Source organism: Erpetoichthys calabaricus, chromosome 1 (genome assembly GCF_900747795.2).
Source record: "Erpetoichthys calabaricus chromosome 1, fErpCal1.3, whole genome shotgun sequence".
NCBI lineage: Eukaryota > Metazoa > Chordata > Cladistia > Polypteriformes > Polypteridae > Erpetoichthys > Erpetoichthys calabaricus.
The window spans coordinates 199,830,154-199,902,242 of NC_041394.2; the positions used below are offsets into that span (position 1 = coordinate 199,830,154).

Here is a 72,089-nt window from a genome sequence, read left to right on the forward strand (position 1 = left end):
CTGCGCATACAAACTACAAGGTCCATGAGGCCCTGCTGGAATTCGGGGAACCTCCATGCTGTTGGGAGAGCTCCACCTGGCGGCCTGGAGGGGTGGGCCGGAATATTTAGCCGGCCATCCATCACAGTATTTAATGTGTTGGCAATTGCTACAATATATTTTAACATTGTCTGGTCTTGTACATTAATAATTTTCTTATGAAATGATGTGAGCTACTCCTCTATGAATATTGTTATATATGCATTATATTACATAAAGCTACATATCCCTGATTGACTCACTCAATGACAAGAAATTCTTGGCTTTTAGCAGACAACCTAAAGTAAAATGATTTTCATTAATGATTAATTTCATGACCCTGAAGTCCAGAAAAATTCAACTTTACTAAAAAGGTAAAGTAGGTATGAAAAAATCAGAGAAAACCACAACGATGTTTTACATTTAATAGTTGGAAAGGACCACTTTTGTACTGGTCTACAGTGGCTGTGGAATAGCATGGAGGGCATCATGTCCAAGTGCAAATCATTGGCATTGTGGTTCAACCACCCACCTATAACCTTTTTTAGGTGTGTTTGCATATAATGTGTTAAGCACCTAATGCAATTGCCATGTCTGTCTGCCAGTCCATATGTCTGTCCACATGAAACATCTCATCCTCCCCTTGAACAGATTTGGTTGAAATGTGGAACACTTATTCTTCAAGGTTATTTGCAAAGGCACTTCAAGTTTCATAGGGATATTTTGAACAGATTGTGCTGTACACAGTTGTAAAATTTCTAAATCTACTATTGAAAAGCATTGGCAAATTTGAAAACTTGTCTATTTTAAATTGAGAAACAACGTATGAGACTTCAGCTACGAATTTGTTTACCGTTTCAATTTTACCTTGACAGAGGTTACACAGACTTGTATATTTTCCTCTATTTCACCTTTTAGTACGAAGGCCACTACTAATGGGCAAAATATTCCCAACACAGATAAATGAAGCACCAACAGACTGTGTGTGCAGGCAGGAAGTCACTGTCACTGGCTGCATGAGTGTGAATAGGACGGCAACCCTCTATTGGTAAGTCCAGCTTGGCATGAGTAAAGCTCTTTATCAGATAATTATTTCTGCTTTATTAAGTCTTTCCAGCAGCTTGAGAACAAGAAAGAGAACCAGTGCAATTGCATCACAGGCCTTCTGATGCTTTAAGTTATAACAGGTAAGTTAAATGATCTTCCTAATTGTAAAAGTATAACATGCAAGCAAGAAAAACAAAAGGTTCTTTAGAAAAAAAAGTGATTTACCCTGTGATGTTATGCACAAGAGTAAATAAACATTTACTCAGTATTAACCTTACACTAAGCCAACTTCGCAGTACCATTATCGGCATATTACAATGACTCACTATTTCATTGTCAGTATTAATTATTTAGGTGACCACGTCACAGTGACAGTCCTGATTTCTGGCTATGCATCCTGATAAATAACTGAAGAACATCAAATATACTGGTTTTAATAGGCTGTCCATCTAATACATTGCTCCCCTGAAACAAACATCCACACAAAATATTTAGAATGGTACATACAAAACAAGTAAGTAAGTAAGTAAGCAAATAAGTAAGTTCATATACCACCCACATACAGTATTTCCACCCCCACCACTGGCTCTTCAAAGCAATATACATATAATAGCACACTAAAAACTCTTGACGGGGGAAAGGTTGATTAATAACACGATAAATTTGAACAGCATTACAACAAGGTCCAAGAACCAGACAAAAACAGAGTATTGCCACTTATTTGTTTCCACGTCAAACACTGGGTAGAATCATAAGTGTTCATTTGTGAAAGTGTTTTTTCTTCCCATGCCCTGATCTCTATCTAATGATGAAGATATAAAGCAGGTATTAAACAAATCAGGATGAGCTTTATGTGTAAGCATACATGCCATGCCAATGACCAGGTCTAGATCTTTGAAAATCTGGTCACCCCCTAATTTAAAATCACAATGCCACCTGATTTCCATAAATGTCACTCACTGTAATAAGGTTTACCTTTCACTTCTGTTATTCCCTAACATTTGTCATAACTGAATAGTTTTGCAAGTCCAAATTCATTAAAATTATAATGACCAGACTTGCTCAAAGATTGAAAGAACTAATAACAATTATTTTTAGGTTATGTTAATTGGTAATTGCAAACTGTGGTATGTGAGAGTGGTTCCTGTGATGTATTAGCCTGTCCAGGTCTGTTTTCAGCCTTATGCCCCGAGCCCCTGAAAAGGATTGAAAAATTATGAGAAACTACCTACTGAACTCAGTCCAATGAGGGCTACAGTGCCTGCATAGTACTTGAATGCCCCTGAATGTTACACCATGCATACATTTTCTAACTTGTTTTATCTTTATCTTAATTATGCTTCACATGCAAATTTATACCTAGAAAAAAATAACACTAAATAATACCAAAAATAAAAAATTACTATAAAAAAATATCTCATAACTTAAAATAAACACTGTCCCAACATTATTCTAAAAAAATAATACATTTACACCAATTTACATGTCTGACTTGCTCCTGCACAATTATTTAGTTGGGAGTTTAAAATTATCCCTCCAGTTTCCCACAATATCACTAGTATTCCACAGATTTCTCTGTCCTTATACATACTATCATGATCACCGTGTTATCCATTTCACAAAAAAAAAAAAACTCACACTATCAGTATATACAAACCGTATATAGTTAAAATTGTTTACATATTACAGTCATTATTGCAGGTTTCAATTATTGAGAGTTGTTATACTGTATTTGTTCATTAATGAAAATGTCAAATTTCCATGAAATAAACTTATATCAAAGGGCATACACATAATTAGGATATACAGGTAGTCTCCAGGTTACGGACATCCGACCTATGACATACGAACGGGGCTGCAGCTGCGACGCATGCGCCTCAGTAATTGCCACTCCGTTATCTTCGGCCTGCGGACACTGCAATACATATTGGCTGGACGGAGGCTGGTTAGGGGTGATCGGACACTGCAATACATATTGGCTGGACGGAGGCTGGTTAGGGGTGATTTCGCTGCTTGCGCAGTGTAGTGTAGTGTAGTGTCCCTCAGGTGGCTCCCGGTGGCAAGCGGTTTCACTGCCCGCCCACCACACACGGCTGCCCCATTCGTTCTAGGTGCGCGGCTGGTAATGCTGCAAGCGGTGATCTGGTTGGGGCTGAACGGGGCGGCGGGGGGTAGCATTGTAGTGTGCCTCGGATGGCTGCGTGTTGAATGGGGGTGGTGGTGTTGCGTACGCTGCAGGCAGCAAACTGTAGTGGAGGTGACTGTGAGGTGGGTTGGTGATGAACCGCCCCTCGCTGCCCCCATTCATTCTCAATAGCAAGCTTGCTTGTACTGTTACGCACATAGCAGGAAGTTGTCTCTTGTCAGTACAGGGTGGTCTAGATCCAATTATGCAGATCCAGATCGTCTAGATGACTTTGATTTATGCAGGGACGATTCCAGTTCGGCGCAAAGATGATTCTTCATGTCGTCATTGATTTTCTATGTAATAAACTGAATAAGTTATAGCGTAATGAAAATTGCATAATTAGATCTGGACCCCCCTATACATCTGACACGTTTATGACTGGTGCCTTCCTGCTGTGATAGCTGTACAGAAGAGCTCATCTTAACCTTTTGTCTTCACCCTTCAACAATGTCTCTGAAACACAAATCTGATGCAAGTACTGGTGATATAGTAAAGAAGAGAAAAACCATCACCATTGAAAATAAAGTAGAAATAATAAAAAGGTCAGAAAGAGGTGAAACTCCATCATTCATTGGCAGAGCACTTGGTTAGTCGGTCAACAATAGCATTTGTTAAAATAATGTACCTGTTCCGACTTACATACAAATTCAACTTAAGTACAAACCTACAGTCCCTATCTTGTACGTAACCCAGGGACTGCCTGTACTATGCCAGTGAAATCTTAGTGCAGTATTTGAGAGATTTACATCTCATATTCACTCAAAACACTTTGTCAGTGAACAACTCATACAAGTAGTTTCTCTACAACATCAAAAGAATAAAATCCACTTTTGACCATATCCTCTATATACAACTCCTAGCCTTACAGCTCAACTTTTCTCACTTTGTCTCTTTAGCATCCTCCTGTCAAGAGGCCCAGACTTTACCATTAAACCACTTTATCTCATCCACAATGCAGCAGCCGAATTGGTTTACAGACATTCATCTCAATCTCATGTTACATCTCTTTATCTTCTGCTGAATCTAGTTGTGGCCAGCATTTGGTCTAAAATCTTGGTCTCAGTTGATTTAGCTGCTAGGAGAGATCGTGCTTTGTACTGGGTTATAATATTTGTACCAACAATTACGTACCAGTCAGACATTCCCTAATAGTTTTCTAACAGTATTTCTGTAGTTTGCAAATCAACTGCTCACAGTTTCTTAGCACTGTCCATCAAATGTTGAACAGCTTCTCAATGTAATTCAAACTTTGGATTCAAAATGGCCATATTTTTTGCCTTTAGCATTTTCTTTGTCATATTTTGTGCTTTATGTTTATTATTCAATTGGATGCATCAGTGGTGTGCATACATCTTTTATATGACGTATGTTAGAATTGCTTATGCTTTCTTCTATTGGTTAGATAACTAGCACTTATCTGTGTAATGCCTTGCTATGATTAATGTTTTACTTATGTTATAATATTGTTTATTATATTGGTCATATCAGCAACACCTTTATACTCCATGTATTGCTTTAATATTTTGCTTGAAATTTATCTTATTAACTACCAGTTTCAGAATACAGTAACAACAAATTACCCATAGATATGTTCTTGAACAGTTCAGTCATATTCAAAATCAGCAACTTATGATTTTTTAAATTGCTTTGAATACTTGTATCCAGTAAATAAATTAATGTAACCTCATAAGTCTGAAAATGTCATCTAACCTTATTTAATAATTGGTAACTCTGTTTGTGCATGTTATAATTTATGTACAGAAAATTGTAACAGGGGTCAAAGTACATGCCTGTTTCAGCATAGTGCTGGCACTCACCTCACATGTAACAACAAAGTTTATAGCCCACATCTTAGAAAATCATTTAACACTCAACTGGTAAGGATCCTGGAGTGTTACATGATCCAGAATCATGGGTTCAAATTCCTGTGGTTATTGTCTTTGTGGACTTTTCACATTGTCACCATCATATTTTAATGTCTCCAAAGTTGTGTTATGGTAACAATTAACTCTAAAGAAATGCTACTGGGGATCCTGTATACCAACGGCAATACACCTGCATAATATCTATGGGACTGCAACTGTCAACTTAGAAATTTTTTCTTTTCAGTCATTCTGATGCGTGTGTTCAGGCCATAGTGTGTGCGTATATATTTTCATTTATTTATCTAGTAAGCCTCTGTAAAAAAACAAATTTTTTCAAGGGACAAATAAAGACCCATCTGTCTAAAATGCTTGTGTGTGCATGAGTGCTCTGTCCTGTCTTTGACACAGTGTTGCCACAATAAGTAAAGGGGACATTAAAAGGCAGTGAGCTGCAACATTAGTAATAGTAAATAACTAATCTTCTATAATCTTGGGATGCTATCATTTTCTCAGACAATCAAAGAATCACTATGAGCAGGAGCTACTTTGGAAGGCACTACTAGGTTTGGAAACCCTTCTGCATCTTCAGAAGATAACTCAGGGTTACAAGCATTTAACCCCTTAAATGGTATGCCTCGCCTGAGTGGGGCAGTGAAGACTTCACACCTGCAGAAAGATTCTAACTTCAGGCTCTTGTCAGCCATATGCATCTTGAGCTGGTCTCAGCCTCTACAACAATCTCCCTAGTGGTTTACTTCAGCTGTTTGGATTCCAGCCCGATCCTCTGTAAAAATAAATAAATAAATAAATAAAATAACACACTGATGTTGCTGGAAATCCACAACAACCAACTTTGATAGGGGAATAAGGCTGTGCACCATCCTTTGACAAGTCTTATCAATCAAGTCCTGATAGTTGACTAGTGAGATATAAGCCAATTTACATTCCCAGGGAATCATAAGTTCACCTGCCAGAATGTTTTTGTGTTCCAAGTCAAGTCAAGTCAAGTCAAGTTGGGGAGCATGCACTGGTACAGTGTGTTGCCGCACCCACTACACGACGAAACAACTCGGGATCCCGGTTGGCAACACCCCAGGCAGACATGCGGTCCAGTCCCACCCTCCGGAAATGACCCTCTATCTGTCACAGTCAGGTGTTACATGAGTGACCCCTTGGCCTGGTCCAGCCACTCGGGTCCCCAACAATGACGATCTTACAAGCTGGATCACCCTCAGGGAAACGCGCCACATGGCCGTAACTGACGCTCACTCACAATGCAGGTAATGTGCCTCATTCGGGACTCCATGAGCAACCGCTCATTCGACACAAAGTCAAACCAACGGTACCCAAGGACTTTCCGGAGAGACACAGTACCAAAGGAGCCCAGTCTTTGTCTCAGATCACTGGATAGTGTCCTGCCTCCACTCTGCACAGTACTCACAGTACTAGTGTACAGGCCGGCCATGATATCCAGCAACCTGGAGGGGATCCCGCGAACCCTCAGGATGTCCCACAGGGCAGCTCGATCAACTGAGTCGAACGCTTTGCGAAAATCGACAATCGCATTTGCGCTTCATGAGAACCCTCAGTGCCAGGATGCGGTCGATGGTAAGACTTCTTAGGCGTAAAACCAGACTGTTCCGGTCGCTGGTAGGTGAGCAAGTGATCACGGATCCTATTGAGGATGACCCTAGCAAGGACCTTACCCGGCACAGACAGCAGTGTTCCTGGATAGCATGATTTTGGAAAAACCAGTCACATAAGGGGGCACTGAGTTTTATAGGTTTTTTACTTGTATTAAAGGGGCACAGTACACTAGGTTTGAATTCTAGGTCTAATGCTCTTACATGAGGGCAATTAACAACATTAAATAGGGCATGTCTAGGTAAATATTTGTGGGAATACGTCCTCCATCGGGTTTCTGCTCCATCCAAATTAATGGATCAATAACTACAGCATTTTTACAGTCACCTAAAAGGCCACAGGGCCCAAGTTTTCTAGTAATACAAATGGGGTTACTTGGCTTTATTTATGCACATCTCAACAACCTTCTGGCTGGTTAGCAGGGTCGGCTCTACCACAAAGTGTGAAAGCATCACTGATGTGCCTGTCCATGCTTATCCCTTTATTAAACGTCCCTCTATGTTCCACTTCATCCATTCATCTCAGCAAATCTGCCATCCAAATTCGAAGCGTGATGAACTTATCAGTCCGACTCTGACAAACCTATGCAAATATCACAGATCACCACTATAATAAGCGTATTACACCCTCAGTTTCGTGTGCTGTTGTTAGATCGAGGGTCACAAAATTGTTGCAAACTTGTAAATCTACGTAGATGACGTAGATGCTAACCTTGCAAACGCGGTAGGCAAATACATTTCGAATACAATCGTATGACAGGCGAACGTTTAATAATGCATCAACATGACAGCATAGTAAGCTATCTATTATTGAATATACATCTGTTATTCAAAATCATATGACAGGCACAAGAAGTAACTGAAGACTTCTTAATTCAGCAAGAATTTTAGACAAAAATACAGTACACTTCAAAAACAGTAAACGCCTGGTCGACTCACTGTAAAAACGAGAAAGTAAAATACGTGTATTTCTTTACTGCAAAACAATACTTCCATCACCTCCTCCACCTCGAAAGCGTTCACGTGATCATGGTGAGTCGCACAACGATGACGTAGACCTACCTGTAAGCCGGCTCAGTTGCCGAAGTGTTACTGCGGTTTCCTGGTACAGAAACCATTCAGGATTAACTACTATCCAGTAACTACTACGATGTCCCATCAGACTGGCATTCAAGGTAATTCGGCCTGTAACGTTTACATTTAAAAGAGTAATATACATACATGTGTTGAAAATAAATTTCTTTCTTTTTTTAATAAACGATGATAACAGACGGTAACTGGAAAATAATGTATAGTTAACATAACGTACAAATCGCGTCCACGAAATGAAACGAAATAGCCACGTCGAGGGGTAAAGGACTATGCAGAACTGAACTCGAAGATCGGACGTTTAGACTGCGAACCTTATGTCTTTGTTCTTCTTAAAGACAATCGTGCTAAGAACATATGCTTCCACTCGAGATGTTACTAATTTGGAATAAAACCTCTCTTTAAGAGATTTCTCATGGATGTGTTTCCCTGAATTAAACAAAGAACCTCATGGATGTGTTTCCCTGAATTAAACAAAGAAAAACACAGATTCGTCTCATATCTGCATATTTTTACATCGGCAAAGTGTCATATTTAACACGTACACATTTGATCCTCGTCTCCTTTGACAGCCAAATGCAGTAATTTTGTTCCGTGAAAATTTGTTTTTGCGGAGCAGTAATACGTGGTGATTAACACTTATCTACGTTTATTTTAAAATATGGATGGTTTTTAACTTTCTGATTATGTTTCCGAAATGGGTACATACTCTTGGTTTGGTTTTATTTACATATATGACAACGCGTTTTGTCTGAACATCTTTAAAACTCTAATTTTAGCTGATGATGGAGTTTTACACATCTTCTCAAAGGCCAGAAGTGGAAAATACAGAATTTTGAAGATTATTATAGAAAACGGTAAGTTAAATAAAAAAGAATTGAATTTCTACAGTACATACATATTCTTTACTGGGGTAAAGTGTAAAAACTACAGTGTCTTTGTTAGCCATTTTTCAATAGCACATCTAAATCACATAGTGTATCATAGCTACATCAAAGACTTTAAAAGTAAAGCAACCAAGGAAGAGTCATATGACTTATCTAAATGTCATAGTATGTAGCATAGCTACCTCATAGTTTGTGCTCCATTTCGAGTCTGTAAACTTTATAGACATAGTGGGCAATGTACAAGATCCAGCTCCTACGTATGATTTTAGTTAGTTTTGGATAAGTTGCCTACTCAGTTTCAGGCTGTTTAGAAGTATTTTTTTTATTTAAATACATGTCTTTGAATTGCCAATGAAAAGAGGATTCTTCCACTTTTATATACAAGCACCAACAGAAGACAAATTATCCAAGAATCAAATCTCAGTTGAAAGGACCGTAGGAACGCAACAGTGCATTAAGTACTCTTGTATTCATGGCAATGGAGTGTGAAAGCTTGTTGCATGTTGATTAGATGAGCAAGTAAGATTTTCACTGTACACGTGCCAATGTTACTACTACTAGTACTACCACTACTGTGCCAAGTGATTGCCATCTTTTAAATTCAACTCCTACTCCTGGTCACTGTCTGTGTTGAGTCTGCACATTTTTCTGACATTTGTATGGGATTTCCATTGAGTATTCAGTTTTTTTTCTCCTACATCCCTAAAGATGTGCTTGTTTGGTTATTTGGAAACTCTAAGTTGGCCCAAGTGCAGGCATGTGCTTGTGTAGCCTGAAATAGAATAGTGCCCTGTCTGTTTAGTTGCATTCAGCACTTCTGTGATAGGCCCCTGGCAACCATGGATTAAACAGGTTTGAGCACAAATCTACGGTATATCTGTATTTTGTATATAAACAAGCATTTCTTAGTTAATATTCCTTTAATATTTCCTTATGTCTAAGGTGACTTTCATATACAAATTATTAGATACCAAAAATATAAGCAAAATGGAGCAAATAAACTGGTTTAGCTCAACTTGAACATATGATGAAAAAAAAGAATGAATAAAAAACCGAAATAAGAATATGAAATTGAAAAAACAAGAGTTTCTTCAGGGTTATATTAAAAAGGTTAAAGTACTTTTTTCCCAGTTGTTTAAAGGTTATGCATAGGGCAGTGCTGTCATTTACTCACCAGATTGCTTAGTTTTTGAGAAATAAATGTTAAAAAACACAAAGGGTTCATGTTGTATAGATTTATTGTTATTCAGTCTTTTTAACCTTTTGACCAGAACATTTGTAGCATCTATGTATTTGTAAGGTTTTTGTAGAATAATGTTTGAAATGTTTATATTTCATTGCCAACTTAAAACACTTGTAATTGCAATCAATATTCAGTATTAAAATAGCACAGTGAAATGTATTGGTTGGTTTCTCTAGTTTTGCATTATGTCTGCCACATTACTGCATGATTAATTTCATTTATTTTATTTTTTTAATTATACCATTGTTTAAGTTAATTACCTCATTTAATTCTTGAATATTTGTTATTTTTAGAGAAACTAACAGTTGGTTGCTGCAAAGAATCTACAAAGTCATGGGAGCAGGAATATGATTCTTTTGTTCTTCCATTGTTAGAGGACAGTCAGCCATCCTATCTCCTGTACAGATTAGACACTCAAAATGCTCAGGGCTATGAATGGATATTTATTGCCTGGTCACCAGACAACTCCCCAGTGAGTAAACCTTTTCTTAGTTTCTAGCTGATATAATTTGCTGTAACTTTCTTTTTGAGTTTGTATAGTTAGAAAACATCAGACCCTTGCCGATGTCTACATTGTATACAAATTACTTGAATTAATGAATGCATAAATCATAGACACATTTCTAAATAAATGAGGAATCCCATATTTAGAGCAAGTGCATTACATCATAGGCTTTATACTGTTTCAAATAAAACACATAGGAATGTCTATTTCTCTATCTTTTATAGTAGAATATATTTGATTCCTCTGCTAACTAATGTAAATTACAATTTAACCAGCTAATTTATCAAGACAACCCTGTATCTAAATCATCAAATAAGCATTGTGGCTTTGCCATGTTTAATTCATTGTAAAAGTAAATTCTGCTTCCTATATGACAGTATGCTTGTGGATGTTAATTCTACTTGGATTAAATTACACACTTTAAGATGACAGTGAGATTTAGTAGGCCTCAAGATTTAGGCCCATAACAAATAAGGAAAAATACACATGGACAAATTAACAAAAAATATCAGTTAAAATACTTTCTGCTGTATCAAAGGTGGTGAATGTACAGTGACATTGGTTTAAATTCAGATGTGTTTTTGTTTTTATTTAAGGTTCTATTATTGGGGCTGTATAATCCTAAGGGATAATGACCCCCAATAAAAAACAAGACAACACTTTTGAGTTGTGCTTCAGTGTGACTTCCCAAACCCACTATCTATCACGATAAACTTAAGAACTAAAAACTGAATATTAGGTTTTGTCACCAATGGCTACAACAGAGTTTCTTACCACATACATTAGAAGTTCATTGGTGGCCAACAGTGTTCTCAGCATTTACTGTATGTAGCATTTTTTTTCAGCAACTAGCATCATCATGACTTGTGCCTTTGCATATTTTAGATATTTTAATTTAAATTTCATCAGACTGTTATGCTTTGGGCAACATATTTTAAGAGATTAGAGAAACTTTCAAGGTAGATGAAGTGGCTTTATTCACAATGCTATATAATAAGTTATTAAATGTTATTAATAATCTACTTATACCATAAAATACCTCTTATGATAAAATCACTCATTTTCCTGTTTCAAAATAGGTAATGCCTGATGGACATTTTTCCACTTTTGTATGTTGTATTATCATCAACATTCTAAGCAAGTCTCCACTGTCTCATCCATTTCAACTTGTGACATATACTATTTATGACACAAAACTTTGACTGGCCACTCAAGGTCATTCGCCTTTTTATTTTTGAGCAACTCTCTTGTTAATTTACTGTAGTCATTTTTAAAGTTGTACAAACTTTCCCAGTCACTGTTGAAGATTAGCAGCCTTTTAACTTTAAGTGTCAGGATAGTGTTAGGCAGAGTAGATAGATACATACTTTATTAATCCCAAGAGTATGCCCAGGATTCGGTTTGTGTCACACATTATTAATGCTATGAACTTTGACTAGAAGCAATTTTATTTTCATTCAACCACAGATTATTTTACCATATACACTATAAGCTCACTCACATTTGTCTTGTTTAACAAACTCTGTTGAGATTATGAAAAAGTTTTATTATAAATAAGGACATCTTTCTTGGAATACCATTGTATAAGGACAAAAAAAGTATAGGAAAGCATTTTGGTGAAAATATACTTTAGTCAAGTGCTTCTCTTGATCATAAACTTGGAAACTTTCTAAAAAAAATTAAACATTTGCAAAAAATGTATAGATACTGAAAGAAAAACCTTTGAGTCTACTGCACAACTAACACTTGAGGTCTTAAATGACTTTGTTTTTCATCTGACATTATCACAGCTTTTTTGGTAATTGAAACTACTTAAACTATCAAAAGTGGAAAATTAATTTATGGTAATTGGTTTTCTTCTACATTTCATAGGTGCGGCAGAAAATGCTTTATGCAGCAACAAGAGCAACAGTCAAGAAAGAATTTGGAGGTGGACATGTTAAAGATGAGATATTTGGAACTACCAAAGTATGGGTCTTCAGTTACTTTGATATATAGAAATGTACTGTAAAGGCATTAATCTTGAATAGGTAGATATTAACATAGGTAAATATTTAAGCATGTTTAATTATCTATTTAACTCAGGCATGCAAAATTGTGTTTTTTTTTTTTTGTTCGTTTTTTTTGTTAAGCAAGTCATGATACAGGTAATTGCCTTTTTTATACTAAATATTTATGACTTTCATTATATCACACAGTCATCATTCCTACAGCATTAAAGATTAGTGCTGTACATTTTCCACCTTAACTATTCTTTCTTGTTACCTTTTTAGGACGATGTATCTCTGCATGGATACAAAAAATATCTTGTATCTCAATCAGCTCCTGTTCCTCTTACTGCAGCTGAAGAAGAATTAAGACAAATTAAACTTAATGAGGTAAGTTTTTCTGGAATATTGGTTGAAGAACAATATAGTACGTTTATTTTTAACAAACCTAATTACTTGACATTACTAAAATTGGGCTAATTAAAACACATGGTACAAAGAAAAAAGTTTTTTTTTTTTATACTATTATGGAGTACACAAAAGACATAATATGTAATGAAAACCAGGTGTAGTTCTTAGAAATCAACTTGTTTATAATAACAAGATGTACCACAAAGAATGGAGAATTTTTGTAGGCAAAGAGTGTATTAATATTACAATCTGTTCTAATAAAGCTCACAAAGTAACCTTGCGTTATACATTACTGGTTAAAAGTTTTAGAACACCTCACTTTTTCCAGTTTGTCTTCAGGTTTAATCAGCTGAAATGCAATGAAAGACCTTTAATGGTGAAAAGGTAAGTGGTAAATTGTCACAGGTTTAAATGTAAAGTTTAGGTTAGCAAAAACTAAAAAAAGGAGACTTTGTCCTTTCTGCAGTAGTTCAGAGCCTATATTTCAAAGCCCTATTTTGTCCTTTAAGGAATGGCTTTCTTACTGCCACTCATCTTGTCAAACCTGCAGCACAAAGTCTCTTCTTCACAGTAGAAACTGAGACTTGCTTTTTTGACCACTATTAAGCTGTTCTTGTGCAGTGAGGCGCCTATCACGCAAGCTGGTGACCCTCAGAAACTTGTCTTGTGATGGGGTTGTGACTTTGGGTCTTCCTGATCTCTTACTATCAGAGTTTTGTCTACTTTCCAAATGCCTTTGGATTGTGTAGAACATAGTACTCACTGACACTGATTGTTTTTTTTTTTTGTTTTTGCAGTTTCTCTAAATAAAAGGCCTACAATTCCAATGCTAACAATGCTCTCTCTCATTTCATTTGTTAATTGCCGCTTTCTTACCATTATCACTAGAATATTGTCCAAGTAGAACTTCAGCGGGAGTAGTAACAGTATGTGTTCCAACTCTGGTTTAAGACAGACTGATGGTTTTTAAGTAATCAACAGAAGTTAGGACACTTGTGCAAATTGTTTGCTTCAATTTACAAGGCTTAATTTACTTTAATTGCTGCAGAACATCTGTAGCTTGTAACCTATTCATTGTTCCCTGAAGGAGGACCATTTGTAACATTCTGATATTTCCTTTTTTTTCAAATTTTGCTAATTTAAAACTTAAATTTAAACCTCTTATAGTTTACTGCATACATTTTCAACATTTAGGTCATTCATTGCATTTCAACAGATTAAATTGGAAGGAAGAACTGAGATGTTCTAAAACTTGTGTACATTATTTTGATACCCTGTATACTGTAGTAGTACTCAGTGTTCTTTAGTAATATGTCGTGTTTACTTTCTTTGGATTAAAGGAAAAGAGAATTTCTAACTATGGCTGTAGTATAAAGCTGTGCCCACAGGTTTTCTATATGTAAACTGTATTTTGTCAGAGAATTAGATTTGCTTGGCTCAGCATAAGCAATTTGTGGCTTTAGATGCTGCTTGTTTTCATCGTACGTAATAAGAGGGCATGACTTAAAGAGATATATCATCAGGTACTCGGCATTCAATATTTTAGTTCTGCAGGGCAACAATTAATGGATATGCTAATTACAACTAGTGTTGTAATTTGATAAAAATAGCTAATTGTAACTACTCTCAAAGTCTTTTCACTTTAGCAATGATATGAGTTAGCATAATCATTTTTCATAAAAGTATCTATTACATAATTTGGATATTTTAATTTATTTATTGCAAGCTTTTTTTGTCTGTATAGCTTTTTACTTGATTGTATTTTTATCGGAATAAAATACACTTAAGAAATTTTAACAAGAACACCTTAAGGAAGCATATTTTAAAAATTAGGTACAGTCCTAGAATTCTAGAACTCCACTTAAGTTTATAAACTGTCATAGAGGTCCACACAGTTACACTTCTTTATGAGTGTAGATTTTATGGGTCATGTGAGATTGGCATCTTTTCCCTCCAGAGCAAAAGCAATGCAAATGTTAATGAACTAAGAATTTATGGGGATTTGCTCATTCACACACATCAAGACCTGAAAATTGCTTGGGTCAATTAAGTTAATACATGAAAATTGCCCCTCCAGTGGAAGAGGTACTTAAAGATGTGGAAATGTCAGAGCAAATTATGTTCGTTCTGCTTTTTTTTTCTTGAATTACAAAAATAGATTAAAATAATATACATTATTATGCATAGAAAACTGAAAGGTAGGAGAACCAAATATGAAACAGCAAGGATCCAAAAATACTGTACACATTTTTACTAATCTAGAAAGTCAAATAGTTACATTTCCACCAACTATTTCTTCTTTGCCATCTGTCAGTCACCTCAGTACTGCCAGATAATTTCTTATTATGTTTCTATTTTTTACACAAGACTGACAGAAAATGAGAAAATATAAGCATATTCTTCTTTGTGCATTAATAATGAAAACTGGTTCTGCCCATTCCATCATTTCTGGAGAAGCCAGTGCCATTATTATTATAATTGTACAGTACTAATAGAAAATAAGGTGTGTACCAATGTGATATCATAATTGTCAGCTGCTGTCACCCATGTTGCAGGATACATTATGGATCAAATGTATATTGGTGTCAGCAGGCAGTTTCTACCACAACATTTACATAGACAGTAGATCACTTTATAATTGCCTGATGGGGATCTGTAGAAGAATGGTACAAGAAACAGTTGTGATTATGTTGTCTTATTGGTAGTTTGAATTCTGGTAGTGTGTTCACCTTTAGTCTACTTTATCCATTTAGTTCTATTGCCAGTCACTCTACTGACCTAGACAAAAGCATTATGGGTTATGACACTAAGAAAACACAACCAATAGATATGGAGCCTTGGCATATTTAATGAATGGTATAGGTATGTCTTGGGGCATTAATAGAAAAATGCCAGTAATTCAGGATTAAAAATGAAAGCGGATGGTAAAGGAACTGGCTCTCATCTATTTTGATATGTGTCAGAGAGAATTGCAGGTCCTTTATTGATATTTCAAAATCAAAGAAAGAGTGGTGAAAACTTGTGATAGCAGCTGACTGCCAGTTTCTGTCTTTAATGTTTTTGTCCATAAAAAGAAGGCATTTTTGGGGTGATTACCTATTATTAACTATGGTGGATGCTGTTTCCCGTGGTAATATGCTAAAGTGGGAAAGGGATCTTCTTAAAAGTATGTGTCAGGACACACAAACACAGTGACTTCTATTGTCTGTCAAGTTTTGGTCACAGTGTGGTGTTTTGTTCCTCATAGGTTGAACTTAAAACACTGACAGCAATGTCAGTAAAGCTAGATGTACTATATAGAGTCATTTTGAATATTTATGTTGAGTGCATTAAAATGTTTGATTTGAAGTTTTGAAATATCTCCCAATTGCTAGATGAATACAGACCCAGATGCAGTTTGCAAGTCAGTTAGACCCTGATGATAAACTTCTCCTATCTACAAGATGGGGGTTACTTATAAGTTTTTGAATGAGGGATTTTGTTATGGAGAATTTTCCTTTGAAAAATGCTAATGTAAAATCAGATGATCTCATGCATAAAACAAACCATTATCAAAGTTTTAGTGGTGAGGTTCATCTCTCTGTCCATGACATTCTTGGGCCTGCCTCTTGGCCTATTCATCTCCACTTTCATTATACCATATCTCTTCACTCAGTCACAACTGTAGCTTCTACTTCACATGCCCAACCCACCTTTCCTGCAATCATTTCAGTCTCTTATCAACCAAAGCATTTGGTGCAGATTTACACATGATATTGTATAACTGTATTGTTCTAATTCTGATTGTTTTTTAACAAGATTGGGATCTTTTTAAATTGGGGGTGGGGTGGTGTGCACATTGGTCTGAAATAAAGTAAAACTTTTTTAATAAAGAAAATTAAAGTAGCTTTTGCTTCAATCATTTCTAAGCCACAAACTGTCAAAAGGAGGTCTGCAGTTCACAAAGCGGTAAGATACAAGTGTTCAGTCTTAACAGCTTTGCTACTCTATTCTTATATAGTTTAATGCTATGTTAAAACATATTTTATCTAAGCAATCATTTCTTATATTGTAATAGTTTTAATCAAACCAGTAATTCTAAAAGAGTAAAATGCATCATATACATACTGTATGTTCAGCATGAAATAAACTGAAAATTATGATATCTAACGTGTAATTAAACTCTTCTTTCTAAAGTATACATAATTTTGAAGTGTACATAATTTTGGAGCAGTATTTTGCTTGGGTGTGCATGTTTGTGGTTTTGCAGTTTTCAGAAAGACACCTTATGCTTTACTTCTAATTTGCTTATTTATGTAAACATTAAAATTGCTGTCATAGTATTTCTGACTTTTGTTGAAAGACAGATGCTCATTTAACTGATTTTTACATATATATTTTTTAGGTGAAAACTGAAGTTGGTGTTGACAGTAAACATCAAACTCTGCAAGGAGTTGCATTTCCTGTTCACAAAGACGCACTTGAAGCACTTAAACAATTTAGAGACAAGAAACTGAACTATGTTCAGCTTGTAAGTAAAATGGTTGACTAAAAATAATCTTATTTCTGCAGATGTTTCTATTGGTTATTGCGTTTTTTGGAAATTTTAATTGTAGAAGTGGATAAATATGCCATTCTTGATAATGTCAGATCCATTAGATTTTAAATGTGAATCTTCCCATGTTTAACCAGCAAGCAATTTAGAGTACTGAAAATACAACAGAAGCTGTTGAAAATATTTGTTTATGGTTGGCTATTTTTGTTTCATTTCCATGATTTATGTGGGGTGTTTTCAGTTGAAATGGTCTAATATTTGTGATAATTTATAAAGAAAGTGCTATTCAAATTAATTGACTGTTCTTTACAGATCCATTTCTTCAGTACCAATAAAAACAAGTACTGTATGTTAATGCCATTAAAGCCTTTAGAGAAACTATTCAGGGTGAGATTGGGGAGGGAAAGCTAGATGTGGCAATAGTTCTTGACCACTACTGGGCACATGGTCCCCGAATGGAATGTGTGGGACACTTCTTTTCTAAAAACAGTACAGCAACATAGAAGTTTCCTATAAAGATCACACATGTGCTGTAGTCTCCTGAACAACCAGAGTGCACCGTGGCTTGATGGCCTTGAAATTTCCTGTTCCTGAATCAGGACTGAAAGTGTGAGGAGAGGAAGAACATATGCTGGGGGAGGTAGGGAGACCAGAGATGTATAGTGTATAAACTTGCTCACACTGTTTGTCCTTACTCTTTTTTGTTCTTTAAGATGCTCCTCAAATCTTTCGTCTGCTTGTCATAGTTAGCAACAGGATATTACTGATAATTTATTGAAATAATATTTTGATATTCAATTTTATATTACATTTGTAACAGGAAATAGACTTCCAAAATGAAAACATAGTTTTGTCAAGCACATCTCCAACTGACATTAAGGATTTGCCTGGAAGAATTCCCAAAGAAGCAGCTCGTTATCATTTTTTTCTATACAAGCATTCTCATGAGGGAGATTACCTGGAATCTACAGGTACCGTAATGATGCTGTAACTCAAAACCTATTTATTGTGTGCTTACCCTTTCATGAGCACAATTTTTGATTTAAAATGCTTTAAAATTTTACCAAGCTGAAGATTTTTTCTTTTTTTGTTTGATTTTTATTGTGGCTTTGAAGAGTTTTTCATAATGTGTAGTTAACAGTTTCCTTAGTATTTGTTGTGAATATCTTAAATTGTATTTTAAGTGAAGTTTGCATACTGTATACTAAATTCTATGACTATGTATGTTTCAGCCAAATCAGATTTACAAGAGTATAAAATTAACGTTTTCAGTATATTAACACAATGATAACAACATATTTTTACAGTATTCATCTATTCAATGCCTGGATATAACTGTAGTATACGAGAAAGAATGCTTTACTCAAGTTGCAAGAATCCACTAATTGACATGGTAGAAAACAAACTGAAAATTGAAGTCGCTAAAAAGGTAGGAACTATTACAAAAATAAATCTGCTTACTTAATAGTCTGTGAAAATCAAATTAAATGGTATAGTATAATAAGCATTTGTTAAGGTGCCACATGAGAGGTTGGGCATCAAACTAAAAGAAATGTAAGTTCAGGGTGTGGTGTGTAGATGGGTGCAAAATTGGCCTAGACATAGTAAGCAGAGGGTTATGGTGTAAGGCAGGGGTCCCCAACCACAGGTCCGCGACCCACTACCGGGCCGCAGCCGTCTGACAGCCGGGCCGCGAGAGAACTGCCCGCAACGGAGACTCACTCAGACTTTTCAGAACGCTTGGCGGGCGGGGCTTTGCAGCGGCACAGAGAGAGGAGAGAGAGTATTACAACGAAGTATTTTTATGGTCCCGACAGTTACCCCATATGACACGAGACTATAGAAATCTCGTTACTACGAAGTACATTCAGCAGATGCTTCATTACAACGAAGTGACCTTGAAATGCTTGAATGAATCTGTGGTCGCAGTTCAGTTGTACACATTTACACAACGATCCCCAAACAGAAACATTGTAAAAAAAAATTCTTTCTTCAAACTTTCCTCGTACTGTTTTTTTTTTTGATGTTTTTGTTTTCTGTGGTTTTCAGTGAAACCTTTTGCTATTGCTTGTCAACATTTGAAAAACATCCATTGGAATTTAACTCATTGTCACCCTCCTATAGAAACGGCAGACACGAAAAAAACGATAACAGTGTTAATGTTTGTGATGTGCAGTCTGTTGGAATGGCAAATGCAAAGCATATGTCTTTGTTATATGCAAAAAAAGAAGAAAAATCTCGGGTTGCAAACGTATGCGAACTGCTTAATAACTTAATAATAATAGAAATGTTATCTAAATTGTGTATAAAACTGCAACCCGATTCCCCCCCCCCCCCCCAAACCGGTCCGTGGAAAAATTTGCATCTAACAAAGTGGTCCTTGCTGTCAAAAAGGTTGGGGACCACTGGTGTAAGGAACCTAATGAGAACTGGCTGATGTTAAGAGTGGTGTTCCATAGGGTCAGTGCTAGGGCCGCTGCTATATTTTATTTTATATATATACTGTATATATACACAGGTGCATCTCAATAAATTAGAATATCATCGAAAATTAATTTATTTCAGTAATTCAATTCAAAAAGTGAAACTCATTCTGTATGATATATTTTAATATATCAAGCGTTTATTTCTTTTCATTTTGCTGATTGTGGCCTACAGGCAATGAAAACCCAAAATTCGGTATCTCAGAAAATTAGAATATTTTTAAAAAGTTCAATATTGTAGACTCATGGTGTCACACTCCACTCAGCTAATTAAACCAAAACAACTGCAAAGCTGTCCTGAGCCTTTAAATGGTCTCTCAGTCAGAGCTCAGTAGGCCACACAATCATAGGGAAGACTGCTGACTTGTCAGTTGAGACAACGTCAGAAGCATCTTACCTGGGCCAAGGAGAATATGGACTGGACTGTTGCTCAGTGGTCCAAAATCCTCTTTTCAGAAGAAAGTAAATTTTGCATTTCATTTGGAAATCAAGGTCCCAGAGTTTGGAGGAAGAGTGGAGAGGCACAGAATCCAAGTTGCTTGAGGTCCAGTGTGAAGTTTCCACAGTCAGTGATGATTTGGGGAGCCATGTCATCTGTTGGTGTTGGTCCACTGTGTTTTATCAAGTCCAAAGTCAGCGCAGCCGTCTAGCAGGAAAGCTTAGAGCACTTCATGCTTCTGACAAGCTTTATGGAGATGCTGATTTTATTTTTCAGCAGGACTTGGCACCTGCCCACATTGCCAAAAGTACCAATACCTGGTTTAATGACCATGGAATCACTGTGCTTGATTGGCCAGCAAACTCGCCTGACCTAAACCCCATAGAGAATCTATAGTGTATTGTCAAGAGGAAGATGAGAGACAACAGACCCAACAAAGCAGGTGAGCTTAAGGCCACTATCAAAGACTCCTGGGTTTCCATAACACCTCAGCAGAGCCACAGGCTGATTGCCTCCATGCCACGCCGCATTGATGCAGTAATTCATGCAAAAGGAGCCCCGACCAAGTATTGAGTGCATATATAGACATACTTCTCAGTAGGCCAACATTTCTGTATTAAAAATCATTTTATATAATATTCTAATTTTCTGAGATACTGAGTTTTCATTACCTGTAGGCCATAATCAGCAAAATGAAAAGAAATAAACGCTTGAAATATATCACTCTGTGTGTAATGAATCAATATATGAGTTTCACTTTTTGAATTGAATTACTGAAATAAATTCACTTTTCGGTGTGTGTGTGTGTGTATATATAATATATATATATATATATACAACCCCAATTCCAATTTTAATGCAGTGCCGCCTGAGGGATCGAAGGTCACGGGCATCCAGTGTTGGTATTCGGCCTTGCCGCTTACGTGCAGAGATTTCTCTGAATCTTTTGATGATATTATGGACAGTAGATGATGAAATCCCCAGATTCCTTGCAATTGTATGTTGAGAAACGTTGTTCTTAAACTGCTGGACTATTTGCCCACGCAGTTGTTCACAAAGTGGTGAACCTCGCCCCATCCTTGCTTGTGAACGACTGAGCCTTTTGGGGATGCTCCTTTTATACCCAATCATGACAAACACCTGTTTCCAATTAACCTGTTCACCTGTGGAATGTTCAAAACAGGTGTTTTTTGAACATTCCTCAACTTTCCCAGTCTTTTGCTACCCCTGTCCCAGCTTTTTTGGAACATGTTGCAGGCATCAAATTCAAAATGAATGAAGATTTGCAAAACAACAATAAAGTTTATCAGTTTGAACATTCGATATCTTGTCTTCGTAGTGTATTCAATTGAATATAGGTTGAAAAGGATTTGCAAATCATTGTGTTCTGTTTTTATTTACGTTTTACACAACGTCCCAACTTCATTGGAATTGGGGTTGTGTACAGTAATCCCTCGCTATATCGCGCTTCGCCTTTCGTGGCTTCACTCCATCGCGGATTTTATATGTAAGCATATTTAAATATATATCGCGGATTTTTCGCTGCTTCGCGGGTTTCTGTGGACAATGGGTCTTTTAATTTCTGGTACATGCTTCCTCAGTTGGTTTGCCCAGTTGATTTCATACAAGGGACGCTATTGGCAGATGGCTGAGAAGCTACCCAGCTTACTTTTCTCTTTCTCTTGCGCTGACTTTCTCTGATCCTGACGTAGGGGGATTGAGCAGGGGGGCTGTTCGCACACCTGGACGATACAGACGCTCGTCTAAAAATGCTGAAAGATTATCTTCACATTGCTATCTTCTGTGCAGCTGCTTCCTGAAACGACATGCTGCACAGTGCTTCGCATACTTAAAAGCTCGAAGGTCACGTATTGATTTTTCACTGTTTTGTTTTTCTCTGGCTCTCTCTCTCTCTCCCTGCTCCTGACGGAGGGGGTGTGAGCTGCCGCCTTCAACAGCTTTGTGCCGCGGTGCTTCGCATACTTAAAAGCAAACAGCCCTATTGATTTGTTTGCTTTTCACTGTCTTTCTGACAGACTCTGCTCCTGACGCGCACTCCTTTGAAGAGGAAAATATGTTTGCATTCTTTTAATTGTGAGACGGAACTGTCATGTCTGTCTTGTCATGGAGCACATTTTAAACTTTTGAAAAAGAGACAAATGTTTGTTTGCAGTGTTTGAATAACGTTCCTGTCTCTCTACAACCTCCTGTGTTTCTGCGCAAATCTGTGACCCAAGCATAGCAATATAAAAATAACCATATAAACATATGGTTTCTACTTCGCGGATTTTCTTATTTCTCGGGTGGCTCTGGAACGCAACCCTCGCGATGGAGGAGGGATTACTGTATATATATATATATATATATATATACACAGTATATACTGTATAAAATGATTTGGATAGGAATATAACTAACAAAATGGTTAAGTTTGCAGGTGATACTAAGATAGGTTTGAATCATTACAGAGGGACTTGGACAGCATATAGCTTAGACAAATTTCTGGCAGATGAAATTTAATGTCAGTAAAGTATTACATGTATAAAGTAAAAATGTTAGGTTTGAATACACAATGGGAGGTCTGAAAATTAAAAGAACACCTTATATGAAGGATTTAGGAGTTGTAGTGAACTCTACACTGTCAACTTCCAGATGGTGTTCAGAAGCCATTAAGAATGTTAGGTTATATAGCACATTATGTAGAGTACAAGTAAAAGGAGATTATGCTCAAGCTTTATAAAACACTGGTGAGGCCTCATTTGCAATACTATGCACAGTTTTGGTCTCCAGGCTACACAAAAGACATAGCAGCGCTAGAAAAAATCCAGAGAAGAGTGACTAAGCTGATTCCAGGGCTAAAGAGGATGGAATATGAAGAAACAGTAAAGGGACTGAGTCTTTTCAGTTTAAGCAAAAGAAGATTAAAAGGCGAAATGACTGAAGTGCATAAAGTTATGAAGGGAATTAGTACAGTGGATCAAGACTGTAATTTTAAAGTGAGTTCATCAAGAGCATCGGGACACAGTTGGGAACTTGTTTTGTGTAAATTGCACACAGACATTAGTAAATTTTTCTTTACACAAAGAGCTGTAGACACTTGGAATGAGCAATGAAGTAGTGTGGTAGATAGGACTTTAGGGAATTTTAAAACTAAACTTGTTTTTTAGAAGAATTAAGTGGATAGGACCAGCAAGCTTTGTTCGACTGAATGGCCTGTTCTTGTATAGATTGTTGTAATGTTCTAAGAAAAAATAAAATTTGATTTTATAATAGAAAATTGCCTTTGACTATTTTTATTGTCTTCATAGTTGATTATTGTGGTTTGGTGTTGCAAGCTTAATCTTTCATTATTAAAACATTATTGAAACCTGTCCATGTTGGTTCTCTGTTGTCTCTTGAGGTTTTACTTGGCTCACTTGGCTTACATTTTTCTTCAACAAAGTCATGCCAACTAAGAGGAAATAATTACAAGTGTTTCCTGTCTATCAGTAAAGCACAGTATTACTTACTAAAGGTGGTTGGTTTGAATATGGAGTCATATTTACATGTGGAAAACTTTGTGTTGTGTACCCATATGTTGGTAGTAACAAACATCTCTGTATCTTTTCATTAGAAGGAATGATCAAGAATACTATGTACATAGATGCTTTCCAGTACTAAAAACTGTTCTGTACTAAATACAAGTTCATAATATGTTTTGTATGGAATAATATATGATTTTTAATTACTTTTCACCTTTCCACTTTCTCACCTGGAAAACACAGGGAATCTCTGCTAAAGAATAAGAGTTTTATTCCACCAAGTCACATATATTATCACTTCATGCAGTACATTCTGAAAGTATTTAGACCTCCGTAAATTTTTTCATTTTTTATGTTGAAGCCTTGCACTAACATCTGTTAAATTCATTTTTTCCCCACTTCCAGCAACATTCAGTGACAACGTGAAAACAGAATTTTAGATTTTTTTTATTAGAAAGAAAGAAAGAAAGAAAGAAAGAAAGAAAGAAAGAAAGAAAGAAAGAAAGAAATATCACATTGACACAAGTATTGTTAAAGCACCTTTGTCAGTGATTACAGCTTGACGTCTTCATGGGTATGATGAGACAAGCTTTACACTTGGTTGTTTGGATTTTCTGCCAATTTTCTCTGCAGATGCTTTCAGACTGTGTCAGGTAGAATGGAGGCAATCAGTGAACAGCTATTTTCAGGTCATTCCAAAGATGTTCAATTGAGTTCATGTCTGGCTCTGGCTGGGCCAGTCAGGGACATTCAGATTCTAAGCCACTCCTATGTTGTCTTTGGTTTGTGCTTGAGGTCATTGTCTTGTTGGAAAGTAAACCCTCAGCAGAGTCTGATCTCCAGAGTCCTCTGGAATATATTTTCATTAAGGATATCTATGTACTTTGCACTGTCCAGCTTTCCCTCAACTTTGATTAGTCTCCCAGTCTTCAACCCCATAACATGATGCTCTCAACCACCATGCTTCACCACTAGAATAGTATTATGCAGGTGATAAGCAGTGCCTGGTTTTCTCCAGATGTGACGCTTAGAATTGAGACCAAACTCTTCAATTTTGATTTCATTAGACCAGAGAATTTTGTCTTTCACATTCTAAGAGTCTTTTGGGTGTGTTTTTTGCAAACCCAGCCAGTCTTTTGTGTGTTGTGAGGCCACCCTGCCATAAAGCCCAGAACAGCGGAGTTTTGCTGAAGTGGTTGTCCTTCTGGAAATTGATCCCATCTCCATACAAGATTCTTTTTTGCTCATTCATAGTGAATGGCAGGTTCTTGGTCAACTCTCTTTCCATAGCCCTTCTCCCCCTTTTGCTCAGTTTGGCCGGGTGGACAGCTCTAGGAAGAGCTGTAGTTGTTCCAGACTTGTGAACTGATCTGTACCTCAACACAATCCTGTCTCTACTGTAAGCTCTGCGGGCAATTCCTTTGACCTCATGGTTTGGTTTTTGCTATGATACACATTATCTGCTGTGGGATCCTTCTATAGATAGGTGTGTGCCTTTCCCAATCATGTTAAATCAATTGAATTGACCATAGGTGGACTCCAAACAAGGTGCACAAACCTCTCAACGCTGCTCAATAGAATGGGATGCCATTGAGCCAGATTTCAAGTGTCATAACAGAGTGTCTGAATGCAACCGTGATTTCATTTTTTATTTTTGACTAGCTGAAATACCCGGCGTTGCCTGGGAGGAAAATAAAGTGTTTTTTTTTTTTTTTTAATTGTTTGAGATAAATATAATTAAAAAAAACACAACTTTAAAAATAAAAAGAAATTAGCAAACATTGAAGACTCACTAATGTGCTTGTATTATATACTGAAGTGCCTTGTTATATACAATGTTTTTAATTTTTACATCTTTAGCTAATATATAATGGTTCTTAGGACTTCCTACGCTTGAATATGCCACATAAAATTGTCCATGTGAGAAACAGGCTGGGTCCAAATTGAATCCAGCAATTTTCAATGATTGTCCAAACGTTCCAAGTGTCAAGTGGATGATAACAGACATACAAGACCGAATCTCCAATTAGATAGATAGATAGATAGATACTTAGTCTGTTTCAATTGAAATTCTTTTACAATCAATTAAAGGTTAAATATTTTACATATATAAATAAATATTACAAGTTAAATATCATAGCTATATTTGGTCTATACTTTAACTTCAATTTTTATAACTTAATTAAATTAGTTTTTTGATAATGAATGTATTAAAAAAAATCCTCTTTCTTTTTTACGAAAAAATTGTAACACCAACACATTAGCTACGATGTTGCAAAACAAATTACATTTAGTTCATTAATGAATAAACAAAAATTGCAAAGAGAGCTGTTGAATCCACAAAATAAAATATAGGATGTTTATGGTAGATAAAAATAAAATTGCTTACTTATCTTATATATAATAGATAGCCTATTTTAATCAAAATATAATCACAGAATACATTCAAAGTGTAAAAACGATGGGAAACACGAAGCCTTTTTTAAGGTGTTTTGACAAATTTTTGTTTTGTGGTGTAGTAATAAGTTTTTACATGCAGAGTTTGACGATGTAAAAAAAGTCAATTAAATTATTATTATTAGGTTGATTTAATTATATTACCACTACAACATTGTTACAATAAAAATAATGCAAGATGAAATATATAGTTAACAAAAAACAAACTTGATGCTACGGATTTTTCATGATAAAACTGTCGGTTGCTTTTACGGAGCACACCAAAAACATTCCAAGCGTCAACTAGATGATAACATACAAGCAAGATTGTAGCAGTCTGCTTTATATATAAGATATATATGAATATGTATATATGTATATAGGCTTGAGTCACAAAGACAGAATGAGTCCCAAAAAAATAGTTGGGGTGCCAACCCAGCCAAATTTATTTATATATGACAAATTTGCAAAAATTTCTAAATTCCTCACTTTGTCATTGTGTTGTATTGTGCATTGCTTGATATGGTTACAAAATTACTTTAAACATTTTTAGCACAATGCTGCAACATAACAAAATGTGAAAAAAAGCAAAGTGGATACTTTCTGAAGGCACTGCATAGTCTGTATTTAATTAAACTAATCAGAAAATGTTATAATAAGAGGAATAATGTAATTAATCAACATACATCTGTCCCTAAGCATGACAAAAAAGGAAAAATTATGAATTTTTAAAAACTTGCTCATTCTAGCCCAATTTAAACACCAAATAGATATGTCTTTGAAGTTTTGGTTATAACTATTATAGGTTAAAAAACACCTACATTTAGCATAACAATACAATAGTGTAGGGTGTAAAAAATACAGTATGAATCCATCCATCCATCCATTTTCCAACCCGCTGAATCCGAACACAGGGTCACGGGGGTCTGCTGGAGCCAATCCCAGCCAACACAGGGCACAAGGCAGGGACCAATCCCGGGCAGGGTGCCAACCCACCGCAGACAGTATGAATCTCATATATCAATTCAGTTAATTAAATTGGGTCAGAGTGATAGAACAAAGCAGATGGTAAAAAAAGATTGTGTCCCTGTTCTGTTTTAATGTGTTTTTTTTTTTTTTGGCTTCCAGATTGAAATTGACAATGGAAATGAGCTAACTGCTGAATTTCTTTATGAAGAAGTCCATCCAAAACAGCACGCACATAAACAAACATTTGCAAAGCCAAAAGGCCCAGCAGGCAAACGGGGTATTAAACGGCTTGTCAAAGGACCTGCAGGTGATGACAACGAAAATGATTAATGTTTCATCTCTTTGTTTGATGTTGCAAACATTCCATAATGTTTATAGACAAAATTATTTCCAGTGAGAAAAACAATGTATGAATTACTCTTCTAAATTTAATTTGTGATTTGTTTTATGCACTTTTAGGTATACAAAAAAATAAAACACTATGGTAATAATGTAGGAATGCTTTATGCAGTTTCAGTTATCTGTTATATTTAGAAATGGATTTTAAAAAATCCAACAGAATTCTTGATTTTATAGTTTCATAATTTCAAAAATATATTTAAATTATCAAGTAAAACTGATTTATTATTATGTGCTGCTGAAAAAAATGATTACTTTTAGAATGATTTTTAAAGTAAGGTAGACAAAAAGTGATTCTGAATAATGCTCAGAAAAAATTTAAGTAAAAATATTTTTACAAAGTGGTAAAAACTATGTGCTATCTGTATAAGCTATAAAGGGTAGCACTGTAATAACAAAGATACTAACTGTACCCTATCCTGAAATTTTGAGAAGAACAAATTGCATTCTTTATCAAAACCTGTGAATCTTTAATAAATGAAACTCATTTGGGTAAATATACTTGTTGACCATTACATGGTACAGGATTACGCACTCTTTCAAGTTGTAAATATATTTTTGCATATTTGTATTTGGAGTTTACCAAATAAATGTCCAACAAATAAAATGCAAGTTTAAAGTTATTTATTTATTTATTTATTTTACTTCTTCAAGGATGGAATTTGTTTTGATGGATATGTTTTTAAGGATGGAGTTAATATTTACTACAGCTGTTAAATGTACCTCTGCTTATTTTTAAGCAGAGACTTGAAGATATTCATTATATTCGGATTGTACTCAAATTTTGAAAAAATATGAAGTTTCTTGTGACCAAATGCTATAGAGAACACTGAAATTAGAAAGTTTTACAAGTACAGTCGGCCCTTGAAATTCATAGGGGTTAGGTGTGCAGGACTGCAAAATATTCAAATACATTCAACAAGGTAGGCTAACTTACACAGACATACACAGAGAGGCAATACAAGTACAGCACAATTACAATAATACATGGTACTGTATTTAGATAACAGTAAAATACAAAATTCATGTTTGTACTGTATACCAAGGCCTACCTTGTAAATTGAAAAAACATTAATATCCACATTCTGCACTAGTGTAGCTCCTGCAATGGCTTCACAGATTCCCTGTTCTTTTTTCTTGACATACTGTACTAGCAGGAAACAACAGCTGACTTCACTGAACAAAACATATCCAATAACACAAAATTTCGTGTTAGGTCATTACTTTGTTCTGTCTTTTGGAAGCACTTTCAGAACCACTAGAAACACCACATTTTTAAATGATCACTGAGCAAATAAACCACATGTGTGAGTTGGCTACCGAAACAAAGATGCGTGGTATCATCCAGACAAAATGTGAACTGTAAAACTTTTTCCAAAATTTTATTTTTTCTAATAAATTTGTGCGTATTTATGGTAGTAAACAATAAAAATGATTAATATTACACATATTTTACGCATTAATGACTTACTAGACCTTTTTAGTTACATTTCCTAGTAAACGCGCACTTGTTATCTGCATTATTCCACAGTAGGTCGCAAAACTCACAAAATGATTTCCATTTAATAACTGATGACAATCTGTGAATAGGCAGGTCTGCAAATCATAAACCCTTGAATCAAAATGGCCAACTGTATATTGATTCTCTCAAAACATTCCATTTTCACAAATAAATCTGAAAGATAATTTTTCAGGAAAAGGGTGATTTTTGTTAATTTTTTTTTTTTTTGAAAACCTTACCCTATTCACTTTAAGTTTTTTTTCAAAGACAAAGCTGTACATGTCCTTATAAGCAATGAACACAAGTAGTAAAAGTGAATTTAATAATACAAGATTAAAAAGAATGTACTAGAAACAAAAACACAGGGCAAACAATGCAAAAGACAAGCATAAGCAAAAATATTTTCACAAACATACAACAAAGTATGGCACAACGGCAGCATTAAGTAGCTCAGGGAAAAGCACATAAAGTGTTATTGACATAAACCATTCTTAAAAGAACATACACTAGGTACTAAAATTCCTCTGTGATAAAACATCTAGCACAGCATGCGCAAATTAACAATAGGACTACACAATGCACGTTATCACCAGTTGGCGAGTCAGGTTGGGCGATGGAGAGATGGCTATGGATTGCAAATAATTAGCTGCTCTAATTATGTACTGCAGAATACTTGAGGTGCATTACAGAAAAAATGTCATACTTCATTCTGTTTTATTGTGCCTTGTTAGCACATATTTTGCCTTTCCATATCATGCGTGCAAATGCTAAAAAAATTGTAATGTCACTGTCAAGTTGCATTAGCCTAGGGAATAGTGACCTACAGTACAAGCAGTAATTTCATAATGCAAATGACCAGCTTTAGAACAAAGTTCTTATTATATATAATTATAATCTTAATTATATTCTAATTAGAACACAATTCTTGTCAGTGGCACAAATTTAACTGGTTGCTGAATGGCATATTTTTGCCATTATTTTTCTGAAGGGAAGCAAATTCAGTTTCACTCAAAATTGTTGGTGCTGGCTCATCTCTAATATTAGGTTAAAATTAGACCAGGTCCAAGGCCTCCTGGTTCCACGGTATATGTTCTGAGCCCTGTAACATTCACCTATAAAGAAAATGACTCATCATCAAGTAAAAAAAAGCCACCTTTACTTGCTGAGCTGTGCCGCGAACTAGCAGTTCACAGTGACCTCTCAGACCAGACGTTTGTAAAAGAGATAGCAAGGGCAATCCCCCATCACTATATTAGTCTTTAGCTACTCTTCTCCATCATCAGATTTGGGGAAAAAAAGGGTTGCGATGCACAGCAAATGAATCTCACACACCTCCTATCCTCCTGCTGTGATTGATACTGCTTCAGAGGCATAGCTAGGGTTTTCAGTGCCCGGGGACAACTGAAGATTTTGCGCCCCCTCCTGTTTGCCAAAATGTAATGGGGAACATCAATTTGGCACCCCCTGGATGCTGCGCCCGGGGACAGATGTCCCTCCTTGCCCCCCCTAGCTACGCCACTGTACTGCTTGAAAGCTTTCTGGTGAGGTGTGTGAGATTTAAAAAAAAAACAAAAAAAAAAAAAAAACAAATTGACTGTTTAAGTTTGTGGCTTTCAGGAAATTTGTGCACCTGTTCAGAGCCAATTGTCAGTTTGTACTTATGTGTTCAGCCAATCACTGGATGGTATAACTGACCATTACCTCAGGCCTAATTCACAACCTCTTCAAGTTTTTAGTTCTTGCATTGAAAATATCTGGCACAGTAAGTAGTTTTATGCTTATCAAAAGTATATTACAGTAAATTAAAGGATTACATTTAATGTATGAACATGCAATTCATGTGACAAAATCGGAGTATATGGTGTGTGTGTTTTACTGTAGTGTCTTGTGTTTTTCAGAATATAGTGTGTGCATTTCAGTATACCGTGTATGTACTGGGAAGAACTTACCAAGTTCTAAATGGTGCCTCAATCTGCTTCTTTTAAACATCAAGTACTGCTAATAGAGTGCATACACAAAGCTTATGGTTTGCACTTGTACAAACCAAGATGGGCGTCAGTAGCTGCTTTATTCCTTTCCAGTTCTATACAGATATTTATTCAGCCCACAATGTTCTAATTTAAATTGACACAGAATAGCTTACTCTCTTCCCTCCTGGTTTTTAACAATTCCTTCAGTCATATCTCTCTAATGATAGATTCCATCAATTCATTCATTTATTGAAGTTAGTCTATTGGATGATAGAATTCACTTTAAAAATGTAAATGAAAATGAACATACTAGAACAGCCCATGCAGGCCCAGGCATAAATCCAATTGAAAATCTGTAGAAGAACTGCAGTCCACACATGAACCCCAAGCCCATTTTAAAAGGCATGAGATATTGTGCCAAAGAGAAAAAACTACACCATTCTAAAAATCTTAAGTTCAAAAAGGACACCTATATGAAATACTCTAATAACAAAAGAATAAGACAATCAGATTTTTAGTTTATTTTTATAGCTTTATTGTTCCCTCACATCTACACAAAGGTCCATTAACAAAATGTGTTAAACTTCCTTCCCAGTAACTATCTGTGTATAGTTTGCACATTCACCTTTTCTTGAGTCTTCTCAGAGAACTTCACTTCCTGCCAGATCCCACAATGCTTGCTTGGTTAACTTATGACTCAGAATCATCTTTGTATGAGCAGAAATTTTTACTGCTGACTTGCACGCAACTCTGCTTCACCCCCTGCTGCATACTCCAGGATGACTGTACTTCGAGATTAAATATGTTTGTGAGTATGGAGACTGGCCAGCCTCCCAAATAATGGGTCAACATCTTGAAATGGAAAGTAAAGGACAGTGGCCAGATCAATGAAACAATCAGGTTTAACAGCGCAGGTGAAAAAGTAGTTTAAAAAATAGATAAACAGTGATTTCAAATCCAAAACGGGGGACATTTCTATGCACAAATAAGAAATGCACACTTTTCTACAACAGATGGTTGTAAAAGTGAGGTGAATATGTTGTGAGTCTAGGAAAGATGTATCACAGACTAAGTGTGCCCTGTGAATTAATAAAGTGCTGTACAGCAGTACTGTACTGGTTCTTCTTTTTGTGCCCAGTATTATTTGAATAGGATCTGGTTCCACACATCACTCACTGATTAAATGGAGCCAGAAAACTAATGGATGAATAAGTAATTGTTGACATTGTATTTTTAGATCATGTTGTGCAGAACAGTGAAACAAACTTAATTAACTTGGAATTAGGTAAATATTTTTTAACACTGTGAACACTTTCACAGGGCAATTGAAAAATGAAGAATATACACTATAATACAGTATGTAATTATGTTATGTGATTAAGTGGGTTTAGAAAATGATATGGATAGATGCTTGAATGTTTTATTAATATCTAAAAGGCTGATAAAATGGAATGTACCTTAACAATACCAAAACTCTTAATCAAAATCATCTGCTACAAATTAAATTGATTGACAGGTTATTAACTAGTTATATATTTATTTCCAAAAATAAACATTAGCACTTTAGAGTTAAAAATAAAGTTTGGAAGAAATTTAACCAGAACATTCCACTTCTGTTTTGTCCCTTTACCAGCTACAGTCTGACAAAGCCTTTAAGCAAACATGAGAAAAGAATAGACGAGAGCTGCTGAAATTAAATGAAGCTAAAGGGCACCAATTTTACTTGAAATATTTTGACAAATTCTGCTGCTCTATTAAACCAAGCATATACATTGTTCACAACTGTGGGCCGGAAATAAAAGTTGGTCAAAGAGTAGCTTTAATATTTATTGCCCAAAATTGATCATTTTATTGCACCATTTCCACCAAGAGTTGCAATGCAATTAAGCCAAAATATTTTGTTTCAAAAGTCATCTAAATAGTGCTAAGAATAAACCGAGACAGTGTAACTAATGCAACACAAAATGGAAAACAGTGAATATACTGTAGTAGCTGAAAAATATGAAAATAGTATTTAAGGATGATAGAAGCCCATAGGTGCAAAAATGTGTAAAGGTAGATTAATTGTAGTTTACACAGATTTAAAATGCTCGCCAATGGTGATTCATAAGTTGAGTGCTGAAGCTAGATAAAATTGTTTGCGGTTATGGTAGATTAGCTCTAAATGTACTGACCAATGGTTGGATGTTGTCATAACCTCTGGAAATGTATTAATCACTTAATTATATAATTTATTTATTGTGCATTATGTAAAGTATAAATAATAATACAATCACTTTTTTGTGTGTAATGAAGTATAATATATAATGTGTTTTAGTTAGTTTGTATTTAGACTTTAATAAATCAGCTATCACCACAAATTGACTACACATTTAAGGCACTACTTGATAGTAGTCCTTCATCATTTTACAGTATATAATGCATCACTTTCCAAATTATGTTGCCAAAAAATATAAAAAAGAAGGAATGCCTAAAAAGTTAAATAAAAAACATTATTACAAAGAATACCATGACTGATGACTGTCTTTTTCTGTTAACAAGTGTCATTAAGCTCTTCAAGCACATCTTTAATCTGAAATAAAAAATAATGTATTTATTTATATGCAATATTAGCAAATTTTACTTGTTTACTGTAAACACACTTTTTGTTAAATACCACCTCTTCTGTGTACATTCCATGTAAATCAATGTAAACACCAGATTTTAGATGTAGTGTTATTAAAATAGACATTTTCTGACTTTACTGCTCCATTTTGTAAATACTATAAACTATTAACAGTATACAACTTGACTTTATATAATGTATGTACCAAAATTACAGCACTACAAGGTGGTAGCCACCAACAAAATAAATAAATCAAACTAATGCTAATTTATGTCTGCATAAAAAGAACTATTCCCTGCTATAATTCACATTACGATAAAAAAGGACTTTCTCCTTTTGTTATTTTATTTGTAATAAAGATATACTGTTTTCACTGCAAATGTTTCCACAAGTAAGCATGCTTTAGTCACTTGCTGTACCTGCTAGCCATTTCAATGAATGAACTGCAACTCTGCAAAAATCTAGTTTCTCTCACTGCAATGGCTGCACACTGTACTATAGTTTTTCTCTTTTACAACACTTCAGGAAAATCCATAGCCTATGGGTAATGATTTCACAGTCAGTCTGTTTTCCATTCTCCAGTATACTGTATCCTTCTCTTGCTCTAGCATGTCCAATGCAGTACATTCAACATTTCAACACTTTAAATGCTTGAGTTTAACATTAGTGAAACTGGGTCTTCTACAACAGTCTTATTCCCCCTAATAACACAAAGCAATGCAAGGTATTAAACATGATAACAGAAACAAAAACTAAATAATAGGCAATGCTTGATGAGAGTAGATCATCCAATGGCTTCACAGATCATAAGTTGTGATGTTTTCTGTAAATGGAAGCTGTGATATTTTACATGTAATATTTGATTCATGGCATATCTGCATGAAAGTAATTTGGTTTTGAACACAATTTACAAGGTGAGCTGCAGAGAGTAAAAATCGGGAGTGGTCTCCCGTAGATTTTCTTGTACACTCAGATATGGGGATGGATATTTGAGACAATGATGAAAATATGTATATTATGTACATTAAAGAACCATCAACAACACATCAAATTAAGTGAATATTATATTGAACAATTATTATAAAAGTAAAGTTGAATAAATCGGACTCTGCAGCTGTATGAATAAAAAAAATACCACTTCTAGTTAGCGGAAATAGTTTAAAAGCTGATAGAAATCTACATTTTTTTACCTAATACTTGTATGCAAAATTTGGTTGACCTAAGTGAATGCATACTCAAGTTATCGTGTTTACATACATATACACACACTCACACACACACACACACATACAGACATAATTCCAAAAAATGGTATTTTCAGACTGAGAGAGGTCTAAAACGCAGAGATTCATCAAAATCTCGAGGTTCAATTTTTGGACAATTACAATACTTTCCTTATACTTCGTATACAAGAAAGTAAAAAGTCAACAAAAGGGGACAGTTACAGGACAATGCATGTAGATAACTGATAAAGAAGAAACATTCATTGATACTTTGTCTTTTAAGCCATCACACCAAACTCCCAAACACCTCAGGCATGAACAGACAGGCAGCCTTTATTGTATTTTCCTCAATGACAGAAAAGGAAGTGAGTGTGTGAAATGAAATCACAAACCTTTTTAATGTCAGGTCGTCTGTTTTTGTTATCATGAAGGCATTGACTGGCAATTAAATACATTTTCTCTACTGATTCTATATTCCACCCTTCCATTTTCTTGTCGACACACTCCTCCAATGTCATCTCTTCATCTTCAATTTCAACTTTGAAGTCGAGCTTAAAAACAAAAATATATTTTGTCTTCAATGATAAAATATTTTATTAGAAAACTGTAGCATTAAGTAATTTAATTGAAAAAATGCATACAAAAAATTAAGGCTAGTATGAAATATTAAATGAAAGGTTAGATATGCAGTATTAGTTAAACATGAACCTTTCTCTCCATTTTGAAACCCATTTATTTCGGATTAAGCCTGGAAATGGTGAATCAAAGAAAAAAAAAACAAACAGTCTTGATCTGTGGGTCAGTTAAAGTTCTGACTTTTTAATTGCAAAGAGCAGAAAATAATTAACTTCTTTTGAGAAATGCGCACACCAAAACAAAGTAAATGTTTACTTGAGACCATATGAACAGAATTTTAACCCAGTTACCAGAAGATCAAAGGAGAAAGTGTGTTCAATATTATATATCAGCCAAACGTCAAATATCACTGTACTATACTACCACAGTGTATAGTAACAACAGCATAAATGTCAGAAAATTACTTTCAAACAAGTAAACTGCTGTAACAAGCTAACCAGAAGACAAGCATATTGAGATCATGGCATTCAACTTCAGGATCCTGAAATTATGCAAACTAATTGAATTGAAATACCAATTGTGTCCTCATCGTCTGTGATCTCATATAATATTATCTCACTTAAGAGTCTGCCACAATAAATGTCATTGGACATTATTTAGAAATGACATTTACTCTAAATCACACTATGTGTATTCAGTAAAAAAAAACAAAAACTTTCCTACAGCATGAAATGTTGCTCTGTAATTTACACAAACCTTATTCAACTTACATATCTGTTTATACTGTCCATGCATAATATGTGCTGACTTGTGAGGTGACTTCACAATTTCTGAATGTACACACAATGAACTGTAACAGTGAAGAGCATACAGTTGTCCACTCCCTGCTCATGTCACTTGTCCCCGTCAAACTCTCACACAGCAAAGAAAATACTTATGGAAGCAATGTTAAATTGCATAAAAAAACATTTTCAATATTTAGAGCTAAAAAACAAAAGCCATAACTTTAAAACACTATATTTTTTAGAAGTAACATCATTCAAGTGTTTTTGAAGAACCATCCATCCATCCATCCATTTTCCAACCCGCTGAATCCGAACACAGGGTCACGGGGGTCTGCTGGAGCCAATCCCAGCCAACACAGGGCACAAGGCAGGAAACAATCCTGGGCAGGGTGCCAACCCACCGCAGGACACACACAAACCAAGCACACACTAGGGCCAATTTAGAATCGCCAATCCACCTAACCTGCATGTCTTTGGACTGTGGGAGGAAACCGGAGTGCCCGGAGGAAACCCACGCAGACACGGGGAGAACATGCAAACTCCACGCAGGGAGGACCCGGGAATTGAACCCAGGTCCCCAGATCTCCCAACTGCGAGGCAGCAGCGCTACCCACTGCGCCACCGTGCCGCCCTTTTGAAGAACCAGTCTTACTTAATTCTCTGAAAAATTCTTTTAAAAAAATTATTTACTTGCAAATGACCAGTGACATATTGTCTATTTATATGTTGTGTATTGGATCGTTCTCTCTCCCTATTAGCATATCCATAACCATACAGTACAATCCATATGGATCACTTTTAATAAAGTCTTTAAGTGTCTCTGTATGTGAAACTAGATCTTGTAACACACAGCAGTTCAAGATATTAAGATGTTAGCATTAGTACTGTATGTGTGGATGGATGGGTAGGATTTATTACGACAGGCTTGGGAGGGACAGACCTACAGTACTTAGACTGGCAGCAGTCTACTGACTAGATGTTAGGAATAATTCTAAAGCATCTTTGGAGCCACCATGGCCAAAGGTAATTAATGCTCTAGAATTAATAAATAAATAAATATGAACAGCCTTCTCTGTTATTAGTTTGTTACTTATTAAAATATATTGCCCTATTAAAAATAAAAAGGTACATTGGAATGCTTACCAGCATAAAAAGGGAAACATATTCAAGCTTTTCAATTGAAGACAGGGTTCTAAAATGAACTAGAGGGGCAGCAGCAGGTCTTCAATTCAAAAGCTCAAATTTGCTTCAATGCGCTTCATTTTCATGTACTACTCTCATTTTTTGTTTACTTAAAATATTTTAGCAAAAAAATATGAGTTTTGAACATTTTATGGACATTTTATTATTGTTTTCTGTTCATTGTTGGTCCCCTCTGGGCCACTACCATCTCCTGAATTAAAAACTTAAGATATCTCCACTCTCCATGAAAACATAAGAGTAAAATGTTTCCTCAGTCATCACTAAAAACAACATGGGGGTAAGTAAGGCCTAAAAAAATATATAATTTCTTAAGGGTGAAACTGTAAGATTAAAGTTCCTGTGCTATTTATCTACATCAGAGGAATAATTTTATGTTGTTTCAGGAAGCTACAGACAGATTCTTATTTAAGTTATTTTTCAAAAGTACAATACCAGTAACTGTGGCTCACGATTTTCATCAACAGGTGGAAGTCCAGAGATGATTTCTAGTAAAACCTGTAAAAAATAAAAATTGAATATAAATACTGTGTTTTATAGAAAAATCAATATATATAACATCTGGAGCTTACAAATTCAAAAGCAATAATAAAAATAAAATTTCAAGGCACTCTAGTGCTTTACTTAGGAATGGCTATTCTGTCTTATACGTAATTGCAATAGCAGATACTGTGAAACACAACAAAACTATTATGAATGTAAAATTCTGCAGGCTAATACTGAAATGGATAAGATTAATAGCTCATTTATACCTGAACACTTTCAGACCGTCTCTTCCTATATATCCACACAAGGCCTTAGACAATTAAGGATCATAAGGCTTTATAGCTGTTGTTTCTGTGTTCAGATCAAAGCACATAATAACATGAAGTCGATACAAATGGGATAAGAATGAGAGAGAAATTGCTTGCACAAGAAAAATGCCATGGAAGGACAGCTTAGAAAATTAGAATTTTTCAGATATTCAGATTCAACATTTATATATTTTTAAAGTACAATCATAAAATATTCAAACTGCTTCTTTTTTCACATTGTGCCATTTTAACAGCCATGCTCTTAAATGGATAATTTTTTTAAATCATTTATCTGCATAAAATACTCCATAATCAAAATGCAAAAACAAGTTTTTGCAACTTTTTCCAGAATTTGGAGCTTAAATCATTCCTAAATGAAGCAATATTTACACAAAGATTGTATCCTCTTTGTGTGTTTTTTTTATTTTAAGTAAAAGCAAATAACAATCCATATAATCAAGTCAAACATAAAACCAAAATTCAACTCCCACCCAAAAGAAAGAGAGAAGAGCCCGCCAACAAAGACAATCTTTAAAAGCAGCAAGGAAGGAAGAGTATCCTTTTACCCGATATGCTCTTTGCATTTCTATGTGGGGTTTCCTCTGGCTACTCTGATTTTACTTCTAGATCCCAAAAGCACATGTGTCAGATTATTTAGCACTTTTTAACAGTCCTCAAATGAATGTAGCTACAGTAATGTATATCCAACAAACTGGGGTACCATCCATGTTGTTTCCGGCCTTTCACCAGATGCTCTTGGCATAAGTTCCATTTCTCATAAAATGCTTTGATGTTGAAAATGAAGTACAGGGTGAACCAAAAGGAAGTACCACATTTCAAACGTTTATTCTACAAAAACGCTCCAAGATAAAATAAATTTCTTTATGACACAAGAAAGGGTATACAAAAAAGATTTTTTTTTTCACTGTGTTTTAAAAATGATGTCTTTAAGGTGGCGGCCATCATTAGTGATACAATCTTGGAGACAATCTGTGAACGCTTGCATGACTCGTTCAGCCATTTCAAGGGGAATAGAGGCGAGTTTGTGGCAAATAGTGTCCTTGAGAGCTTCAAGGTTTTGAGGTCGGTGTGTGTATACCTTCGACTTGAGATAGCCCCACAAGAAGAAACTGCACAGAGCAAGATCAAGCGAACATGAAGGACACCATATGCCATATGAGCTATTGCTCCATCCTGTTGAAATCAGGCATCTACCACATTCATTTCTTCCAGTTGGGGCTGCAAATAGTTCTCTTGTATTTCAATGTAATGTTCTGAAGTGATGGTGACTGTTGCTCCCCCCTCCTCAAAAAAGGGCCTACAATGCCAAATTCTGCAATGGTGAACCAAATTGTAACACGCTCACTGTGCAGGGGTCTCTGATGAAGTTCATGAGGGTTGGTTTCAGCACAATAGCGAAAGTTTTGCTTATTTACTCAACCATTTAAATGGAAATGTGCCTCATCACTGCACAGAACAGTGGCATCTCCATGAACGGTTTGCAGAATGATCGCGCACAATTCTGTCCAGCTCTACCAGTCTCTCTCAGTGAGTTCAAACAATACCATCATTTTGTATGGATGGAAATTAAGGTTCTCATGCAAAATCATCCTCAAAGATGTGTTGGAAATGTCTAAGGCAGAAGCATGTTTGTGTGCTGAACGTCTAGGAGACTGGAAAATTGATGCCCTTACAGCTTGGATGTTTTCAGGCATTCATACAGTCCAAGGACAGCCTGGCGATTTTCTGTTCAATGTTGTACCCATCTGTCTAAATTTAGCCACCCACTGAACAGTTGTTTTCCGATTTGGGACATCACTGTTAGCAGGGGTGTGGAAATCAAATTTTTTTCTACTTGTCCACGGACAAGTAAACTTAGAAAATCCACTTGTCCGCCAGTTAAATTCACTTGTCCATAAACAAATAACAAAAGTGAAAAATAGTTTATTTTTTCTGATCTCTTTTATTGATACCAAAACTGCCTTCCATTTTAAAACTGAAAAAAGTTCTTTCAGGGAGTAGTATTTTGCCATCTTGCTCTAGAACATTTTATAAAAGATTCCCTTATCATTTTAACTCACTAATAAACAATGCCTTCATTATAGCTACACTAGTTCTGTTTCACATACTACAGTTACAGTGAAGATTTTTATAGATATTTCATAACCTTTGGAAACCGTTAGAATGTTTTCTTCTTTATTTTTAATAAACTGACAGCGCGAAACCAACTTGTTTTATATGAAATATTCGCTAATCAAAAACGATCTATTGACAGCTCATCAAAATTGATGTTGTCACGCAATAAATTTCTTAACTCCTCAATATATCATAACCTACACGAAATCGAAAATTTCAGGAAAGATTGCCTAACAAGCTTTGTTATGTGGTGAAAACAATTGTATTGTAAGTAAAATGACTGCATTTTTATGTAGAAACAATTAATTTTATCAGTCTTCTTCTATAATACGCTACTGTGGCTGTTCATTTGTCTGTCCAGGATTTTAAATCACCTGTAGCTCGCAAACCATTTCACCTTTTGACTTGAAATTTGGTACACATACAGTATACTACGTAACGTCTACTATCTGCTTTTGGGGTGATGATTTGTATTACTCTTTTTATTTTATTTTATTGTTGAATCAACTCTCGGCAGTGGCAGCAGGGCGGCGCATGCGTATGGGAGCCATTCTCATTCCCCACCACCTTCGCTAACCATTCTTGAGGCAGATTGAAGACTTAAGTGCCAGTTTAAGTGAAAAATTAAAGAAAACATACTAAGTAATTGCAACACAAAAACTAACTTAATCAGTTTTAACGCGAAAAGATGCCAACGAAAGAAGAGAAGCAGCGGGCCGCTACGGTGGAGAAAAGAAGAGCTGCTCAGGAAGCAGCAAGCGCATCAACCTCTGAGCAAATGAATGCTAAATGTACAGAGAAAGAGGATGAAAACTAGGAATGCTCAAGTCAAGTGTATTTATTCACTGCGTGTTATCGTGCAGTACGCCGTTACTGGTAATATATAAAAGTTACTGATTATAATGAAAAATCATCAGATTACATCGTAATGTCTGCATGAAAATAATGACCGCATCTCCAAGCGTGTACATATTAGGGTAAAATACTTATGTAAGACCATAAGAGTGCTTCCCCTTTGAAAAATCAGCCGTCATTTTGTAAACAATATTGAAGACCAATTTGAGACATGAAGAACATGCCTAAGTAGACTGTTTCCGCACAAAGTACGTACCCAAATGTTTAAAATGTGAAAGTAGTGGTAAAATGTGCCCTGCACAGCACATAGATTTTTCTCCAGAAAATTGCACTTGTCCGCGGACAACTGAAACAGAAAAACACGCTTGTCCGACAGTCAATTTACCCGTGTCGGACATTGGATTTCCGCACCCCTGCCGTTAGGAGGAATGCTGAAATGCGTTTGGAAGGCGCGTTGTACAGGGAGGCCCACAAAAAAGTGGCCTTCCTCCACCGAGACGACTGCATTACGTGGTGAAGAGAAAAATTATCACATTTGGTACTCCCATTTACAGAAGATGCTGAAAGTGATCTCCTTGTGCCTTAATGCATCTCTGTGCCCGTTTCAGACACAAACGCAGCCACTTTGTCCAGCGGCAGACGAGACGGGAGTCATCTCGGTGGAGGCAGGCCACTTTTTCATGGGCCACCCTGTATAATGATAGTCTTTTTGAAGAATGCTTTGACAGCGAAAGCATGGTGCGCACCTGACCAAGGCATGTTGCAGACTGAAAACTACAAGGGATCGCCTAGCAAAGAACCCCCCCACCCCAACTCACTCGGCTGCCTGTACCTCATGTAATAACCTTGAGATATGTGGTACTTCATTTTGGCTCACTCTGTACTTTGGTGAAGAGAACTCTTTTATGAAACAGATTGCTTCAGTCACAAATTTGATGTATAAATGGATCTCTGAAAAATGTGTGCAAAGCACATACAGGTACCTGATTAATTATAAACTCATGAGTGAAATAAAGGATGTTTTGCTGAGAGGGGCACAATTAGGATAGTTGCAAGTGACATACATAAAACTGAGTAAAAACATATTGGTTAGTTACAATGAAAATTAATGCTACCTTATATAACCCTTTCAATTATTTAAACCGTGGGCTACAGATTGTTTTGCCAACTTTATTTCAGATTTTTTTTTCTTTTTCTGGTAAAATGCTGCAATTATTATGTAGTTTTAAATTTTATATGTGCTTGAAATGTTAGGCTAAATTGTGAATGAATATTAGTTTTGGTTTCAACAAATATACTCATAACTTTAATTACAATTAACTGTTTTAAGCAAATCTGTGCAGTAATATTGTGTTTTTTTGCCTTTACCAAAGGCCACCTTGTCTAAGCTAAACCCACACTATTTAAATAAACCTATTTTTTTTACCTTATCTATTGTGCAGTTGTATTTGTGCCAAACATACATCATATTAAGAGACTCTGCAAACAGTAAGTGGTTCATCACTTGGATGCTAGGTACCTCACATTTTCTAAGAGTTGTTGAGATCGGAGAATGTTCCATTTGTCCACCAAATATTGAAAAACACTACACCTTTAAAAAATATAAATATTTATTAATTCTTCACTGTGCTCCTCCATAGATGATCAGCATTTTGTCCTTAATTGTCTTTACAAGTTAATTTACTGGAACACTTGGATTCTGGCTTCAGTAACTTTTTCTGTTCAGTATTTTTGATTTACCTACTTCTTCTGCATTTTAGGTCAGTACCTACTTCTCTCTCTCTCTCTCTTTACTGAGGTAATTTTTGCTGGTTTTGTTCTTGTGGATTGGTAATAGGTACCAAGAGAACATGTGCATTCAATTAATAAAGAGAAGAGGAAAAACAAGAAAATTACAGCATTTTTGATTTCAATATTATGGTAACTGTCTGATAGGCTGACATTAGGTTTCCTTTTTGAACTCAAGAATGGGCCACCACAAAAAAAAAACAAAAAAAAACATGCAGCCAATGTCAGTCCTGTGGTCAGAAACAGAGATAAAAAGCATGCCATTAGAAGATGACAAGAGTTGGAAGAATAGCAACATTATATAACTATCAGATAAGCGTAACAATGTGCAAAAAGCAGCTCATTAGAGAATACACCTTGCCATACCTTGTTAACAATATGTTAAGGCAGATAAAGGCCCAGCCAAGCTACACTACTGTTAACAAGAAACAAAAAAGTATGGCTGCAGTGAGCTGAAGAAACCCCTGCCTAATACTGAGTTGGTTCTTCAATTGTCAGAAAATGCAGCATAGTGTTGCTAGCAAATGTTAAGTTTAACCAGAGAGGTATGATAGGTTTTTTAGAACATTAGATCAAGCTAGAAGAGAACAGGCCATCCAGCCTAACAAAAAACATCATCTAGTTTTGAGAGTCCCCAAAGTCTTAATATGGTATGTTAAGGTATGTAATTGTACAAAACAATGCTTAATACAACTACAGCAATATTTGAATGACAATAGATATGTAAACATCATTACTAATGAAGTATCTCATTATTGCCACAGCATAACCATTTTCAGATGGCTTTTTCAACACAATAATGTTGCATTCTTTATTAAAAGGAAGGTCCTAAGAACATGTCACTGCATTTAGTAGTGCAAATGGCCTCCCCAGTTAACATATCTCATTCCTATTGAGCATTTGTGGGCTGGTAATAAACTACTTGGATTAGAAATTCACCATCAACTCAACTCAACTAGTGCAGCAAATGTAATGAACCACCAACTCAATATTAGGCGGAAGCAGCTGAAAAACTGTAGAAATAAATGAAGTAACATGAAGATTTTATACTTACTACTCCAAAGCTGAAGAAATCTGACTTGGCTGTAACTTCCCCTCTCAAAGCTTCTGGAGCCATGTAAGCAGTGCTGCCAACAACTTTTTCAGTAAAAACAGTTGAAGTCAGCTTTGCTGCTGCCCGTGTGAGGCCAAAGTCTGAAATCTTTGGTACTAGCAAAGAGTCCAGCAAGATATTTGCACTGTCAATAACAATTCCATATTAAAAAATATAAATAAAAAATAATGTAATTACATTTACTGTTTTAGAAAACAGCTCTTTTTCTGACTTTCCAGTTTAAAACAATGTTGTTATAACTCTTGACTGTAAGCCAGTTTGGCAGAATTAAAAATATTTATCATTGGCAAATTATGTTACTGCTAAGTTTTCCTGTGAGTTTAAAATAAATCCGTCAAATTCTCTAGTACCCACTGAAGGTAAAACAGCTAATGCCTGATTATCCATATTACTAACCGAGAATGCTAAACCGGATGATGGACGCAGGCACATCCGGCCATGGGCCGTAGCTGCAAAAAGACGTACTGCGCAGGCGCAAGAAAGGGCGGACGGGATACACACCAAGAGGGGGATTTAACAAGCCCCTGGAACACAAAAAAAAAGAACACAAAACCACCCCACACACCCTACAAGCAACGGACGGGACACACACAAAGAGGGGGATTCAACAAGCCCCTGGAACACAAAACGAAAGAAGACGCTCGCTCAACAACAATCCTCACCCACACCCCCCCCCCCCCCAATCAATAAGAAGTGACACCCAAAGCCACATATCTAAAGGAAACGTCCATATTAAACATACGTCATCTCAAAACCTTCACACTAGGCAGCATAGGTGGAGATCATTAAAATAAAGCACTATTAACCGTTCAACTGGAGAAAAGGCTCCATATTAACAGTGAGTGCGATCCTCCTTATTACTTATACATATTTCGCACGCTGAGGAACAAACAAGTCATGCATACACGGTCACGGGTACAAAACGATTCGGATCGGATAACGGGACCAAACACACGAACACGAATGAAACCAAAAAAATACATGGCGGCGCATACAACGCGCTTCGGAAAATACGTGAGAAAAAATGTCTCGGATCAAAAAACGCAAAGCTCAAGTAACCCCGTTACAGAGACGTGCCCAAATGAACAGACACATTGAACGTAGATGCATACAGCGCGCGTCTCAAAGTGCTGCATCGAAACAAGCACGATTTCAAAAGAAAGAGCTCGCGTCTCAGACATACAAAAAAGGGAGCAAAGCAATGCGCATATGACCGGCCAGAAAACAAGCAAGCAGGACTCAAAAAGCAGAAAGCTCAACTGACCGACATACAAAAACGGACAAGGCACGATACAAACAATGCACGACGTAGAGTGGAACGGACTTTGCGCAAAGCGGAGGCGGATCAATTAAAAATCAAAAATAGCGCGTCACAAATAATGGATATACAACAACGCGGCACTCAAACACCACAAGCAAAACATGCCCGTCGCAGACATCAACACCAGACGTCTGCTAAACACTTACGCCAGTTGGCTGACAACGCTTTCAATAATGAGTCCACTATTGAGGAAAATTCATTGGGATTAATGAATGCCATTTGCAATCATTGTCATTCACTTAACTTCACAGAAGAAACAACTGGCAATACAAATAATGACTTTACACGTTGTTGTCAAAAGGGGCAGATTAGACTGCCTCCTTTACATTCATATCCTGAATATCTACAGAAGCTTCTAACTAAGGATGTGCCTGAAAGTAAAAACTTTATGAACTGCATTAGATCCTACAATAGTTCATTTGCTTTTGCATCTACCGGAGTACATGTCAGGCCACCAAAAGGCAATGGCCCATACTGCTTTCGCATACGTGGTTAACACAACGCACTATATTATGTCCAAAAAATATTAATGTTAATCACATTATTAACCAGGTCATTTCATTACTTCCTTGAGAGACACGGCTCTTTCTAAGCTCTGACAAAGTTGACTCTGATGACGACAATGAACATCTGAATTTCCCATTAGAATATTTGAACACTATTAACCCGGACGAATGACCACAACACAACCTTACCCTTAAAAACGGAACAATAATCATGCTATTAAGAAGCCTTAACACTAAACAGGGTTTATGCAATGGCACACGTTTAGTCGTCAACACCATAACACACGATGTTATTCAAGCAACAGTTCTTTCAGATTCACATGCTAACAATACTGTTCTCATTCTTGGAATTGACCTTACGAGTTCTGACCTAGAATTACCTTTTACATTGAAACACCGACAGTTCCCCATTAAACCTGCATTTGCCATGACCATCAACAAATCACAAGGACAAACCATGGACAAGGTTGGCATCTACCTCTCTGAACCCGTTTTTGGACATGGACAACTTTATTTTGCCTTCTCATGTGTTCGACGTTCATCTCACACCATCTTTACTACTAATGTTGTATACAGAGAAATATTCCAATAAAACATTACTCTATGCCAAACACTCTATTTTGTATTTATATAGGCATCATCCAAACCTGCACACTATTCTATATCTAATTCATACATCTCACTCTTTGTCATGCCCCAACGCCAGGGGTTGGCGAGCGAAGCGAGCAGGGGGCGGAGCCCCCTAGTAGTTCTCTGATAAGGCAGGATATTCAGAGTTTTAATTAATAAGAAAAAAAAATAATTATACCACTTACTTTCAGTATACCAGCACATACTGAACTACATTCTATGACGTGCTATTAAAATTACATTTTCCTTTTAAATTCATTAAAAATTTTGACTTTTTGTTTTAGGATTTAAAAGTAAAAAAAAAAAAGGAATATGTCTGGCATAGCACTCTGAAACATACCTTTTGATGTCTCTGTGGATGTGTTTATTGGTGTGTAAATATTCAATACCACAGGCACTTCCCAGGGCAATGGAGCATCTTCTACTCCAACACAGAGGACTGGTACCATTCTTAAAGAAAGATGAAAAATGAGAAAGCAAAATTGGCTTGTGGCAGAATACTTAAATGTGTATCTGTAGAAATGTATTAAAGTAGACTAATCTGGAGATTTAAAAAATACACATTGTTCACCTGATGGAGCTGTTGAAAGCTTTTTAAAAAAACTGTTTCCATTGTGAATGTACTTCTAAAAATGTTACAAAATGAATGCATTACTAACCAAATCAATTCAACCTAATAATGTTTAGCAATGCTAAACAGTTTCAAACATCAGTATGAAAAAATAACACTGGCTTAATAAAATTGACCCAATTAAAGGGATAATTAGGGTCTTCAATTTAAAAATGTAATTGGCAACTAGAGCTGATTATAGTAAGCCTAGCAAGCCTGATATAAATTCTGACTAACATTCAACATTAGAATGAAGTCTGGAAATAGCATCATGATTGAAGAAAAAAAAATTATTTACTAAAGAAAGTTATTTTCAGTGGTTTAAAGTATTTATTACATTTACATTTATTACTGTACTTGAGTAAATATATTTTTCAAGTATTTTTAGATGCAAAAAGTCTTTAAATACCCCAAGGCTGCACAGTATTGCAACAGAATGCACCCACACCCATAAGTTGCACATTTTTTATTTAAAATCACAAACCACCATGGACCCCTTTTCACTTCACCACAGACTGCATATAAATATTTCTGGGGTTACAGGCCATGGTCTTGGAGCATGCGAGGGGTGCTTGGGAGTTGGAATCTGGAAGTGCACGCCTGTCGGGGTCCCTAGGTATCGACAGAGGGCACTGTCATGGAAGGACCTCCCTACTTTTTTTGGCCAGGAAGTGCTTCCAGGAAGACATGGCATAGCACTGGAAACATTCCTGTGTCAGGCTTAAAAGGGAGACTGCTGCCTCCCGACTCTGACTCAATGATGTGAGGCAACACTCAGCAGGAAACAGAGAGGAGGAAGAATTTGTTTGGCTTTGTATAATTGTGGCTAATCTTTGGTGAAGTGATTGTGAAGAAGTGCTTTGTGTGAATAAATATCCTTTATTTTATCACAGCAACGTGTTTGGTATTACAGTGTCTTGGGTTTGGGGCTCAGTGCACCCACTTGTGGTTACAATGTACATTGGTAATTTTGGTATATTTAGTGGTCAATTTCTATATAAGGATATGGCCGCTTGCTACGTTTTAGTTCTCACCTTCTGAGCAATGTATTTGTTTTCCCAACTGCAACAAAAAGCTACCCAATGAGAATTGTGATAACAAGAGCACACCAACTGCCTATCACATTCACGTGACTCGAAAGAACTGGTAACATGGACGATTGCTGGCAACAGATGTGTTCTCTTACAAGTGACTTTAAATTAATGCCAAATGTAGCCAGCGCCTGACACAGTGCTGTGTTTGTCTAAGCACTCATTTCCAAAAGGAAGTGACCAAATTATTACTGTTAAATACTTCAGTTATATGCAAACTATGAATAATAATAATTTCACTGCTGTTATGACAAAATAAAAAATTGAATTATTAAAACATTACCAGGCAAGCAAGTCTGTCAAGCAAAGAACCATTTGACATGTAGGTGCATACTACACAAAGGTGTTCTCCTTCATCAGAAAACCCAATCATCTCCACAAGGTTTTCATGCTTGCACCTAAATGATGGAAAAACAATATACAGCAATAAAATTCTATTCAATGACTTATTTCTCTTCAAGGATGTGTATGCTTCATTTCCTTTTATTGTTCACATCCTCTTTCATACATTTTCTTATCCAAATAAATAATGAATAAATAATGAATACCAAAAGAAAAGTAAGGATTCCATTCCATTATATGAAATAAACAAGTGTTAAGCCATGTAAATCTGTTCCAAGATTCATGACTAATCACAGGATCATGTGTAGCTCATTCATTGCTTTTCCACTCCACTTCTTGTTAATCCATTATGTTTCTTGACTGCAAATAACACTGACTATCAAAATTAAGGCAGCAATTTTCTCAACTTCATGTAAAATATAGAAGGCCATATTAAAGGATAAAATACTCCATGAAGGAAAAAGTAGGGGTTTCAAGTTCAGATTTTGTATTTTATTGTTTAGGTATTTATGTACTTTGCATGAAGGATTATTTTGAATTTCTTAATATCTTCAAACATTCAAACATTTAGAAACATAAGACTGGCACTATAAAAAGTAAGTATGTGTTATCAGTTTACAGGAGTGTAATATTAAAAAAAATGTCATCTGATTACAGGTATTAACTGCAATTAACAAGTAAAAGACACCCTCTCTGTAATATCTGAAACACAAATAGTATGTAGAAGATTAAACATGTTTTGATGTCAGACTGTTTCCATTTAAAAAATATATACACACCCACATATGTAGCAGGTAGGTACTGAATTAGTTACAAAAGTGCACAAACTAATCGTGCTATGTCTCATAATTTATTAAAGCAAGTTTAAAACAGTGCAAAATACACTGATATCTACTAATTTAGATCCAAATGTGTTATTGTTTTGGATGAATAACACCCTAATTAAAATTCTGTTAGTACTAATTTTGGTTATGATTTCTACCTCAATCAGGAGGCTAGCTTTTGCCTTTCACCATTTACTTTAGTACTAAGTTCACTTTAATATAAATGACTGGCAACTGCACAGAGATAGCAGTAACAGAATTAAGAAACTAACTGCCTTACTTTGCTAGTTCTACATTAAATCCAGAGCAGATGGCACATCCATCATATGGATTATGCCCTTTCAACAAAAAGGAATAATGATGGCACTCACATCATCATTGTTTTAATTTCTTGATTAAACTGTTGTTTCAACTCTTGGAGAGAATAATCAGGCATCTGAAAATAAAACACAGTAATAGTTAACAAGATGTGATAAAAAATAATAACAAGTGATGTACCCAAAAATGTAAAAGATGCATGATAATGCTGTAAAAACTGGATATTTATTGTAAATAATTCTGTCAAATAATAAGAAGCATTAGGCCGGGTTTATACATCACGTGATGCGATGTGTGTCCTGCGAACGCTACTGCTACGCAAGGTTATACTTGTGCGCACACTTTACGTAAATCTGGATGATTCCACCAGGTGGCAGTGCTAGATATCATCACGGTCACAAAACATTTGGCTTCCCTGTGTCATGAATTGCCTGAAACTTTCATTAAATTCTGAAGACACCTTGCCACAATAGCTCTGAAAAGGATGAATATTTAATGACTACAGCCATCAACCCAGGGATGCACCCATTCCAGCATGCATTGGGCATGAGGCAGAAACAATCCCTGGATGGGGCATCAGCTCATCACAAGGTGAATACAAACACACCCATGCGCTAGTGTCATTTTAGCATCACCAAATCCCCAAACCTTCATGTCTTTGGAAGGAAACCGGAGCACACTGTGTAAACAACAACAACAACAACAACATTTATTTATATAGCACATTTTCATACAAAAAGTAGCTCAAAGTGCTTTACATAATGAAGAAAAGAAGAATAAAAGACAAATAAGAAATTAAAATAAGACAACATTAGTTAACATAGAAAGGAGTAAGGTCCGATGGCCAGGGTGGACAGAAAAAACAAAAAAAAACTCCAGAAGGCTGGAGAAAAAAATAAAATCTGTAGGGGTTCCAGGCCACGAGACCGCCCAGTCCCCTTTGGGCATTCTACCTAACATAAATGAAATAGTCCTCTTTGTAGTTAGGGTTCTCACGGAGTCACTTGATGCTGATGGTTATACAGACTTCTGGCTTTTAATCCATCCATCATTGTTGGAACATCATGGTGCTTTGGGTAGATGGTGGTGGCACAAGCCACCACCAATAGGACACCGGAAAAGAAAACAGAAGAGAGAGTAGGGGTTAGTACAAATTTTGAATGAATAGTTATTATAATGAATTGGATATACAGAGTGTCAGGATTAAATTACAGTGAAGTTATGAGAAGGCCATGTTAAAGTAATGTGTTTTCAGTAGTTTTTTAAAGTGCTCCACTGTATTAGCCTGGCGAATTCCTACTGGCAGGCTATTCCAGATTTTAGGTGCATAACAGCAGAAGGCCGCCTCACCACTTCTTTTAAGTTTTGCTCTTGGAATTCTAAGGAGACACTCAGTTGAGGATCTGAGGTTGCGATTTGGAATATAAGGTGTCAGACATTCCGATATATAAGACGGGGCGAGATTATTTAAAGCTTTATAAACCATAAGCAGAATTTTAAAGTCAATTCTGAATGACACAGGTAACCAGTGTAGTGACATCAAAACTGGAGAAATGTGTTCGGATTTTCTTTTCCTGGTAAGGATTCTAGCAGCTGCATTCTGCACTAACTGCAAACGATTGATGTCTTTTTTGGGTAGTCCTGAGAGGAGTGCATTACAGTAATCTAGCCGACTAAAGACAAACGCATGAACTAATTTCTCTGCATCTTTCGATGATATAAGAGGTCTAACTTTTGCTATGTTCCTTAGGTGAAAAAATGCTGTCCTAGTGATTTTATTAATATGCGATTTAAAATTCAGATTACAATCAACGGTTACCCCTAAGCTTTTTACCTCCGATTTGACTTTTAATCCTAATGCATCCAGTTTATTTCTAATAGCCTCATTGTATCCATTATTGCCAATCACTAAGATTTCGGTTTTTTCTTTATTTAATTTGAGAAAGTTACTATTCATCCATTCTGAGATACAGGTTAGACATTGTGTTAGCGAATCAAGAGATTTGGGGTCATCAGGTGCTATTGATAAATACAGCTGTGTGTCATCAGCATAGCTGTGGTAGCTCACGTTATGTCCCGAGATAATCTGACCTAATGGAAGCATGTAGATTGAGAAGAGCAGCGGACCCAGGATAGAGCCTTGTGGAACACCATATAGAATATCATGTGTCTTTGAGTTATAATTACCACAACTAACAAAGAATTTTCTCCCTGCCAGGTAGGATTCAAACCAGTTTAAGACACTGCCAGAGAGGCCCACCCATTGACTAAGGCGATTCTTAAGAATATTATGATCAATAGTGTCAAATGCGGCACTCAAATCTAAGAGGATGAGAACAGATAAATGGCCTCTGTCTGCATTTACCCGCAAACATACCAGGAAAATATGCAAAATCCAGGCAGGGAACACAAGGGACGTGGCTCCCTGTTAAGCAGCAGCCTTACCACTCTGCCACCATGCCATCCCCCACATGTGTAATTATTAACAGTATTCTTTATTTAAATGAAGTTAACGATTTATCTGTAAAATGTAATATACATACTTTAATACATTTCATCATGAAAGTGATATGAAGTATAAATCTAAGGATTCTAAATGTGCAGAGAGCTGGAATATCATACATTTAATGTGTTCTGTGTGGCAATTGCTGCTTGCCACTGCTGTCAGTTCAGGAGGATGCCCCAGAAGCACATAGTGATTAACACCTGGGTCATTTTTAAGATGACGTTTACGATGGTCTACTTTAATGATAAAATAAACAATGAGATTAAATATAAGATTTCGAGATAGACCTTTTCACTGTGTCCATGATTTTTTCTCTGTGGCTCAAATATGCTGCCATACATTCTGATGCTTTTGTGAAGGTACAAAAAAAAACAAAAAAAAAAAAAGACAGCACAGAGGATGGTATGCGAGATGTTTAAAATGTACTGTGTCATTACGTTGGGAAATATGTGACGCTTGAATATAAAAGCACCACGAATGCATTTGTATGATGGCATTTTGTTTCACCACATTGAACCATTCATCAAACATCGAAGCACGCACATTGTTCCTGTATGATCTGCAAAATGGCTTTCTGTCACATGGAGATAGTAAACAGAGACTCTGACATCATGTTCAGACTTGATCACACTGTGCTCCCCGATCTTTTGTTGGTACTGCAACTCGTGCACGAGTTGCATTAATTTCTGAGGACGTGCTTAGAGGATGCGTCAAATGAGCATTGGGAAAGCTTGGCAGCAATAATGCGTATGCATTTTGAGTGTAAAGTATAAACAGGCCCTTAGAATGCATGTGAAAGGCATGTAGGTATCAATCCTGAAGGGGATGCTAGTCTAACCTTGGATATATTCATTTACTGTATATATTTATTCATACTTAGCCAATTTTCACTCTCCATGGGCTTTACTCGAATTTGGAAGAAAGAATACCAGAAGAAAACAGGAAATACAGAATTTTACAATATCTATATATATATAATTCTCTAAGCCGCCGCCAGAGCAGGCAAGACACCCATGAAAGCATGCAGGAAGGAGCCACGCCCACACCCATGAAAGCACGCAGGAAGGAGCCACACCCACCAACTCTAAGACCATTGGATACGACGAAAACTCGCAGAGCCACGCCCACCAACTCAGACGCGGCACCTCGGAAAACACGTCGTCATTTCTGTTTGTCTATGCTACAGTCCACATGCAGCTCTGGGCCACGTTGACTTTTCGGTTACGACGCACGACCGCGTGCAACATCGCAAACTGTTTTATACGCTACATACAGCAATTTGCATCCGCAACAAACATGCGTCTTCTTAGATGGTCCTGCAGGAACACGGAAAACGTTTCCCCGCCCACCATCACTCTTTATTCCCCGGCCTGCGTCCACCGCATCCGCGACAAACATGCGTCTTCTTTGATGGTCCTGCAGGCACATGGAAAACGTTTCCCCGCCCACCAACACTCTTTATTCCCCGGCCCGCGTCCACCGCATCCGCAACAAACATGCGTCTTCTTAGATGGTCCTGCAGGCACACGGAAAACGTTTCCCCGCCCACCAACACTCCTTATTCCCCGGCCCGCGTCCACCCTCGCTCTCTAGGCATTCCCACTGCCTGCTGATGTGCCCAGAGGCAACAACTCACCGACCACCCCGTAAGTCGCTTTCATCTGTGCTAGGAGTCCACATCCACCTCTGAGCCACGTTGACTTTTCATTATTCTTTTCAGTTATGACGCACGCACCACCATCGCAAACTGTTTTACACGCCATGGTCTTAGAGTTGGTGGGAGGGTCTCCGTGAGTTGCTCTTGCGAGCGGGCACATGACCAGGTGGTGTGTATGCTTTGAGAACAAGGGTGGACGCGGCAGGACCATGTAAGAAGAGGCATGTTTGTCGCGGATGTGAATTGCTGAATGCAGCGTCTAAAACAGTTTGTGAGGGGTATCCCATGGGATCCTTAAAACAATCCTTTAAAACTGAGGTTAAAACACAATGAAGGAAGCAGTCTTTAAGAACCAATAAGCCATGTGCCTCTGTTTCATTAGCGTCTCACCTGCTTCACCGATGCAGGCGCTGCAACAGTCGAGACGCTCTCTCAGCAGCTGACCTTCTCTGTGCCTGACTCCACAATAGGCTGCAACAAAATTATGAAGGTACGGGCGCATTTGTTTCACACAAGCTGTGTGTGTGGGTTGGTGTTAGTTAATTAGTTACTCGAAGGATTTCAAGATTTAATATGCACAAGCGGTAACAATGCAAAAGCAGCCCAAACCAGAAAAGACGGCTGGCAAAAAGTGGCCGACAAATTAAACGCGTGTGCATTGTACTTACTGAAAGCAGCGTTACGGATTTTGCAAATGTTCATTTTTTTCCCTCTGCTTAAAAAAACATTTAAAAAGCGGCGTGATTATGCGGCGTATACTACGCCGCGGGTTGGTATGCAGCATGTAAAACAGTTTGTTTGTTGCGGATAATGTGCCTTTTACTATTACACGAAGACAATTTCCTGTTAATACTTCGTTACATTGATATAGCGGTGTTCTTAGTATTCAAAGCGCTATCCACACAGGGAGGAACCGGGAAGCGAAACCGCAATCTTCCACAGTCTCCTTACTGCAAAGCAGCAGCACTACTACAGCGCCACAAGGCAGTTAAAGAATACACCGGGCTCGATTTTGTTTTCACTTCTGTATACAGAGATCAGGTCGTAGATAGCATTGTTGCAATGTTACTTTTCTTGGTGGCTTATTACATTACGGATGTTTCACATGTTCATTTTTTCCCCTGTGCTTAAAAGACATTAAAAAAGTTTTTCTCAACTGTGACTCCGGAACATCTCAGTACGCAAGCTATATTAAGCGTCAACAACGAAGACTCACTACACCTTAATCTACAAGTACTGACACTTATCCCTACCGACGAAGTAACTTTCACCAGTGTGGCCTTCTTCGTCACAGACGATCCCACTTTCAGTCACGGACAATTATACATTGCTCTCTCCAGAGGTCTATCTTTTCATTCACTCACAGTGGTATCCACAAACCCAACCCATTTGGACAACTGTGTCATTCAGGAAGTGTTCACCCATCAATACATAATTATGCGGCGTATGCTACGCCGCGGGTTGGCTAGTTGTATTTATTTTCTTACAGAGGTCTAATCTTTATAAACATCCACTTTATGAAGTGTTAACTTCACTGTCCCTTGGCATTTTGATTCTGTGAACTAAGTAATGTTGCTATAATTTTTCATTTTCAGGCATGGTGCATATCTGGAGTTCTTAAAGCTGTCAACACTTATACAAGGTACAATTTTTCTCAATCTCTTAAAAATATTTTTACAGAACACCCAGATCATCAATTATTTTCTTCATCTTCTTCTCCTGTTACAAAGCTTAGAGTCCATCTCAGGGGCATCATGTGTGAACAAATCCCGAATGGATTGTCAGCCTATCGCAGGCACACACACACACAGACACACACCGAGTCCTGTCAGGTGAACTGCATGGCTCTTGTGGAAAAAAGAGTGTACCAGGAGAAAACCCAGGTGCACTGGAAGACCTTGTAAACAGTCTCTAATTAAGCCCTAGCTAAACTAAAGCTAAACTTCACCTACATAGAACACTAACATAAAAAACTTTTACCAAAAACTCTGGGGTTAAGGAAGAGAACTTTTTAGTGGCTATTACACAGCTGATTTCATGTTAATTGTCAAGTGTACAGAGTACTATAGGCTTCATTATCAGGACCAAGAGGAGACAATTCAAAGAAAGTCAAGTGCATTGTTTACAGAAAAAAGACATCCTTTAATATCATCCACTTTACTCTATGGACTGGAATTACCAATTTTGGCTTACAAAGCCACAGCCAGTCAAACGTATTATCAGCTAAAGAGTCTGGGTCTTCCTAACAGGGCTTCTTTGTAATGCAGCCTCTGTGACTTATCTGATAAAATGATCAATCAGCAAGTGACACCCCAGAGATGTCTTCTTCTGGTACCAGTTAACCATTTGTTATTAATGGACAAAACTTTGCACCCCACTGTATTCACAAGTATGGGCTTATATGCACTCAAGAAACCAATGGCAAGACGTTCAATCCTTCTTTTAAAAACACTTGCATTCCCCAGGTCTGGGCTCTCTCTATTAAGTCCACTGCTCAGCCTGGATGTAGCGTCATCTCTCTATAGCAGAGACCCAATTGCCTATAGGGGGTGGCTGTAACAAAACCAGGAGTAAGCTCTTTTACTCCAAAGTGCAAATTAGTGCTGAACTAGATGAATGGAGGAACATCCATAAAGGAGTTGGACAAGAGGGCCTTTAGTCCAAACCTTGGTAAGGAAAAGCAGGTGGATGAGCTAGATAGAGATTGTACTTAAAAGCCAAGTGTTTGTCTTGCTAACATTGGCGGCTGACTAATCACCAGCTGCCCAGGAGGTGTAACATTGCTAGCAACTAAGAATGTTGTATGTAAAAACCTCAAAGAGAAAGCAGCAATATCACCCGCAACCAAAACCTATGACCAAGGCGAAGAATGAGAAGAACCCCTGAGCAAGAATAGAATACTGAAGATCCTTCCAGAAAGACACAAAGCATTTCACACACCAAAGCATAAGTACACCTACTATGATTCCAAGAACTATTAATTTTAACTTAATAGTTAGGAGAAACACAGCTAATGTATTATTGTATTGTATCACTGTAACTGAAGAGTAATAACCGTTGTGAATTCTTTAACTGTTAGAAGTTTTTTCCTAAATCCAATAGGAAAGTTCAGAACAGTATCTCACATGCAGACATGCACACACAAAAACTTGGTGTAGATTAGCTGTGAGCAAATGAATACCACAGTGCAGGCAATAGAAGCTTAATAACTGTCTAAAGAACTTATCCATCTTGACCACATGAATTGTAAGATCAGAACTCATAAGTTATGTGTCTTTTTCAATAGAAGAGAAAAAGATCTATCTAAGCCAAGATATAGAATTCATAAGTTAGGTGCCATTTTCTAGCTATTTTATGTTTTGTGTTGTTTGTTATTGTCTTTCGTCACTCTCTCTCTCTCTTTCTTTTATATATTAAATATTCTTTATACGTTATATAATAATATTTTATATATACAGTGCACTCCATAATGTTTGGGACAAAGACTTGTCCCTCTCTGACACAGTTTACGATTGTAAATCAAATAATTCAAATGGGGATAATGTGCACATTGCAGACTTTAATTTAAATCTATTTGCATACATTTCGATCACACTATGTAGAAATGACGACACTTCTACATGGTTCCCCAATTTCAGGACACCATAATGTTTGTAACAATTGGCATAACAGGTGTCTGCAATTACATGAGTGTGTTTCATTGCTTCATTAGTGCAGGTGTAAGATACCTAGGATTGCTTCTACCTACAGACTATCTTTGGAGTCTGTAGTTGCCATTGTTCAACATGAGGACAAAAGCTGTTCCAATTAAAGTCAAAGAACACATTATGAGGCTGACATCGTTAGGATTACCTAAATCAACTGTCTGGAATATCATTAAAAAGAAAGAACACACTGGTGAGCTCAGTAATCTTAAAGGGACTGGTAGGTCAACAAAGACCTTCACTGCTGAGACAGAAGAATCCTCACTATGGTAAAGAAAAAGCCCCAAACATCTGTCTGACAGATCAGAAACAGTCTTCAGGAGTGTCTGAGACAACATTCCACAGAAAACGTCATGAACAGAAACACACAAGCCACACTACAAGATTCAAACTACTAGTTAACCACAAAAACAGGATGGCGAGATTACAGTTCGCTAAAAAGTACTTAAAAGAGCCTGCAGAATTTTGGAAAAAGGTCTTGTGGACAAATGAGACAAAGATGTATCTGTATCAGAGTGAAGGTATGAGCAAAGTATGGAGACAAAAAAGGAACTTCCCAAGATCCAAAGCATAACACCTCATCTGTTAAACATGGTGGTGGGGGTGTTATGACTTTTGCATGTATGGCTGCCACAGGTACTGGCACATTTATCTTCAATGATGTTGGAACTGTTGATGGCAGTGTCACAATGAATTCAGAGATGTATAGAAACATTTTGTCTGCTCATGTTCCAGTAAATGCCTCCAAACTCATTGGATGGAGCTTCACCCTGCAACAAGACAATGATCTCAAACATACTAGTAATGCAACACAGGAGTTTTTCAAAGCTATAAAATGGAAAATTCCTGAATGGCCAAACCAGTCACCTGATTTAAATCCAACTGAGCATTCCTACCATATGCTGATGAGAAAACTTAAGGGGACAAGCCCCTGAAACAAGACGAGCAGAAGATGGCTGCTTTTGATGCTTGGGAGAGCGTCACCAGAGAAGATACCCAGCACCTGGTGATGTCTATAAATCGCAGACTTTAAACAGTCATTGCATATGAGGGATATGCAACAAATTATTAAATCTGAATGCTTTAATATAACGGCCACTGCTATATCCCAAATATTTTGGTGTCGTGAAATAGTAGTACCATGTTGTGACCCAAATGTATGTAAATACCCTTAAATGAAAGTCTGTAATATGCTCTTCATTCACCTCTGAATTATTTGATTTGTAATTTTATACTGTGGAGAAGAGGGGTAAATAAAAGAAAAATGTGTCTTTGTCTCAAACATTATTGAGGCCACTGTACATACTTGCTTATATCAATCTTTTATTATCCTAGTTATGAATAAATTGTATTTTTCATTTATTACAGCAGGGGTGTCTGGGTTATTTGTTGAAAAATAGTCTATCACCACGTCAGAAAGTCAGTAAAGAAAGAGAAAGTATTTAATGTAGACTTTCATAAAATGTATAAATCTCATATTTGTGGTGTTAAAATCCTCACACACACTACAGTAACTTAGCACACACACACACACACATATATAAAATATATATATATATATATATATATATATATATATATATATATACATATACATATATATACACATACATATACACATATATACATATACATATATATATATATATATATATATATATATATACATATACATATATATACATATATATATATATACATATATATATATATATATATATATATATATATATATATATATACACACACATATACATATATATACATATACAGATATATACATATACATATATATATACATATACAGATATATATATATATATATATATATATATATATATATATATATATACAGTATATACACATATACACACATATATATACAGTAATCCCTCCTCTATCGCGGGGGTTGCGTTCCAGACCCCCCTGCGAAAGGTGAAAATCCGCGAAGTAGAAACCATATGTTTAGATGGTTATTTTTATATTGTCATGCTTGGGTCACAGATTTGCACAGAAACACAGGAGGATGTAGAGAGACAGGAACGTTATTCAAACACTGCAAACAAACATTTGTCTCTTTTTCAAAAGTTTAAACTGTGCTCCATAACAAGACAGAGATGACAGTTCCGTCTCACAATTAAAAGAATGCAAACATATCTTCCTCTTCAAAGGAGTGCGCGTCAGGAGCAGAGACGTCATAAAGACAGAGGAAAGCAAACAAATCAATAGGGCTGTTTGGCTTTTAAGTATGCGAAGCACAGCGGCACAAAGCAGTTACAATGAAGGCAGCAGCTCACACCCCCTCCGTCAGGAGCAGAGAGAGAGACAGAGAAAAACAAACAATCAAAAATCAATACGTGCCCTTCGAGCTTTTAAGTATGCAAAGCACCGTGCAGCATGTCGCTTCACGAAGCAGCTGCACAGAAGGTAGCAACGTGAAGATAATCTTTCAGCATTTTTAGACGACCGTCCGTATCGTCTACGTGTGCGAACAGCCCCCCTGCTCAATCCCCCTACGTCAGGATCAGAGAAAGTCAGCGCAAGAGAGAGAGAAAAGTAAGTTGGGTAGCTTCTCAGCCATCTGCCAATAGCGTCCCTTGTATGAAATCAACTGGGCAAACCAACTGAGGAAGCATGTACCAGAAATTAAAAGACCCATTGTCCGCAGAAATCCGGGAACCAGCAAAAAATCTGCGATATATATTTAAATATGCTTACATATAAAATCCGCGATAGGCGAAGCGCGATATAGCGAGGGATTACTGTATATACATATACATATTATATATATAGATATATATATATATATATAGGGTGGTCCAGATCTAATTATGCAATTTTCATCACGCTATAACTTAAGTTTATTACATAGAAAATCACCCGAAAAATCCCAGACCATCGACAAGTGTGTGAACTGACGACATGAAGAATTGTCTTTATGCCGAACTGGAATCGTCCCTACATAAATCAAAGTCACCCAGACGATCTGGATCTGCATAATTAGATGTGGACCACCCTGTATACACACACACACACAAACCCACACGCACACACACACACACACACACGCACACACACATATATTTTTTTTTTTATTAATTAATGGTATTCCCAAAGGCAACACTGATAATTAATAAACTGACTGGTTACCATCAATCAATCTATTCGTCAACACACATCCTACGCAATTACAAAATGCAATAATCTGGTATGGTAGTCCTTACCCAGCAAAACTGTGGTTGATGAAATTCACTTTTTAACATACCCACAAAATCTGGGCATTAGAAAAAACTTAAGGGCTGAATTTTGACATACTATTACATAATGTAATTAATAGTTTATTAATATGAGAAGGTAAATGTAAAGTAAATAAGCCTAATAAACTTTTTTCAATCAATATTGATATATGGTACAAAGCAGAATATTAATAAACAATCTTTTTTCATAATATAGTAATACTATATACGCATCAATAACTATGTGAATGTAAAATAATCTGCGGTGGGCTGGCACCCTGCCCGGGGTTTGTTTCCTGCCTTGTGCCCTGTGTTTGGCTGGGATTGGCTCCAGCAGACCCCCGTGACCGTGTAATTAGGATATAGCGGGTTGGATAATGGATGGATGGATAATGGATAGATGGATGGATGTAAAATAATTGGACAAGAATAAATTATTCCCCATTTGTTTATTTATGTATTTCTATTAAAAATGCCTTTCTTCAGGAAGCAGATGGAGTTATAACATTTTTAATAAAAAATAATGACTAAAGTTTAAAAAGTGTAATTTCATTTACACTATTAAGGTGAAGACTTTGACTTTGGTATTATAAAACAGTATAGCTCCGAACATAAGCATCATGACTTACTGTCAAAAGAAATCTGTCATTTCAGTCACACTTTTGTTTAGGTGCCGCAAAAATGTATCTTTTATTCATATACTGTCATGTAACAAGACATTACCAAAGGCTCCTTTTGGCTTTAAAGGAATACTCCACTGAAAAATTAAATTTATTTTTAATGCTACTTACCCCATGTAGCTTGTAATGGTGGCAGAGAAAATAAATAATCTTATGTTTTCATGAAAAAATTACTGTCATGCATGTGTGAATAGGAATCATCTGGAAGGCTCAGTTAAGCTCACTGATACAACTCCATGGCGCTGTCGCTAACAATATTTCCCATCCTCTTTGCAGTCCCTAGTAAAAAAGGCCTATCCCCATCCCCGACTAGCAATCTGAGCCCCACCACTTCTGGGCTTGCTGTGTATATACTGTAAACAGACAGACAGTCAGAGGAGGTATCTTTTGACCCATAAAGGAAAAGACAGAGCTCCCTGACACCAGTATTCATAATAGTGGCAACAGCACTTAATTTTAGTTATTTGTTTCCTACTTAAGTTAAGAGAAATATTTAACGAAAGGGGTACACCCGTGATCAGTAATATGTTCTGCAATACGAAAGATTCAAATTGTATAAGTGGAAAACATCCATGAAAAAAAAAATCTCAGGTAGCCTGTGGTACATAATCCACGTTCTTTATCCATTGCTCAAATTATTCTTTCCCTTACTAATACTAATATTAAATGTATAAGACACATACAAGGGGTGGACAAAATTAGCAAAACACCTGGCAATACAGAGTATTAATATCAAGGACCTAAAAGGAGCAGGGCCAGTCTTTGTCTTCAGGACAGTTTCTATCCTTTTTGGAGTGCTGTCCTACAAGTCCTGAACTGTCTGGGGTGAAATGTTCCGCTATTCTTCAAGAAGAAAAGTATCTAGCCCATAAGATGCACATGAGCCTGTAAAAAGGTCTTATAATCCTTGGCTGTTCTAAACCCATGTAGCAAAGTCATCAGATCTAAAAAGATTTTTGTACGATGGCTGCCCATACCATTATGGATCCCCCACCATATTTACCAGTTGTGCAAAAAACATATTTTTGCTTTTATCAAATGTAAACCTGTTCTGCTGCAGCAAATAGGGTGAAAGATGACTCGGCAGATCACATTACATTTTCCTATTGCTCAGGAATCCAGGTTTTGTACTTTTCATACCAGTTTAGGCTTCTTTGTGCATTATCCTTAGGTAAAAGCTGTTTCCAAATGACAAATCTGCCATTAATTTCAGCTTTGGGAAGGTAACGATGTACAGCTTTTCTTGAGACTGGAATCACAGATGTAGTGATCTAATTCTGTGGTAATTTCTAAGGCTATATTTTTATTGAATTGTAATCAGTTTCTCTTTGTTGTTGCAGTTTGTACATGTTTGGCATATTCTGTCATTATCTTTGAGGCGGTTTCCCTTGACATATCAAACAACTTTGTACTTGTTGTGGTGACCAATGGCACCACCATTCAGTTGATTTACTATTTGGCTTCTTTTACAACTCTGTTAGTTGCTTAATGTTGTTTTGAAAATTGAAATACACTGCCTGGCCAAAAAAATAGTCGCCACCAAAAAAAAAAGGTCACACACTCTAATATTTCATTGGACCGCCTTTAGCTTTGATTACGGCACACATTCGCTGTGGTATTATTTCGATAAGCTTCTGCAATGTCACAAGATTTAGTTCCATCCAGTGTTGCATTAATTTTTCACCAAGATCTTGCATTGATGATGGTAGAGTCTGACCGCTGCGCAAAGTCTTCTCCAGCACATCCCAAAGATGCTCAATGGGGTTAAGATCTGGACTCTGTGGTGGCCAATCCATGTGTGAAAATGATGTCTCATGCTCCCTGAACCACTCTTTTACAATTTGAGCCCGATGAATCCTGGCATTGTCATCTTGGAATATGCCCGTGCCATCATTGATGGATCCTTTGAGTTCCCTTCGCATTGTGCGTGTGGAAATGCTTTTACTTTCACTGTTAAACATAGACCTGAGTTCTACTGTTGTTTTTCTTCGATTTGATTTCACCAAATGTTTAAGTGATCACCGATCACGATCATTCAGGATTTTTTTCCGGCCACATTTCTTCCTCGAAGACGATGGGTCCCCACTATCCTTCCAGTTTTTAATAAGATGTTGGACAGTTCTTAACCCAATTTTAGTAGTTTCTGCAATCTCCTTAGATGTTTTCTCTGCTTGATGCATGCCAATGATTTGACCCTTCTCAAACAGACTAACATCTTTTCCACAACCATGAGATGTGTCTTTCGACATGGTTGTTTAAGAAATGAGAAGCAACTCATTGCACCAGTTGGAGTTAAATAACTTGTTGCCAGCTGAAAGATAATCGCCCATGCAGTAATTATCCAATAGGAGGCTCGTACCTATTTGCTTAGTTAAATTCAGGTGGCGACTTTTTTTTTGGCCAGGCAGTGTATAACAGTGCTAATTGTCATACAAGTTTACAGCATACACATACAATACTGCAAAAAGGCAATTAACCCAATTTGAATAGATTTTGCAGCTACATATACTGTATAACTGTGATTTAGTCATTTCAATGTTGAATTCTTTTAAAATATGCCATTCTGTTATTTTGTCTACCCTTTATTATTGAGACCTTCAGAGATTTACATATTGATAATGTATTTCCATATTTTCAGTACCTTCTAAATACAGCTTCTCCCAAAGATATTTTTTTATAATATCCAAATCACTACCTATGATATAAGGAGCAAAATTCAATGTTCTACTCTTCTTCCTTAACCTACTACAGAGGCTTCATGTTTGTCAAATATAAGGCTGTCTTCACAACAGCACCCCCTTAGACAATCTGAAACAAAACTGTTAATAGAAATTTAGGATTTGATTATCAGATAACAAATGAATGTCAATATTATCAGGAATACAGCATTTCCAATTTATGCCTGTCACAAATCACATGCATCTCCCTTAACGTAGACAGCAAACAATTACCACAGACTTGATCCTACTTGTTAGAGATATCTTCAAGCACCAACTCACCTGACCACATGTTCTAGCTAGGTTGTCCATGTGTGTCCTAGTGCACTACTATTTTTGCTTATTTGTCAAACATCATTGGGTTCTTAAAAGACTGCATCCTCTAAAAGCCTTTTTGGAGTAATATCAGATGGGACATTCCTGCCCTAATACCACTCTGTTGTGATAAACTTCACTGCACTATTAACTCACTAACCTGTTCTGCTAAATTGAAAAATTCCTAACTTGCTTTCTATAATTATAGTAGGAATGTGATGTGCTATACTACATAAAAACAAACAAACAAAAAAAAAACTGCATTCATTGTATGGCAGACCTTTATCAACATATCCTTTGATCAACACTCTTACATTAATCGTTAACAATATTCAGTAATTTAAACCTCATTGTCATTAACCCCAGGCATCTCTTGGCTTGCAATTCTATATAAAAATGATTAAGCTGTAATGATCCATGTAAATGTACACTGGAATAATGTTTGAGGCAGTACTCTGATGCCATCTAGTGGCTAAAATAACACCACGCTACAAAATATCATTAACATTTCGATGTGCTTTGCCACTCTATGGTAACTCATCAATATTCATGAGTAGGGTAAAGCCTTCAACCAAAATACATAACTGCATGCAAATGATAAGCGTAAAGCCAGTTTTAGAACAAATTAACACTGAACCATTAGTTAAATCAAGTGATAGTGATGGCAGTATGAAATGGTCATTAGACGTTGGCAGAGATAGTGAAACTGAACCATTCGGCTGTCAGGTAACTTCACTCGGGTAAAGTTGCATCAGGGTGCAGTATCTATGTGCCAAAAAGGCAAAAGGATTTCGATCAAGTGGAAGGACAAGAAAGACATTAGCACCCTAAGCACTGTTCACAAAGCAGCAACTGTCAAACTTCGTGTCAGGGGAAATGTGGAAGTCACTAAGCCTTGCACTGTGGTAACCTACGATAACATAACGGACATGTCCATTGTGAGATAAACTTTGACATTCTATCCTCTCATGTGCAAGCAAAAGAGAAATTATAATAAAAGTGCACATATAAGCACCCTTCTACTGTCCTATTTACACATTGGGCTGTGAATGTTTCAAAACCTATCACATGAAGGACAGTATTGTAATGGACACTAGTCATACCTTTTACGATTGTATTTATGTTGACATTTTCATATTAACATGCTTTTGTTATATTCAATAACATTTTTTCATGTTGGAAAAAATGTGTTTGTGGCTCATTTTTCCAAGGGTAAACATAACACTAAGGAGGTTAAACTTCACAGACATTATATTAATCTATTCTGTTCCTACTTTTTTCCTTTTGTTTTTATATAGAAAGAAAATCTGACTAATGTGCTTTATGAAAAATGTACTTAAATACAGTATATTGATAAATGTTTTCAATAAGTTAGTCTGTAATAAATGGTAACACATTGTTCTTCTTAAATAAAAAACACTGTAAAATGTATTTATTAAAAAAGGTTACTTTTTTAACTATGTGACAGCTGATGTGAGTGAATATACCCTTTGGTAGATTGGCATTCACTCCAAGGTTAGATTCCAGCCTTGTAGACTTTACTAGCATTTATTTTTTATGCCATATGTGCATATCTGTAGTAACATTCCCAAACCTGCTTAATACAATTCAAGGTTGTTGGGGCTGAAGCCTAACACAGCAGAACTAAGCACAAGGTGGAAACAGCATGAACATGGTTCCAGTCCATCACAAAGCCCACTCAAACATATACTCTCACAGGACCAGTTTGGAACTGCTGGTCATACTAACACACACCTCTATGGGGGTGTGAGAAGGAAAAGGAGAACAACTCTGCCAAGATGGGGAACAATTGTCCCATCATATCTGCAGTTTATTTACCATACGTATAGGCAAGTCAGACTGAGAATAATTTTCAAAATGTAATTTTAAGGTGGTTCAGGAAAGTGATTTAAGGCATTGTTACTTTTTATTGTGTTGTTTGAGTTATGCTTAACAGAAACTTACTGCAGAAAGCTTTTTAACTGCTACCATTTTGTTATTGAAACATCCCTGGAATACTACTCCAAATCCACCTTCTCCAAGTTTATTTCCTCCTTCTGAAATGGGCTTCTCATTAAAGTTATTGGTGAATCTCATTATTTCACTAAAGGAAAAGTTGTAAAATCCTACAAAGATAAAAACAATAAAAATATAAATATATAAATATCACATATCACATATAAAAATATAAATATCACAAGAAAAGATTATTTATCAATATGCAAAATATGTAAAAAGCAAAAATAAAGTATTGCTGTCATATTTTTGCTCAGAACAGAGGGGTTATTACTAGTACGAAAATAATTCTGAATCATCATAGCATTTATATAAACATTCAAAATAATGTTTTTAATTTTCTCTATCTTTAGTTGAAGTTATAACTTTTATAGAAATTGTAGACTAAAAGTGATTATGATAGAGACATATCAATAACTTAGCATTCAAAGAGGTAGGTGAACTTGTGTTTCATTCTCATATTCCAACATTTGCTATGTTTAAATCTTGCAATCAACTATGTTGTGTTATATATTTGCAATTTATTTAGATCACTTTGCAGACGCTCCTTTTCAAATTGAAATTATGTAATCTTTTTATATTGATCAGTGTCAAAAAGTCAAATTAACTCACTGTGATTTGTGTAAAATAATAAAATACAAAAACTTCCAAAGGGGTGACAGCTTTTTATAGGCATTGTAACTGGATACATGACTTTCAAAAATGCTCAATTTTCATTCATCTACAGTATCTACAGAAAATGGATGAGTGTTAATATTTATATATGTGAGCAATAGTATCTGTCTTGTTATTTTCTGATGAATCAAAAATTTAAAAAATCAGTATAACTGATAAATATAGTCAAGCAAGGAAAAATTTTTACAGGTATAAGTGATGATTCTCCAGTGGGCTTCAGGAATATTTCATAAACTAAATCTAAATCTCCTCTTGACTATGCCTGGTGACAGCGAAAAGTTTTCAGATTTTTTTGTTTTAATATATTATTTATACAAATAGCATTAGATATTCCTTTCATTTGATTAAATGACTTAGGAGTATAATTCGGTTCTATTCCAAAATACTGTATATGATGAAATACAAAATTAAATTTCAAAATATCATATTATTCATTTACCCCAGTTTTAGAGTTAATTTGAATTGTGTCTTATTCTTCTGTTTGCCCTTGTTCTGCTTCGGAAAAAGGGGTTTTCCCTTTTTTATCTAACTTAGTAACTTAAGCTACTGTACGTACCTGGCCTGAATGATGATTAATGTGGATTAATATGCTACATTTTAACAAAACTGTTTTGTTTCTTATTCTTGTTCTTATTCCACCACTGTTTACATGCAATGAGAGAAATTAGTCTTACCAGCAGAGGTGGGTAGAGTAGCCAAAAATTGTACTCAAGTAAGAGTAACATTACTTCAAAATAATATTACTCAAGTAGAAGTAAAAAGTAGTCATCCAAAAATTTACTCAAGTTAGAGTAAAAAAGTATTTGGTGAACAGACTACTCAAGTACGGAGTAACTGATTATAATAAATTATTTATTTTTTAGAAATTTTGTAATAAGACAGATAAAAATATAAAATGATGTGCAAATTCTGCTATTTCCAAATAATAAAATAGAAAATGAGTAAAAATAAATAACATCTTTACAAAATAAAGATGCACAAATAACACAAACTTCCAAATCTCAGTTTTTCACAACTAAGCTTTTGAAGCCAATACCTACAGCAGGTAACATGTATGTATGAACAGCGCAAACTACTTACAGTGACAAGATATACTGTACACTGACAGCATAATACTGCATATTCACTTACCTTCCAAATAGCACAGCTGATAGAAAATAACATTAGAACAAGGCAGCTTGTGCACGTACAAGAAGTCTCACTTTACCTTGACTGTCTGTGTCTGTGCATGTTTGGTTAAAACGTGCTTGTTCTTCACTCAGGGGAGTGATGGTTAAGCTTCAGCAGGAGGTGGCTCTCATTTTTCATGTACAGTGGAACCTTGGATTGCGAGTAACTTGGTTGGCAAGTGTTTTGCAAGACAAGCTAAAATTTGTAATAAATTTTGACTTGATAAACGAGTGAGGTCTTGCAATGCGAGTAGTCTGTATACACTTTGTATGCCGAGCGTCACGTGATCACAACTGAGCTGATGGTTCTTCTCTCTCTCGCTGCGGGATTGTGGGCAATCGTCAGTCAGCGTGCCTCACTCATATAGTCAACATCCGTATGAGCATATACTGTTTACTACAGCATTGTGACCGTGTGTGTGTGCTGTGACGTGTGAGTCCCCGTCTTGCACCCCAAAACACGAAGCTGAGTCTCAATACTTTAGCGACACCATCTTTATTCAGCTTGAAACAGGAACAGTGCGGTTATTTATAGTAGTGGGATCTGCCACTCTCCTATACACAGACACAGTAGTCAGGCAGGGTCAAGCCCAGGTTAGTGGCCAAGTAATACTGTGCCCTGTGCATTTATAATGTTCCTGATTCCTTGTATCACCCATCAATGGCAGGTGCTTATAGCATGACCGTGATCTTTTTGTGATTCGCTTTTATGCAAACTGCTAAAGCGCTGTGTGCCTGCGGTTGCTTCGGGACGCTCTTCCGCGTGTTGTCCCGTTGGGTAAAATCCCACAAGAGTTTAGAAGCTTACTCACACCAGCCATGATTCTTTTCAAAGGTAAAGTGCAGGTTAATTTGTTTTATGTATTTTTACTTTATATTTTGTATTAATCATTTTTATATGAATAGTTTTGGGTTGTGGAACGGATCATCCGAGTTTCCATTATTTCTTATGGGGAAATTCACTTTGACATACGAGTGCTTTGGATTGCGAGCACGTTTCCGGAATGAATTATGCTCGTAAACCGAGGTTCCACTTGTATTCTTTCTTTCCCTGTCCGCTGTCTGTGAGGAGTTTGTGCCGCTATGCCACCACAGTTTGTGTGTGGTCATGTGACTGCATGGCTACGTCTGATTTGTGAAACGGAGTCTTGTGATTATTGCTGCTACGTCTGATTGGTGAAATGGAGTGATGTGATTATTACTGCTACGTCTGATTGGTGAAACAGTCATGCAGTAGATCCACTGATAGCTTCTCTCTGGCAAAAATATAGTGTATCTAATGGAAAAAAAGTAACGATTCGAGTGTTTCCCAATGTAGCGGAGTAAGAGTAGCATTTCTTCTTCACAAATGTACTCAAGTAAAAGTAAAAAGTATGGTGTAGTAAAACTACTCTTAGAACTACAATCTTTTAAAAATGTTACTCAAGTAAAATAATGGAGTAAATGCAACTCGTTACACTAAATTATAGAACCTGATATTATTATTATCTCTCTATTATATTAAAAAAGTTTTTTGTCATTACCACGTTATTCAGCCTTGACCTCTCTCCACACCGCTCACCCAATCATTACTCCAACTGTGCACGTCCTCTCTCTGTCCCACCCCGTGACACTTTCAGTGCTAACTCACCCTTCAACGCAGTTGATTATAATGGTACAAAAAGTACAAAAGCAAATTATCTATTCAAAGACGTTGAACTTTAGATCACAATAGAAAAACAGCGGCAAGAGCTGATAAAGAATGTCAAAAAAAGAGAATAAAAAAGAGCTGCATATAATAAAAATCAAGAACAAAGAGAGTTGTCCAATAAATGATAAAGAGAAAAATATCTCGAACAATATGCAAACACAAATGCAAAACAGCAGAATGTAAGTTGGAGGATAAAGAAATTAATAATATTGTCTTTGATGAGGTGTTAATGTAATAAAATTTTTTATTTACTTTTTATTATATTTTATTGAATTTTACTTTTTTACTTCTACTTTTACTTTTATTTGTTACTACATTTTATTATTAATTGGTATTTAAAATAGCCAGTTGTAGCGAAATACTCAAGTAACTGATTTTCTAAAACTCAATCTATAATACCTAAGGACCAAACCTTTTTCCTCCCATGCCTTGCATACTCTTCTATATACCATCTCTTTAAATACAGTCACTTTCTCTAATGGAGGAGTGCCCCGACACCCATCAAGCGGCTCAGCCACGAGATATCAGGCACCTGGGGGTTGGTGAGTGAAGCAAGCAGGGGCGGATTCCCCTGTTTATTATTTTATTAGAATACAGTATCAATTAATTACAGCAATTCTGTTCATTACAGTGTTATACTTTGTATTTAAACCAAAAACAACTTGGAGCAATACCGATAATTGATGTATAAATTATGCAAAGTATTATGTTCCCTTGCCTTAGAAGAGTGCAGAATAAAAATTCAACTTATTTGCTATTTTTGTAACATAACAAAAAACAATAATGTAAATGCTGTAAAATTTCTACTTCATGGTGGTTTAACAGGGAAAGACTGTCAAGGAGACTAGGTGAAATGTTTCACATTTGTACAGAATAGTGTACTGTTACATATTACTCTGCTTTGTTTTATGAAATACCAATATAATAAAAATAAATTTACACTAGAAAGTATTAGAAACAATACACATATAAGTATAGACTAACCTGTAGCACTATCATTAGAGATTGCTGAACTTGTGCTATCTGGAGATGGAGGTTGTCTTTCTGGCTCAAAAACAGCAGTTGACTCTTGAGGACAAAAAGAAGGATTTGGCCGAACAACTTGGTCCTCTTCAACAGAATCTGCCAAAACAAAAGCAGAATAGAGTGGAACCTCGGTTCACGACCATAATTCGTTCTAAAACTCTGGCTGTAAACCGATTTGGTCGTGAACCGAAGCAATTTCCCCCACAGGATTGTATGTAAATACAATTAATCTGTTCCAGACCATATGAACCGTATGTAAATATATATTTTTTTTAAGTTTTTAAGCACAAATATAGTTAATTAAACCATAGAATGCACAGCGTAATAGTAAACTAAATGTAAAAACATTGAATAGCACTGAGAAAACCTTGAACAACAGAGAAAACTAACATTGCAAGAGTTCACGCTATACTGTAACATTACAACTAGATCGCTGTAAACACTCTTTTTAAATGAGTTTTAAGCACAGGGGAAAAAAAATGATCTTTTGAACAAATCCGAACTTTATTTAAAAGCTAACCATAAGCAACCAAGAAAGTAACATTGTAGGAGTTCACGCTAATAGCCTTACAACCCAATCGCTGTGTAAACTTTTTTTTAATGAGTTTTAAGCACAGATAAAAAAATGAACATTTGAAAAAAGAGAAAAGTAACGTTGCAACAATTCATGCTACGAACCGAAAAATGAACATTTGAAAAATCCGTAATACAAAAACTAACCATAAACCACCAAGAAAACTAACCTTGCATGAGTCGAGTTCTGGCATGAAGTGAGGAGGAACTGGGTGGAGAACAATCCGGTTTTGTCGCAGTTGAAGACTTGTTGCGGGATGTAGCCTTCGTC

The 72,089-nt window shown here is 36.3% G+C and overlaps 2 protein-coding genes across 3 annotated transcripts in view; one reads left to right on the plus strand and one right to left on the minus strand.

Moving 5' to 3' along the window:
* Positions 1-7,794: 7,794 nt before the first annotated feature.
* LOC114658711 (twinfilin-1-like) lies at positions 7,795-28,288 on the plus strand. Its single transcript, XM_028810761.2, has 9 exons — positions 7,795-7,936; positions 8,630-8,707; positions 10,274-10,452; positions 12,358-12,453; positions 12,759-12,863; positions 17,269-17,394; positions 18,239-18,389; positions 18,726-18,847; positions 27,426-28,288. The coding sequence occupies exons 1-9, from the start codon at positions 7,912-7,914 to the stop codon at positions 27,594-27,596; spliced, it is 1,053 nt and encodes a 350-aa protein (XP_028666594.1). The 5' UTR covers positions 7,795-7,911; the 3' UTR covers positions 27,597-28,288.
* Positions 28,289-31,051: 2,763 nt separating this feature from the next.
* irak4 (interleukin-1 receptor-associated kinase 4) overlaps positions 31,052-72,089 on the minus strand; it is a 58,159-nt gene continuing 17,121 nt past the window's right edge. For both annotated transcript variants that reach the window (XM_028810739.2, XM_028810743.2), the window contains exons 4-12: positions 71,204-71,341; positions 66,635-66,795; positions 49,908-49,972; positions 48,654-48,768; positions 47,010-47,119; positions 44,153-44,336; positions 37,961-38,023; positions 35,357-35,515; positions 31,052-33,708 (exon numbers count right to left, since the gene is read on the minus strand). In XM_028810739.2, coding sequence (XP_028666572.1) covers positions 33,670-33,708; positions 35,357-35,515; positions 37,961-38,023; positions 44,153-44,336; positions 47,010-47,119; positions 48,654-48,768; positions 49,908-49,972; positions 66,635-66,795; positions 71,204-71,341 — 1,034 coding nt within the window. In that variant the 3' untranslated portion in view covers positions 31,052-33,669. The remainder of the gene's footprint in view (positions 33,709-35,356; positions 35,516-37,960; positions 38,024-44,152; positions 44,337-47,009; positions 47,120-48,653; positions 48,769-49,907; positions 49,973-66,634; positions 66,796-71,203; positions 71,342-72,089) is intronic.

What these genes read in the sequence shown, in the direction of transcription:
- LOC114658711 (XM_028810761.2), top strand. Translation starts at nt 7,912, where the DNA reads ATGTCCCATCAGACTGGCATTCAAG. An exon ending in GAAGATTATTATAGAAAACG is followed by an intron (nt 8,708 to 10,273) that starts GTAAGTTAAATA and finishes TGTTATTTTTAG; the next exon opens with AGAAACTAACAGTTGGTTGC. An exon ending in AACTGAACTATGTTCAGCTT is followed by an intron (nt 17,395 to 18,238) that starts GTAAGTAAAATG and finishes CATTTGTAACAG; the next exon opens with GAAATAGACTTCCAAAATGA.